This window comes from Callithrix jacchus, chromosome 6 (assembly GCF_049354715.1).
Source record: "Callithrix jacchus isolate 240 chromosome 6, calJac240_pri, whole genome shotgun sequence".
Classification (NCBI taxonomy): domain Eukaryota; kingdom Metazoa; phylum Chordata; class Mammalia; order Primates; family Cebidae; genus Callithrix; species Callithrix jacchus.
In genome coordinates, this window is record NC_133507.1 from 112,446,001 (window position 1) to 112,518,089 (window position 72,089).

Consider the following 72,089-nt stretch of genomic DNA (forward strand, 5'->3'; position numbering starts at 1 on the left):
TTTCAAAAGCAGTTTTCAGTCCTGACTTTGAGTAAGAATGCTACACAATACGAAACTTCAACATTTGACTTGTTCCAGTTTCCTCTTAGTGATGTTACTCTGTGGAACTTTATAGATAGGGAAAAAAAGAAATTACAAGTATTGCATACTGCTTCTTTCTTTTTTTGAGGTGGGGTTTCGCTCTTGTTGCCCAGGCTGGAGTGCAATAGCACGATCTCAGCTCACTGCAACTTCTGCCTCCCAGGTTCAAGCAATTCTCCTGCCTCAGTCTCTCAAGTAGCTGGGATTACAGGCATGTGCCACCACACCCAGCTGATTTTTGTATTTTTAGTAGAGACAAGGTTTCATTATGTTGATCAGGCCCGTCTCAAACTCCTGACCTCAAGTGATCTGCCCACCTTGGCCTCCTAAAGTGCTAGGATTACAGGCGTGAGCCACTGCACCTGGTCCAAGTATCACATACTTTTTTTAAAAAAAACCAGCTTGTCATCCATTAGCTATATATATATATATATTAAAATGCTAATTAAATTGCTGATATATAATTTTTTTTTGGTTAAGTGTTATTCTGTCAGTGACCCAAGAGTCTCAGAAATAAAGTGAATTTCTAAAGAGAGCGTCCTCACACCCAGAATGAAGGTGGAAAGCTACTTCTGAAAATAAAATTGTGCAGACGTAGTTGCAAGTGAGTCAGCATCAGTGAGAAACAAATTGTTTGAACAATAGACTTAATTAACTGTGTTTATGTCTTCTATCACAGCAGGTGTAAAGTCTCAGGGCACCTGTGGATACACCTGAGCTAGAGCCTAGAGTTGCGTCTAGGAGATGGTGAAAAATGAGTGAAGTGCTAAATAAGACCATGATGGTACGGTAGCTCTCCCCGCTGCCTGCAGGTAAGGCTCCAAAGGGAAGAGGAATACAGGACTGAGTTCCCGGAGCTTTGTCTACTGTATTTCTTTTAACTTGGAAAAGAGCATTTAGCACTAACAGAAGTGCAGTTTGGGTTGGCTTATAACGAGGACTTTGTCTATTAGGGGATGCATGCTGCTTCTAAATTAAAAAAAAAAAAAAGGAGTGTCAGGAAGGTGAGTCTAACTGGTAGGAACAGGGGTCCGAACGAAATCAATCCCTTTCTCACATCTAACTTGATGGAGAGAAATCCCTTGCTTGTACAATGATGCATATTTGGGGAAATGTTTGAAGCGCTTTATCTCAGGTCTGGTTCTCTGTAATAAGAATTAAATGCTTCTCTTTCTGGAAATTTTTCTGTCCTAAGTTGGGCTTGCCTTTATTAAATGCTCTTTTTCTTAGACTTTGTTTTTAGTGTTTATTATAATATGTATTAAATATGGCAATAAAATGCCTGGACATAAACAGTACAGAGCATAAACATAACTCTTATCTAGTTGTGTGTTCAAGCATGGCTTCATCCACTAATGACTGGGTTCTGAAACTCACTTGGGTTTTCTACATATTTAAAAACCTCAATCTACTTGTTATTAATCTTACTGATGAGGCCAACTGCATTCAGTGTCAATGATGCAGTACTCACTTGGAAGAGAAACAGCTTCCTTCTTGATTTCTTATATTCAGTTCACAAGTTTGCTGCCAATTTATAACATAGTTTTAGAGAGAAAAATATAATTGATAGGTAGAACTCTTTGAAGATTCAGCTGAATCCAAGGTGAAGAGAATAATTGAACCTATTGTAGCTGTCTTACTTTTATTTAAGACTGATTAAAATGCTGATATAGAATGTGTGTGTATTTTTGGACATGATGTATTCATTTCTTAAATATCTCATCAACAATTATGGAGCACTTTCTCTATGACCAGCAGTGTGCTGGGAGCTGGCAATACAAGGAGAATAAAGATGGCCACGAGGTGGGAGTAGAAAGATCTGATCTCAATACCAGCCTGGCCATCATGGTGAAACCCCATCTTTAAAAATAAAATAAAAAATAAATTAAAAAAAGAAAGAGATCTGATCTGGTAAGATGATCAGTTCTATCATTTCTGGAATATATCTATTAAATGTGTCCTTGGGAAGAGATTTCATGAAGTTCTCTTACATTGTGACAGGTAACTGTCAGCCTTTATACATGGAGCCTTTGAGCTATTACAGCATATATGACACATGTACAAACTCATTCAGTAGAATTCCCCAAACTGCTATTGAACCACCTTTGTGCAGGAAGCAGTGATACTATGTGGAAGAACACATGATCTTCAGGAGTTGCTTGAGGCAGAGAGTCATGCAAACAATAAGTTACATGGAAATAGCTTACACACCAAGCATGGAGGAAGCACAGGTGAAGTCAGGTAATCAGTGCTGCCTGGAGAGAGCTCTTGAGATGAGGGGCCGTTTGAAGTGAGCCTTAAATGTTGAGTGTGAACAAAGAAGAGAGAAATGGGCAAGCCGGGTGGAGGGAACAGCAAAAAGGAAGACTTGAGGCAAGAAAAGGCTTGGACTGTTAGAAAGCAGTGGGAGACTCTGTGTGGCCAGATCAATGATTTCATGGCAATGAATGGTTGAGCATGAGGGCAGAGAAGCCAGCTGGAACCAGTGTGGGCATGCCACTTTGAGGAATATTCCGGAGGCTTTTAAGCAGGGAAATGAAGTTCTTATTTGTGGAAGGAAAAGTATGGTGGTAAGGGGGTTGTGCATTGTGGAGGGGAGAGACTGAGGATAGCAAGGTTTTCTAGCCCTCTATAAAAGAGGTGCTGGGAGCCTAGACTCGGGGATTGGAATGAAAAACCAAGTTGCTACAGATAAGGAACTGCACTGGGCTTGATGCAAATAAACCTTTAAACCAGTTTTGTTGAAAGGGTAAAGTTCTGGGGGTTTAACAAAGGCATCAATAACAAGGAAACAAAGTACTAGAGGAGGCTCAGGTTTGTTAGGAACTAGTTAGTTTGAGGTGGGGGAGTTGATTTAATGAAAGTGTCTTGGCTAAAGTACTGGAGGGTAAGGACAAGCCACAGATGTAACACAGTGACAATTGAGAACTTTGCTCAAAATAAATTATCCCACTGATGTTGTTTTCACTGTCAAATACAAAGGTGAACATCTGTCAAAATAGCCTGGAAACCTTGCTTTGCTGGAGCAGCTTATGGGACGTTATGAAAATTGAGTATTCATCACTTCCCAGTTTCAATCCCCTTATGTGTTGCACAACTCAACAGGGCTAAGGGGTCCAAAGTCTGTGTTCCCTCCAATTCCACTACAAAAAACAGTATCTCGAGAAAGCAAACTTTCAACTTTCCTTCAATAAAATGATTGCTCTTTATTTCAGCATTTTATCAGCTTGCATGTCTGTTCTCTCCCTTACTCAAAGTGAGCATATAGTCTACTATATCCTTTGTCTAAAGGGCAGGCTTAGTTAGAAGTTATAAGGACTGCTAAGTTTTGAAGGATTTACTAAGAGAAAACACTTAGAACTATCTTGTTTTTGTTTTCATTATAATGAATATTGGATTCTCTCAATTCTACTCACTTGTCAGATTTGCCATTAGGAGAAACTAAAGCCATACACGTATCCTGGCATACTGTTAGGGCTCTTTTGACAATACACGACACTAATCCAACTCCAAATAGTTTAAGTCTTTTTTAAAAAAAGGGAATTATTCCTCAAAAAATTTGAAAGTCAAGAAGACTGTTGTAGGTTGGTTTCTTCCAGAACCAGATACTCAGATGGAGTTAGGAATGCAAAAGGTTTACTGGGTAGTAACACTAGGAAAGGGAAAGGGAGGAAGCAGAGTGGGCAGAAGAGGCCATCATCTGCAAAACAGATCCCACAGTCTCTGCTAGCATCCCTGGGGCTCTGGAGGAGCCCCGCGTGGGGCTGGAATGGCTAAGGCTGTGATTCCTGAACTGCGCCGCCTGACTCTCCAGGGTGCCGGGAAAACACTCAGGGCCACTGTAGGGTGTTTTTAATTTTCCACGGAAACATGGTAATGTACATCAGGCACTGTACAAACTACTGCTGTTTACTCATTTGGACCTGTTTAAAAAAGGGAACAATAGGCATTTCTTTTGACTTCTGGGGTGCCATGAGAAAATGGCTGAGTACGAAGAGTGCCATGAACTGAGAAAGCTTGAGGATTTCTGGACTAGGCCTTGTTTCTTGGGACCCTGGAGAAGAATGTGAACTTGTTTATCAGAGCCTTGCTCAGTCATGGGCTGGGGCAGCCTCAGAAGAGTGTGAGCTCAGTCTAAAAGCTGGTGGCCCACAAAGCTGATAGCTGGAGGCTGTCTCTACTAACTACAGGCAAGCACACTCCTCACAGGTAGAAAGCAGGCTCTTTCTTGAAGAAGGATCTGACTCCATGTCTGTTACGGTGTGGTCTGACTTCAGGTGTGCTGTATCTAGGGACTCCTCTTGGTTTTATTCTCTGAGTGTAGGATGGGCTTTCTGCACCCTTTGAAGAAGATGAGTTTTGGCAGTCTCTCCCCAGTTGAAAGATAAAGGCCTTTGACTTCAAATTGTGATTGGCCAGGCTTGGGTGGCATGCTGAGTTCTGGGCTAATTGCTGTGTAGGAAACGATTGTTGGGGCTGGTTGCAGGTCACATGCTCCTTCCCACGTATTTCCATGCCAGGATTTTCCCCATCATTCAGATCTTTGCTCCATTATCACTTCTTCAGTTTCCCACAGGTAGTTTCCATCTGCCATCTGGCTTTATTTTCTTCTGTTACTCATTGTTAAAAATTATAGTATTTACTTGTTGCTTTGTGCTTATTGTCCACCTCTTCTAGCAGAATCTAAGTTCCGTGTAGGCAGAGACACTGCCGGTCTTGCTCACTGCTGAAGCCCCAGTGCCAAGACAATGCACACAATAGATACCTGTGGAAAACTGAGTGAGAATCCAATCCAAATCCCCTATGCAGGGGAGCATGGTACCATCGTACTCAGAAGGAGCCAGTCAGGATCATTCCCTACATGGTTAGGGTGTGTAGGGAGCAACTCCCTCAAGGAAGTAGAGATTTTAGGCGGAAAACAACAATGAACAGCTGGTTGTTCTAGGTTGGAGGCAATTTGGTTTTTCATCCAGCTGAGGCTGGATCTCGCCATGGGATGTGGCCCAGCCATTCAGATTAGAATCAGTTCCTTTGATTATAAGTAGACACAGTTATCAGTGAAATTATTAGAGAACTGCAATTTGGCAGTTCCAAACAATTTTATGGAGACTGTGGAGCTGTTATGCAGTTCTAATATCCGTGATCCCCCAGAGCCCTCCCACTCTTTGACAACTTATTTCCAACACGCAAATGTGTTCTGTGGGTCTTAAGGTGACTATTAAGTCACTAGGCCCAGGCTTACAAATAAGCTTTTATGTGTCAAGCCTTGTATTTTGCTTGTGAACTGCTTCTTATCTGAATGATAAAAAGCAATTTCAGTAGCACTTAACAAAATTGGTTTGTGACCAGACAAGAACCCAGGGCTCCACTTGCAGAGTTTGGGCAGTATAACTCTTCTCGCCTCAGCAATTCCAGAAAGTTCTTATTGTAAGTTCAGTCGGGGTGAGACCTTCAGTCACCCACTGCTTTTGAGCCTGAAGGTGGGCAGGTTTCCTGCACCTTAAACAAGGTTTGTGGAACCTCCTCATGTAAGTCACTGAAAGAATTTTTAGACAATCAAAAGGTGGAACTCTGCTTGAAAAATGTGCCAGATGTCTGCTCTGGCCTGCTTATTCACATATTTTCATCGACCCTACTTATAGAGCCATATTTATTCATGCTCAACATTTGCATACTATTCTCAAGTTGCATTTGCATATTTAAAAATTGTTATTATTTTAAATAGGCATGTTCACTTGATTGCCAACCTCATCAGAGCAGGGCTCATCCTTTCTTACTTTTGTGAGCTGGGACATGACAGAAAGAGCCCTGCACAGGCATCACAGTAACTCCGCCACCAACTCATTGACCGATGTTAGAAGTCTCATGCCCTCCTTTATCTTTGTTTTCTCACCTGTAAAACGAAGGAGAGGGAAAGGCCCTTCAAGCTTCTGTGAGCCTAAAGACCCTGTATCCCAGCCACAGTAGGTCCTATCTTATTCATAGACATTAAGTGGGGAAGGGGTCGGGGGGCGGGGAGGGGGCGGCCCGCTCTGATGTGCCTGGGTCCTTGGCCTCTCTTACCACAGGAATGGGGAAAGGGGCCCCCGAGGTGCTGTGAGCTTATCGTTTGAATAAATATCATGGACCCAAAGAGTTTTGCAGAGAGCGATTTATTAGGCAGAGAGAGAAAAAGAGAGAGCGAGCTCCCATGCTGCCGTGGGAAGGAATCCAAGAAAGGAGCAGCGGGATTTTAACCTTGGAGCTACTGCCCCCATTCATGTTCTTGCCCAATGAGAGGAGTTCTTTCAAACTTGGAGTGATTGACTTCTGACACTGATACCGGATTGGCTGCTTGGTCGGCAACAGAGCCCCCTCCTCCCAGGCCCACCTGGATTCCTCTACCTAGCCCCTGGGGAAAGTTAGACAAAGAACTCGAGGTTCCCGAATCAGGGTGTGGACGGAGGCGTGGCACTGGAAACTCCTGTTTTTGAAACCAGACCCCTTGTGGGCCCTGGAAGAGAAGTTTTTTTTTCCTTAACATAGTCCTTCAGAACCTCTTCCCGACACTGCCTGGAGCAGGGATCCTCTTCCCCAGGCTGTTTTCTTCATCCAGCCTCCGAGTCTCTATTCCCAACAGTAGTCTCAGATAAAAACTGCTCTGGGAGCTGATAGGGCAATGACAGTCTCCTTTCTAGGGGAGGGGGACATTTGCCCCACTCTTATCGTCCCCAAGGGAAGCAACTATGATAAATGCAAAACAGGCACAAGGGCCCTCTGCTCAGCTGGTGACACCAGACGGTGCTTTCTGCTGACCCTAGCCAGTAATACTCACGCTGCCTGGGGGACTTGTTGCGAGGGGGCGGGGGTGAGGGACATCTATTTTTATCTGAGTTGATAGACAGTAAATCCCATTCCTGGTTTACAGTAGCTCAGACCAAGGAAACTCTGCCCCTTAGTAGGAAACACAGACCTAGGGTATGCTGGCCAGCCTCCTGAGAGGAAATAACCCACATGAAGGAAGGGCAGGGCAGTTTGTGACTTTAGTTTTCACTTGAATGGAGGCTAATTAACACAAAAATTAATTTTATTGTGGCTATCAAACAGCCTAGAGTTCATATGCTATTAAAAATTTATAGTAATTAGTGCATCCAGCCAGCACAACAATACTAATATTCAGCGGCATTTGTGATTTCCAGCAGAGCATTTGCTACCTGGGCAATTCTCCTTCTGAGTATCTGTTTCTCAAGAACATAGTTTTTAATAGCTTTGACTTGACATTTATATCTTGAGCAAAACTGAAATGGGCAGCTAAAGACTAATTATGCTAAATATTCTAACAAGCATAATTACTGTTGTTCCAGCAGGGGGCACCGAAGGCAACGTCTCAGTGTGTCTTTTTCTTTTCTTCTTTTTTTATCCTCAAGCTTCTACTTTTAGGTTTATTTAATGGAAGCTGATTGCCCTGTCCTAATGATTCTTTTTTTTTTTTTTTTTTTTTTGCATAATCTACACTGCAATAACCTACAAGCATTTTTATTTTAGCATAATTTCAAATTTTGGCTTTTGCTCTGCTAGATTGTCTTTATTCAGAGAACAAAGAGATCACATACACACACACACAAAGCAAAATCTTGGCCTGAGCGCAAGTCCTGGAGGTTTTTGAGCAGAAGCTCCTTCCTTGTTCTAAGGACCACACATGACACCATGCCATGCTTGGTGTTGGAGTCCATTGCAGAGGAGAGGAGGATGTGCACACACATTTCTTGAAATTTGGTTTCTTTTCAGTCAACAGCAAAATGGAGAAATGAGCTTTTCACTAGCAAATGCTAATTATAATGAAAAACTCCCAACCTTACACAGTACACAGGAGAAAAACAGACCACACTGTTATTTCCTGATTTCCTGCAAATCACAGTTGGCAGCATTTGACTGCACAAGTCAAGGACCTTATAGGCAAGATTATCTAGAAAATCCCTTGCTTCAGAAGCCAAAATCCTTTAAGTCTTCAGTATTTAAATGCAGCTGTATTGCTGATTAGATGTCAGAACTAGAGCACACTGAAGTGCCCTATTTAGTGATTAACTCAATGGACCAATTTCGCTTTCAGATATTATACTTCCATGGAGGAAAAATTTGCATACAGATTTAGAAACAGGAAGATCTTCTTTCTGGGTTATGCAGGGACTTGGGGATGCAAAATGTGTGAGTGCCACAATAACCCTCATTCCACAATTGTCTTGTTGCTAACTTAATCTCTTAGTGAATCATCTTTATCACCAAGAATATGACATAGCCACAGGGATGTTGCTGGGAACAAATCATTTCTTGTTTTTCAGTGCTTTATCGATTAATGTATCTTCACTCTATCTGCTATGTAGGAGCCAGCACTCAGAGAGAGAGCTTACAACTCTGTACCACGGATTAAAATCTTTGGCTATATGTGAGGTTCCCTAGTGTAAATTTTATTTATTTAATTGAGACAGGGTCTCACTCCAATGTCCACGCTGGAGTTCAGTGGTCTGATCTCCGCTCACTGCAGCCCAGCCTCAACTTCCAGGGTTCATTCTCCCACCTCAGCTTCCTGAGTGGCTAGGACTACAGGCATGCACCACTATGCCCTACTAATGTTTTGCGCTTTCTTTTGTAGAGATGGGGTTTTGCCATGTGGCCCAGGCAGGTCTCCAGAACGCAAATGATCCACATGCCTTGGCCTCCCAAAATGCTAGAACTACAGGAGTAGCCACCATCCCCTGCCTTAGTGCAAATTCATATGTGACTATTTTTTTCTGCTTGTGCTGATAATTAATCTATCCAGTGCCTCTTGTGTTTTGGATATAATCTGAGTACTCTCCAACATATAGAGAAATTTCTACAATTCTCAGCTTAAATTCCTCCTCCTTCCTTGATCCCCAGACGTGGGTAGCCAGGGCCTCCACTGCCACCCCACAGTATTGTGGGCAGCTGAGGGCCAGGGAACAGGTGTGAAGTGGTTTAACTATAAAGCACAGCCTGCCTCAGCCAACAGGGGCAGCTGATAGTGCTACACAGAACACGTCTCTGTCACTTTGGAGACTTATCCTCGATGTGGAAATTGCACTTCTCACTAAGAAGACTGAGCAGAATATAGCAAGAACCCACCCCCCCACCAAAACAAACTAACAAACAAACAAAGAACAAAAAAAAACCCACGAAGTTCTAAGCTGTAAACCTCTGGACATAAAAAAATCCACAATAAGTGATAAGCACCAGGCATTTATGAGGGGCATTAGAGGAAAGTGAACAGGGTTGATGAAGACCGTAGATAAAATCTGGACTGTGAGCACCTGCAGACACAGAGAATATGCTGCAGTGACTAAAGAGGGGTCTGATACAAGAAAATGATCTCCAAGTGCCCATTGGTGAGAGGCCAGAGCAGCAGGCTTGCTCCTAACATGTGCAGGGTCCAGGGCAAGAGAACAACGGGCGGCCCACATACCATATGCCTACACATTACAAAATCAGTATCAGGTTTACAAGTTGATAGGCAGCATATGTTCTAACTCCCTACCATGACACGTTATTCTATTTTTTTTTATTTGAGACAGAGTCTCGCTCTATCACCCAGGCTGGAGGGCAGTGGTGCAGTCTCAGCTCACTGCACCCTCTGCCTCCCAGGTTCAAGTGATTCTTCTGCTTCAGCCTCCTGAATAGCTGGGATTAATTACAGACGCACGCCAACAGTGTCCAGCTAATTTTTGTATTTTTAGTAGAGATGGGGTTTCACCTTGTAAACCAGGCTGGTCTTGAACTCCTGATGTCAGGTGATCCTTCTGCCTTGGCCTCCCAAAGTGCTGGGATTACTGGCATGAGTCACCGTGCCTAGCCAGACACATGTAATTTTAGAAAGCTCTGGAAGGTCACAGGCTCAAATCTTGACCATTCATATTCCTCACGCCTAAAACCTACCCTTTTTAAAAAAAACCTCTCCAGGCTCTCTCCTGTACAGAGAATGCTGACCAGTAAACAAAGTTAGATCAATGGGTTTCCCAATTTTTCTCACTTGAATTACTCTTTCTTACCCATTTTGTGGGCTGGAGGCCCACAAAATGTCCAATTAGGAGGCAGCAAAAGGAGGGCTGCTTCCAAAGGCTGAAGAGTGCAGTGCTGAGCATGACTGAGACTATTTCCCAAGTTCATTTGTGAGATCCATCACTTTTTGGCAGCACTGAGTGAAGGGGCCTGGCTGTCCTGGAAATCTCAGCAGTGGTCTCTAGGTCATATCTTACTAAAAGACTTGGAAGAAACTTTGACAGCAATAGATACTTGGTTGGGTGCAGTGGCTCACGTCTGTAATCCCAGCCCTTTGGGAGGCTGAGGCAGGAGGATCACCTGAAGTCAGGAGTTTGAGACCAGCCTGGGCAAAATGGTGAAATCCCATCTCTACTAAAAATACAGAAGTTAGCCAGGTGTGGTGGTGTGTACCTATAAGCCCAGCTGAGTAGCTACTCAGGAAGCTAAAGGCAGGAGAATTGCTTGAACCTGAAAGATGAAGGTTAAGGTGAGCTAAGATGTTGCCACTGCACTCCGGCCTGGGCAACAGAGTGAGACTCTGCCTCAAAAATAAAGTAAAATAAAATAAAATAAAAGCAACAGTTACCTAATGGCTTTAAGAACCATATGTAGCTCAGTCTGAATAGTTTCGTCCTACAGCTACAAGTTAAATATTTAAAAAACAGCACTCTCTTTCTAATGGTTTGTGCTCTGTAATAATATATTTGGTCCTTTTTCCAGCCATGGCACTCTCCTGCCTGCTTCCATCAAAGGCTTTGTACTATTTTTACAGCAACTTGGGGTCTACAACTTGCTTCAGCTTTTCATGGCATGTCATCAACTGATAGACTAATGAGAAATTACTGTAAGTAAAACTATAGACTCATTACTTAGGTCTCTTTTTTTTTTTTGAGATAGGGTCTTACTCTTTCACCCCATCTGGGGTGCAGTGGGTGCAATCATGGCTCACTGCAGCCTCGACCTCAGCCTCCCACCTCAGTCTCCTGAGTAGCTAAGACTACAGGTTTCTGCCACCACACCTGGCTAATTTTTTTTTTTTTTTGAGACGGAGTTTCACTCTTGTTACCCAGGCTGGAGTCCAATGGCGCAATCTCGGCTCACCGCAACCTCCGCCTCCTGGGTTCAGGCAATTCTCCTGCCTCAGCCTCCTGAGTAGCTGGGATTACAGGCACGCGCCACCATGCCCAGCTAATTTTTTGTATTTTTAGTAGAGACGGGGTTTCACCATGTTGACCAGGATGGTCTCGATCTGTTGACCTCGTGATCCACCCGCCTCAGCCTCCCAAAGTGCTGAGATTACAGGCTTGAGCCACCGCGCCTGGCCACACCTGGCTAATTTTTTCAGAGACAGAGTTTCATCATGTGGCCCAGGCTGGTCCCAAACACCTGGGCTCAAGCAGTCTTCCCACCTCAGCCTCCCAATTAAAGGTGTGAGCCACCACACCGGGTCTACATAGGTCTTAATCATGAAACTACATAGAGTAAGGGGCACTGAAACAAAAAAACATAAAATAGGAAACTTGCTTTTCTTCATTTTGAGTTGATTACCTTTTTGCTTTTCATGAAACTCTAGTGGCCAGCAGTTTCTTCCTACTTCTCTTGAGATCAAATGATCTCTCTGATTAGGAAACTCAGCATGATAGATGAAACATTTTTTCATGACATTTTTTTTTTTAGAAAGTACCATGTAAATGAAAGGCCCCTCTTCCTAGGTGCTCACCCTTCATGCTTTGCTAGCTTGATTAACATTTACCCCTTTACAGCTATTCAGTATTTTCTCATTATTTTGCCCAGGACCTACAGTGCTCTGAGAAGAAAGCAATAGTTTGGAAGGTAAGCATTCAAGATAAAGTATTATTGCTGAATTGTAAAAAGTTGGGAGGCATTTCTACTTTTTTTTTTTTTTTCTTTACATCAAAAACGAACCTGAAAGAAGTTTCCCTTCCAAGGTTGACACATAAATCTGTTTTTGTTTTTGCTCAAAATCATGAAATAGTCTAGGGAAGGCCAACGTAAGTAAGTTCTCACAGTGGCAATACTTGAGGTCCTTGTAGAGATCTGAAGTCATTGTTGCTTTAACCTTGGCTGGGGGCACTAGTGTGACTCTTAGTTAAGCCATAAGATTCCCAGCTCTTTTATTCCTCAGATATTTAGCAATTTTACACCTCAAGCAGATACGTACCCCAGAGGAGTCGCTCTCTGGTAAATGTTCCTTTACAGTATTGGATTTGGCTTTGGCTCCTGTGGAGCAGTTTTTACCAGCTTTACAAACAGATCAAAGCTCTTTAAGCTCATGCTACAGGCATTTATTCGTATTTGTGATGCCTGCCTGCTTTGCCCAACCAAAACACACCGCTTGGCCCCTCAGTTACACCCACTCATAGGCCACGCTCTTGCCTTCCCAGTGTCACCAGCAGCTGAAGAATTTGGGGTTCAGCTATTAGCATTGTGCAGTGAAAACCGACTTGAACTGAAGACAGCCTTGTTGGGCAGGCAGCAGGTTTTAAGAAAAATAGGAAGAATTCTGCTTTATTTGATTTACATTATGAGGGATTTCTAACTCAGAAGACCAAGATGAAAATAGGTCAGTTTGTGGATGTAAGATTTTCTCATATGATGGCTTCAGAAGGAACTAGATTTTCATGAATGCTGAGGCTTGCATTTTGCAGTGGGCAGCCCTTGCTCTTTTCTGCTCCTCATTTCTTCTTTGTTATTATTGTTTGTGACTCTACTTCTCTTGTTTCCTGGATGGAACTTCCTCTCTCCAGGAGGAAAATGAAGAGGCACTTATTGCCTGAATTCTTACTTGCTGTGTGACCTTGGGTAAGATACTCAGCCTGTCCAAGTGTCACACTTCTTATGTATAGAATAAAGGTAATGGTGCAGTTTATGAGGTGATGGTGAGCATTAAATGTAATGCTTGTAAAGCACCTGGCATAGGGCCAGGCACTTAGTAAACATTTAATAAATGGTAGCTCTTAGTGTAATGAAAATGGTGGTATAAGCCAGTGACATACTAATTTATTCACTTGCTATTTAGCTGGTAGTTACCTGGTACAGGTGTCAGGGAAATTCTTAGGAAATAGGCCATTCTGCCTGAGGAGGTTGGTCTCTTTGGCTGAGGGAAGTAGTCATGGCTCAGGCCTGTGAGCCTTGTTTCCAAAGGGTAGTTTGTAGGTTTCTTTTGGTGAATTGCCTTCAGCAAATTCCTGAGCTGAAGCCCAGTCCTTTGGGGCCTGCTGAGGAAGAAGACTTCAGCTGACTGCCCCTTATGGTGCTGTCTTCCCTCACTTTTCAGTTCTACCTCTGAAGTAATGGTCCCTTCTCTTTCTACAGCAAGGGAACATTCTCCATTGTTGCTTTATTGTTCTCCTTTGTGGAAGAGTCAGCCAAGTGCTTTCTCTATCTTGTACAGTTTGCTAGATGACCTTCCTTTCATTTTCTTTCTTCTACGTCAGTTCCCAAAGTGTGGGCCCAAACAGCAGCATCTTCATAACTTGGGAATTTGTCAAATACACACATACTTGGGTCATATCTAGTGAATCAGAAACTCTTAGGTGGGGCCCAGCTGGGTTTTAAAAGCCCTCCTTATGACTCCGATGCTGACCAATATGTAAGAACTATTGCTCTGTGTTTTTAGATTCAGACTTTTTTCTAACATACTTCTCTAAGATTTGTCCTGTGAAGCCCATTGCAGTAACACATGTAAAGTGAAGGACTATTATCTGTCAAAAGCATGCACTGTCCAGTCTGGTCTAGTAACTCAGTGGGCTGAGGAGGAGAATCCCATCTGGTAGGGGTTCCCATTGGGTCACTGTCCACCCAAGCCTGGACTCTACTTACATCTGTTCTAACTGGCTTCTTGTCTTTCCTTAGCATCCTAGCCACCCACGTTCTTTGAGTCGCTCAAGTCTCTCTGAGGAACTCAGTCATTTCAGAATGAACCCAGTGATGCTTCAAATGTGCATAGTAACCTTTCTGGCCTTTCCTGATCAAATCTGTCCAGATCCTCTCTACATTGGAATGACTCCAATTTTCAAGGTATGTCCCAATCACTCCAATACGGATGCCACTTGCAGCTTCAGGAGGGTTTGTTTCATTAGTGTTTTGCAGGGTCCTGAGTCCTTGGCTCCATGGGGGGTTAGCTCCTGGTCAGCTCCGGAAATGTGGCTTATCTTCCTTTTTAACTCTCTTCAGGTCCCAGGAAACCTTCTTTTCTAGTCTCATCTCTAAGAATAGTGGGACCTGTGAAAATAGTCTCTGACGTTATCTGTCTAGCCCAGCCTCCAAGATCTCATTTTTCTTTGAGTATGTGTCCAAGACCTCAACCTCTCCCAAAGAAAACAGTGCTCTTTCTCCCACTTTTCTTCTATTTCTGCCCTCATAGGAAGACTCATACTTTTTTTTCTCCCAACATTTAATTTTAGAAAATGTCAAACCCACAGAAAAGTGGATAGACTGGCACAATGAAAGATTTTCCACTCTTCTGCGTTCACCAGTTGCCAATATTTTGCCACATCTGCTTTTTCTTTTTCAGTACACACACACACACACACACAGACACACATACACACACAGACATACATACACACAGACACACATACACACATGCATACACAGATACGCACACAGACACACACACACAGACACAGTTTTACTCTGAACCATTTGAATGTTGTAGACACCATGACACTACTGCTAAATATTTCAGCTTGTATTTCCTAAGAATAAGGATATTTTATTATATAACCATAGTATCCCTATTATATTAATATATAGTTACACATCATAGGTTTTAATTATTTACTATATAGTCCCTAGCCAAATCACTCCAGATACCCCAATAGTTGTATGTTATCATGTCTTTTTAGTGACTTTTAATCTGGAATAGACCCCCTGCCTTTTGAAAAATGTTTTAAATTTTGTCTTCCATACAGTGGCATTTTCAAAGAGTGCAGGCTGGGAATTCCAATTCCCAGTTGGAATTTGCCTGATTATTTCCTCATGATTAGATCCAGGTTAAACATGTTTGGCCAGAATACTCCAAATATGCTATCGTGTTCTTTTCATACCCACATGTTGTTGCAGGCTGCTGAAACTCAGGTTACAGAAGCAAAGGAGGGTATGTTAGAACCTCAGAATCATAGAGTAGGAAAGAGCCTCACAGTCTGGTCAAAGCATACCATATCACAAATGAGCACACTGAGGCATGAGGAAATCAAAAAGTGGCCCCACAGTTTAGCCAGTGGCAGTCAGCTGTTGCTGGTGCACCATCTACTAAACTCTCCTAAAATGTCAGCATTCACTTCCTTCTGCTTTTCAGGACTGTAGAGAATATGAGATATGAGATAAATATGGGATCCATGGGGCAGTTGACATATTTATACAGACGCCCGAGTGTGTTATTACAAAGCTGTTCCTTCCCCCTGCTTTGAAGTCTGGCAAATTCTCCTAGCGACCTCTCTGAGAGATACTCAAGAAGCAGCTAATGCCTGTTTTCAACAGAAAAGACAAGTTTCTGTAGAGACTGGCCTTCCAGCCAGCTCCAGACACACTTCTAGGTTAAGAGAAGCAGCAGCCCAGCACTTCTGAGCTATTTGTGTGATTTAAAAGGCAGGTGTCTTTCCATTGACCTGTTTTCAGTGCTATAATCCCATTACCTTGACATTGTCCTCTGGAGTTTTGCTTTGTTTGGGAATTTTAAATTCCTTTATTTGTAACAGATCAAAAGTTATCTGGCACACACCCTGCATTTGGATGCAGGCTCTTTGATGGATCTTGCAGCCTTCCCTAATGCACACATTCGCATATTTCCCAGATAACCACTCACGGTCTGCCCACTGCCCCCAGTTTAAAATAGCAAACCTATGCACAGGCCTTTCAAATTCTCTCTCTAAGAGATTAATTGGCAACTTTGTCAATGAATAGAAAGATGTGGCCGGGTGCGGTGCCTCAAGCCTGTAATCCCAGCACTTTGGGAGGCCGAGGCGGGTGGATCACGAGGTCAAGAGATCAAGACCATCCTGGTCATGGTGAAACTCCGTCTCCACTAAAAATACAAAAAATTAGCTGGGCATGGTGGTGCGTGCCTGTAATCCCAGCTATTCAGGAGGCTGAGGCAGGAGAATTGCCTGAACCCAGGAGGCGGAGGTTGCGGTGAGCCGAGATTGCGCCATTGCACTCCAGCCTGGGTAACAAGAGCGAAACTCCATCTCCAAAAAAAAAAAGAAAGATGTGACTTTGAAATGTGTTTTTGTGAGACCAGGTTGCTTTATGCTGTGGAGTGAGATATCTTTAACAGTCACTTCCACTCAGATTCCTGCAGAACCATCCTAGTGCTGCAGAACTGGCCTGCTGCATAGTCTAGGTGGGGGCTGCATCCCATAACCTCATCTTTACAACTGCTTTTACAGGTCAGACAGTGGAATAGCCGAGACTGAGAACTGTGATGGGTGATTTGAAGAGCTCAGAGCCAGGATTGGGAGCTCTTGGACTCCCCAGGAGAAGTCCTTGGACCAAATCTTCCACTTCCTCCTGGTTTATTTTTTATTTGAGATGGGGTCTTGCTCTGTTGCCCCAGACTGGAGCACAGTGGCACAATCACAGCTCACTGCAGCCTTCATCTCCCAGGCTCAAGCGATTCTTCCGCCTCAGTCTCCTGCCTCAGCCTCTCGAGTAGTCGGGACCACAGGCATATGCCATCACACCCAGCTAATTTTTTATTTTCATTTTTTTGTAGAAATAGGGTCTCACTATATTGCCCAGGCTGGTCTTGAAATCCTGGGCCCGAGCTATCCTTCCCTACTTTGCCCTCCCAAAGTGCTAGCACTGTAAGCATGAACCACCACACCTGGCCACACCTCTTGTTTCTGTCCAGTCTTACTCTTAGAATGGTTTCTACATTTTTTTTTTTTTTTTTGAGACAGAGTCTTGCTCTGTTGCTCAGGCTGGAGTGCAGTGTCACAATCCCAGCTCACTGCAACCTCTGCCTCCTGGGTTCAAGCAGTTCTCCTGACTCAGCCTCCTGGTTTCTACATTTTTTAATAGTTGAAAAAAATGAAAAAAGAATATTTCTAGGCCGGGCGGAGTGGCTCACGTCTGTAATCCAAGCACTTTGGAGGCCAAGGTGGGCAGATCACCTGAGGTCAGGAGTTCAAGACCAGCCTAACCAACATGGTGAAACCCCATCTTTTTTTTTTTTTTTTTTAAAAAGAATATGTCATAATTTGAAGATGATATTAAATTCAGATTTTATTGTACATAAATGTTACTGGAACATACCCATGCTTATTCATTTACATATTTTCTATGATTACTTTTGCATGACAGAGGCAGAGTTGAGTAGTTGCTATAGATATCATATGGCCCACAGAGCTGAAAATAGAGACCTTTCCTTCTGTCATTCATCAAATACCCATTTGGCACTTTATGTGCACCAGGCACTCTGTAAAGCATAGGAGGTCGAAAGATGTGGAAGAAAGCCTCTTCTCCTGGGGAGCTCTGTATATCAGGTGAAACATGATGAATGTAAAAAGTGCATCAGAGCAGGCATGGTGGCTCATGCCTGTAATCCCAGCACTTTGGAAGGCCAAGGCGGGCGGATCACCTGAGGTTGGGAGTTTGAGACCAGCCTGACCAACACAGAGAAACCAGAGAAACTCTACTAAAAATACAAAATTAGCCAGGCGTGGTGGTGCATGCCTATAATCCCAGCTGCTCAGGAGGCTGAGGCAAGAGAATCACTTGAACCCGGGAGGCAGAGGTTGCAGTGAGCTGAGATCACGCCATTGCACTCTAGCCTGGGCAACAAGATTGAAACTCTTGTTTGAAAAAAAAAATTTCATCAGAAGTGCTATAGTAGAAAGAACTACATGAAAAGTGCCACCAGAACACAGTAAGCAACATTTCCTGTGGGGTAGAGAAACCAGACAGTCTTGATAGACAAGCTGCTGACATTTCAGCTGCAGGAAGAGTGTGTGCTCACTTCCCCTACCATCTCACACAAGCACTACTGTACCCTTTGTGGTGTTACCAATCTCCTTTCTTATGCATGTTTTTATATGATTGTGCTCAGCTGTCACCTGGTATGAGTGGGAGGTAGTGAAGGGTTGGGATTAAATTGCCTGGAAAGTCACTTTACCTCTCTAAGCCTCAGTTTCCTCATCTGTAAAATAACAATACAATGAAAACCTGTCTCAGAGGGTTGCTGAGAGACTTCAATGAAAGGAAGCACTGAGTGAGCTCGACACGGAACCTGATGGGTAGTTAGTGCTTAATGTCAGCTAGCATAGCCTCCTTCTCAGTAGCAACCCATTGCCTGGCTCTTCTCCTCCATGCAGGAATTAACCAAGTATACGGAAATGGGTAGAAGGGGAAGAGCCAGGAAGGGAGGTATGAGAACAGCATGTGCAAGGGCACCTTGGCTTTGGATCACATGGTGTCCAACAAATTTAGTCGATTTTTTAAATTTTATTTTTATTTTTTTTTATGTTTTGAGATGGAGTCTCACTCTGTCACCCAGGCTGGAGTGCAGTGGCGTGATCTTGGCTCATTGCAACCTCCTCTTCCTGGGTTCAAGTGATTCTCCTGCCTCAGCCTCCCAAGTAGCTGGGACTACAGGAGTGTGCCGCCATGCCTGGTTAATTTTTGTATTTTTAGTAGAGATGGGGTTTCACCATGTTGGCCAGGCTGATCTCAAACTCCTGACCTCAAGTGATCCACCTGCCTCGACCTCCCAAGGTGCTGGGATTACAGGCGCAAGGCACCGCACCTGGTCTCAGTAGATTTGACAGATTTGGTTATCCACAGTTTACTTTATTACAAAGAGATTCCAGTCAGGTGAAATACATCAAAATAAATATAATCATGCCAAAAGGATGAAGTAAAAGAAAGAGAAACTCACACCATAGAAGCAGGAGTAAGAACAGTTGACAAAGATGTTGCATTCCTGGCAGCAGCTCAGAGTTTGAGATATAACAGATGCTCAGTAAATATTGCTTGAACAAAAACATTGAACAGCGTTTCAGGTAACGGTAAGAGTTTGGCACAGCAAGAATATGAGAGGGTGTGAGAAATGGTGGTGAAAGATCAGGCTTGAGCCCCACCATGGTGCCTTGTAGGGAAAGTCCTCCAATATCCATCAGAACGGAGGAGGTTAAAAAAGCTAGGTCTCCAAAGGAACTTAAGAGTCAGTAGGACCCAGAGCAGGTGGGGAATTAAACCAGTTAAGGTTGGAGACAAAAACACATCTTCAATTCATTGGGAACCTTCAGGGATAGTTCTTTCACCAGTCTTAAGGGCAGGATTTAGTCTGTGGTGCTTTAGTGACTGAATAAGATGGAAGGGAATGTCCTGCCCAGCTTCTCTGATAACACTGAGACATACTAGTCAACCATGAACTTGCATTTAATCAGCAAAATCCAAGAATTAGAAAAAGATTTCATCAGAGTACCTTCTCCCGCATCATTGCTGGTCCCCTAACCCAGTGCCCCAGTTTATAGAAAATTCTTAAGAGAGAAAGACAAGCTAAAAAACTGCAAAGGAAAACCCAGGCCAAGCTACTTTAGATGTGAGCTGTGTGCTACTCTATCGTGTTCCCAGCCAGATAGGTTACACTACCAAAATAAAATGAAGGGGAAACAAGCACTGTGGCTGCTGTATGTATAATATGGAGTTAAATGTCCTTCAGGCTCTACATAAGGCACCACAAGCTAGATGTGTTCACGCTCGAATATCCCAGAGGCATGTTTTTTTATTGGTTGGAACAGCAAGAAATAAAGGCTAAGATAAATTTAACATTTAACTCTAACTCTTTAGTCATCCTCATTAGGCTGACTTGCCTGCAGCCTTCTTACTGTAAATTAAACAGCCTAAACTGGTATGTTGCCAAAGCGTAATCCAGCAAAATGTTAACAGTTCTTGTTCTTATGCCTGATCAAGTTACAAACAAGAAAGTAATCTGTTTGCCATCCAGAGAGGTCATTAGAAAGGATGGTTGAAAAAAAAAAAAAGAAAACAAAAAACTGTCAACTTATTTTGGAAGTTGGAAACAAAACCGGCTCTACAGCTCTAAGCTGGTCTTTGTAGGAAGCAGCTAATGGAGCTAAATATGGAAACGACTTCTTTTGATGGGGACCTCATTACAGAAGAGTTTCAGGAAAGCTGGTTTATAGTTCCCCTATCACAGTGTTGCCAAGTTATCAGTGCCCAGAGGAATGAGGAGGATGCCTTCTGAGCAGAAGTTGGTAAAGTAATACTTTCTTTGGAATGCCACAGAAAAGATAGCAGAAGCTGGAGTTCTCATAGAGAACTCACTGTGCCAGGCATGGTGGCTCACACCTGTAATCCCAGCACTTTGGGAGGCTGAAGTGGGTGGATTACTTGAGGTCAGGAGTTTGAGACCAGCCTGGCTAACATGGTGAAACCCCCTCTCTACTGAAAAAAACAAAAAACAAAAATTAGCCAGGAGTGGTGGCACATGCCTGTAATCCTAGCGATTTGAGAGGCTGAAGCAGGAGAATCGCTTGAACCTGGGAGCTGAGGTCACACCACTGCACTCCAGCTGGGGTGACAGAACGAGACTCCATCAAAAACAAAATAAGAAAACCCCCCAAAAGATAGAGAACTCACTGAGCCAGAACACAGAAACTCTCCTTATTGTGAGCAACTGGCCAAAATCTTTTTTTTGGCGGAAAAGGGATTTGGTCCTCTCTTCAGATTTAACTCATTTGATTGATCTTATTGATCAAGGATAGACAGTTAGCTGTCATTGTCTTCCTTCCATACTAATGACAAAAAATAAGTTCTGATTCAACAAATTATTTCAACAACACAGACTGTTTATTAACAAAGAACAGAGGAGGACCACACATTATCTTTCTCCTGCTTTCTCATGTCTATCATAGAGTGGCATGAAGACAAACACATTCCTGGATCTGTCAGCTTCACCTGACTTGACTCTGGAATTATCAGTAAACCTGTCTACTTAAACCTCGGTTTCTCAGCCTCAGTTGCTCGTTTGAATCATGGGGAGCTCTGGAAGCTCCCTGTACCGCAGCCACACTCCAGATCAGTTGCATCATTATCTTTGTTGGGGGCAGGTGTGACCCAGGCATCAGTATTTTTTAATGATTCCTAAATGATTCCAGTAAGTAGCCAAGTTTAAGAACTGCTGCATTCTCAATCTTGGTGACACATTAGATTCACCTGGGTGCCCAGGCCAAGCTAATCAGAATCAGAATATTTTTAGTCCCCCGGGGTGATTCTAATGCAACCAGGGCTGATAACTTCTGCCTTTAAACAGTGATTCTTAAAGTATAATTGCAGAACTTGCATTAGGGATGCCTGCTTTCCTTATTAAATATTTGGTTCCCAGCTCTACCCCATACCCATTGAATCAGAAATAGGACTTCACTTGGTTTTGCAAGCTCCGCAGGTGATCCACATCCTCTTTAAACCTTGAAATCCACCACCTGAAAGTTCCTCTATCTCTGCTTGAAGATTCCTCAACTTCCACAAAGAAAGATTTATTCTTTTTACCTGAGGAAGATGGCGTTTATATTTCTATGAAAGTGCAAATACGATGGCATATATGCAAAATACATTAGGTTTAAATGTGATGAACCTGATCAAGAAGAAAAAGGAATCATAACCAATCAACCAAAACAAACAAAACCAAGACATCAGGTAGAAAGATCAAGGTGCAGATTAGCTGGTATACCATGTGTCTTTTTTAAACCATAAAAAGGAATAGTTGTATGAATATTCTGGATAGCTGCTAGGAAGACCTTTCATAATATGTATCACACACACATCATTCTTCTATTTAAAAAGAGTAAAAATACAAACATTACAGAGAGAAGTCATTTTAAACCTCATTAATGTTAAAAGATAAACCGAGGCACGTTGAAATATTAAAGAGTTTGTCTGAGCAAACGATTCATAAATCAGGCAACATCAGGCTTCAGGTGGCTCCGGGCTCCACCAACAGGACAAAAGGAGAAGGCTTTAAAGGGGTTAGTTGGCGGCTCCTGAGTTTTAAAGCTGAAGTTGCATTTTCCTAGAAGACGACCGTTGATACTGGGCTTTCAGTTTGCTTCTGTAGAAAACCGGGGCCCAGGAGCCAGCTCAGCCTAATGGCCTTTCCGTTAATGATCTTAGTTACTTATACCTAGAGTGAATCATTTTATCAAAAAACTTTTCTGAACAGCTTTTTATCTGAGGAAGAACAAGTAGAGTAAATGCCATGAGAGGAGAGGAGCAGAAAAGAATCTCAGAGCCTCGAAGTCAACATTTGCCAACTTTACATTTTTGTCCAAGGTCAGTCTTGACTTTGATTTACATTCCCAAAGATGGAAACAAACCAGTGTGTATTCTTCACCCCTCACCAACACTGTTGTTTAGAAAATAACTGGGCTCGGCCGGTGCAGTGGCTCATGCCCGTAATCCCAGTATTTTGAGAGGCTGAGGTAGGAGGATCGCTTGAGCCCAGGAGTTCAAGACCAGCTTGGGCAACATGGTGAGATACTGTCTCTACTAAAAACACAAAAATTAGCCAGGCATGGTGATGCCGCCTGTAATTCCAGCTACTCGGGTGGCTGAGGCACGAGAATCGCTTGAATCCGGGAGGCGCAGATTGCCGTGAGCCGAGACTGTGCCACTGCACTCCAGCCTGGTGACAACGAGACCCTGTCCCAAAAAAGAAAGAAAGAAAATAAGTGGGGGTGTCCTCCCTTCCCCAGGCTCCCTCTAATGGTGTGTGTGGGGGGTTGGGGTTTTAGCGCTCACAAGCTTCCGTGAAATGCTGCCTCACGTTATCTGGCAGCCACCAGGTGGCAGCAGCAATCCACTTTTTGGTCTAAACTGGGCGAGGCTGAACTAGGGTGGTTCTTTAATTAGTGTATTGGTCATAGAATCATGGACGTTTAGACATGAAAGAACATTTCTCAGCAGTTCTACTGACAACTACAGATGTTTAAACGGAGAAAAAAGAACAAGCATATTAAGAACACCTCGTAGTTCACACAATAAATTCAATCTATTGAAGGGAAGAAAGGAAGTTGTAGTAACATCTAGCGTGCGCAGAGCACTCTGTATACTGTCTCATTTGATCATCAATACAACCTTGTGGGATGGATACCAATGCCTCTAATTAACCATGGGGAAACGCACGTTGGGATAGTTTCAGCAGCTTGTCTGATGTCTCAGAGAAGGAGGTAAGAGGCAGGATATGAACTCAGTTTGACCACATAAATGCATATCTTTCCATTATGTCAGATGGTCGCTTGCATTTAAAAGTATCACACATCAGTCAAAATGGGCTTTGGAAGATGTCTTGGAGTTGGACCACAGCGTGCTTCTGTGTGTGTGGGGTGGGATTGATCAGCCAAATGGCAGGATTTTGATGGTGAGGAAATATGGTTACTATTTGAGAACCCTCTGTTTTATGTCCAGTACTTGTGCTAGTCACAAAAAAGTAAGCGGATCAGGGGTGACTTCTACATTTGAACCATTCTGAATAATCAAGAGGGGCTTCTTGAAATTAGAGGATTCTTAACCAGAGAAGGAATCATGCTCTGAAGAGGGGACAGAATACTTGTTTCTCTTTTTTCTTTTGGGACAGGGTCTCACTCTGTGGTCCAGGTTGGAGTGCAGTGGTGTGATCATGGCTCACTGCAGCGTTGACTTCCAGGGCTCAAGTAACCCTCCCACCTCAGCCTCCCAAGTAGCTGGGACTACAGCCATGTGCCACCACACCCAGCTTACTTTTTGTATTCGTTGTAGAGTCAGGGTCTCTCTGTGTTGCCCTGGCTGATTGAACTCCTAGGCTCAAGCGATCGTCCTGCCTCAGTGTCTCAAAGTGTTGGGGTTACAGGCATAAGCCACTGCACCCAGCCAGAACACTTATTTTTCTAAGATAATATGAACTTTAAGTAAATGATGAATTGTAAGTCATGTGAAATGTCAGGGGAAATATTTATTAGTGGGACGTTCCTCTATACTTGTTGCCTTCATAATTAAATAATACATTGAAGTCTCTACTTTTTAATAGTATCTCTTCCCTCTCACTAGATGAGATGAAGAAATTATCTTCCCACACTTTCCTGCACCTCGTTTCTCCATAATTTCCCAATTTGAGCTGGATGAACTCTATTTTTATGTTGTCAAGTTTAGTAATTTACATTCAGTCCTGTAAGTGTAAATAAGAGCTGTGGTGGTATAATTAAACAAAGAGTATTTAGTGAAGAACTGAGCAGTGTGATCGGCCAGCAGGAAAGACATGTCATCCTCCATGACTAACTTCATGTCCTCATAAGGACAATCATCAAGGTCAAATGCATCCTGTTCTCTAACAGTCTCAAGATCAAGCAGTGCTTGGTTTATTTGTATCTGTACATGGCTTTCTTGCAAACGTTTTTGTTTTCTTTAAAGATTTTATTGGCCTTTCCTTATTTCAATTTTTAGAAAAAATAGCCCTCATTTGTCCTATCACCAGGATACGGCCTCTTGACCATACTATTATTGAATGGTGCCGTGTGGACTGTGTATGGGTTTGCTTTCCATCTGTCACTGTGGGCTTTGTTTGCATGGCACTGCTCAGCTGCTTTCCCTCTTTGTTATATCTTTGTAAGTTTCCTCTTTAATTGGATTTGTCCATGTGTTTTGTTGAATACATCCTTAATAAATTTAGAAATAGTGGTCGGGGAGTATACTTTCCAAATGTTTGCATGACTGAGATGTCTTCTTGTTATCCTCCTTTGATTGAAATTTCATGATGAAAATGCTCCTTTATTTTCTCTCTTAATAGGTCATAGTAAGTTCTTATTTTTTATCTAGTATAAGTCGCTAGAATTAATGTTAGTTGTGTTTTGCATAATTCTATTGAATTTATTTTAGTACTATTTCAATATTATTTTTAAATAAAACAGATTATATGAGTAAATTATAGTCTTAAGTGAATCTTTCTGGCTGTTTCCAGTAAAAAGTAATACTCTCTCATTTCCTTTACACCTTTGTAATAAGAACTAGACATTTTCTTCTCATATATTCTATTGTATTTCCATGAAACCTTCTGGAAAGGTTTTTAAAGCAGTATTTCTGTCATCATTTTGTGAGTCCCATTTTCACAACTCACTTAGAAGCAGAATGTTTTATAAGAAGCTATGTGGGGCCCAGAATGAGTAAGGCACTAGTCTTTGAGCATTTTCTTATTCAGAAAATAAAGTCTTCCAGTAGACGTAAAGCTATCATAAGGCCCATCTGTATGCCTAAGGTAAGACTCTTTAACTCACTGAGAAAATGTTTATGAGCGTAAAAAAACTCCCCTTTCCTCTATAACATAAAGAAAATGGTTAAAGTTTTAAATGTATGACCCAATCCTTTGCTGTTGACAGCACAGAAATCTGTGATTCTCCTGCTGATAGAACGAAAGTTGCTTTTAAATGGTTAGAATTGAAAAATGCTCAGACCAAAATATTTGCTGAATTTTCCTCTCAGTAATACATGGGTGGATATGTAATTATTTCTTGGCCTGCTGAGTGCAGTAGCCCACCGTGCTTTGTCTGTCTCTGCATGTATGGAGAGGACAGATCTGGTAAGAACGTGGCTCCGAGGGCCTGACTGCGTGGGTTCACATCCTGCCTCTGCTACTTCTAGCTGAGTCACACTGGGCCACTCTGCTTAAACTCCCTCCAACTCTGGTGTCCCCCGAGCCTCAGATGTCCCTCTGTGAAATGAAGATAACACTAGCACTTAGGCTGTGATTGAAATGTAAAGGTTAGGTGAGTTAGTCTCTGCAGGGAGCTGAGGGCGCAGCAGGACATCTGCTGGCTTCATTATCGTTCAGTCATGAATTAGGTGTACATAGCTTACTCTCAAGGCATCCTTGAGGCATACTCATGTCTGAAAAACATGAGGTCATTTTGGGTTGATGGAGAAGGAGACTCTGGAAGAGATAGGGTTCCTTTTCAAAGCTTTGTGGGGTGAGACTGCAGAGGATGCATCTACAATGAAAACAAATGCTGTTGATGGGCTCTAGGAGATGCATGGGAACAGGGCATGGGTAAAACTACGAAGCTACCCAGGTGTGTGACAGGAAAAGAGAGGGGAACGTTGGAGCCGAGAAAGGGAAATGTTTACAGAACATTCAAAAGATACAAAAACAGCAACAGTACACTAATGCTCTAGAAAAGGAAATCTGACTTCACATAGGCACATTAAATATTCCACCAATACTTGAAATGCTGAACTAGTAGATAATTGAAATAAGGTATTTAAAACTGTATAATAGGCCAGATGTTGTGGCTCACGCCTGTAATTCCAGCAATCCAGGAGGCTGAGGTGGGAAGATCACTTGAGGTCAAGAGTTTGAGACCAGCCTGACCAATACGGAGAAACCCTGTTTCTATCAAAAATATAAAAATTAGCTGGGTGTGGTGGCATACGCCTGTAGTGTCAGCTACTCGGGAGGCTGAGGCAAGAGAATTGCTTGAACCCTGGAAGCAGAGGCTAAAATGAGCCGAGATGGTGCCACTGAACTCCAGCCTAGGCAACAGAGCGAGACTCCATCTCAAAATAAAACTGCAAAACTGAGCTTTACCTTCCACTTAAGGCACAAAGAACATTTCTGATTTGTGGAATCCTGAGTTGGGATGGATAGAAGTGCAGGTTTGGATGGATAGGTTGCTGAACGTGAGAAAGGGTCCATGAAGACCTGAAGGGAGGGGGCATTCCCTTTCCTAGCTTGTTTCGTCTTTTATGCTGGGCCTCCGTCTCCTCGCCTGTAAAACCAGAGGGCTGTGTTCAGTGGAGTCTACGTGCTTTTCCAGTTTGATGGTCTGAGGCTCTAAGGAACAGTGGGGCCATCTGGTCAGCTATTTAATGTGATAAGATAGACATCTGGGAGAAAACTGAGAAGATTAGCCCATGAAAGATTTGTTCCTGATTCAGATTTTAAAGGATAGAGATGGACAAAAAGATGTAAATGGGGATCCAAGCTAGCATTTAAAAAAAGAACAAAAACCAAGGCTGGGTGTGGTGGCTCATACCTGTAATCCCAACACTTCAGGAGGCAAAGGTAGAAGGATTACTTGAAGCCAGGGGTTTGATACCAACCTGGGCCACAAGGTGAGACCCCATTTCTACAAAAAATGAAATACAATAAGCTAGCTGGACATGGTGGTGCATGGGTGTAGTCCCAGCTACTCAGGAGGCTGAGGTGGGAAAATCGCTTGAGCCCAGGAATTCTAGGCTGCCACAAGCTCTGATTGTGCCACTGCACTCCAGCCTGAGGAACAGTGAGACCCTGTCTCTTAATTTTTTTTTTTTTTTTTTTTGAGATGGAGTCTCACTCTTGTTGCCCAGGCTGGAGTGCAGTAGTGCAATCTTGGTTCACGGCAACCTCTGCCTCCTGGGTTCAAGCAATTCTGCTGCCTCAGCCTCCCAAGTAGCTGAGACTGCAGGCGCACACCACCACACCCAGCTAATTTTTGTACTTTTGGTAGAGACAGGGTTTTACCATGTTGGCCAGGATGGTCTTGATCTCTTGACCTCGTGATCTCCCTGCCTCAGCCTCCCAGAGTGCTGGGATTACGGGCCTGAGACACCATGCCTGGTCAAAAGAAATTTTAAAAGAGAGGAAAAAAAAAACCATGAAAATTATGAGATGGTGAAGCAGATTTTGAAGTGGGGTCCATGGAATCTCTGGGTGTCTTCTTAATAACATTAAGAAGAACAGATTTCAAGAAGGAAAGCTCCCATTGCTCCATTTCCATCTGAACTGACAGATAAAAGTTCTCAGCACATGGCTCCATAAGCTCTGCTAAGAACCTAGACTGAAAACCTAACATTACCTTGTGTTTAAACAGTCACTTTGGGGTTAATCTTAAATTTGCTTGACCATGAGTTGTTGTTTTTCTCTTTTTTGTGGTACAGGGTCTCACTGTTATCCAGGCTGGTGCAGTGGTACAATTCCAGCTTCCTGCAGCCTCCACCATCTGGGCTCAAGTGATCCTTGTGCCTCAGCCTCCCAAGTAGCTGGGACTACAGATATGCATCATCGTGCCTGGCTAATTTTTTTTTTTTGAGACAGGTTTTCACCATGTTGCCCAGGCTGGTCTCAAACTTCCAGGCTCAAGCCATCTGCATACCTTAGCCTGTCAAAGTGCTGAGATTACAGGCAAAAGCCACTGAGCCTGGCTGACCATGAGTTTTTGATATCATTAAAATGGCTAACTAATTACTCATAAACTGCAAATACTAGGCAGGTTTTGAGTAATTCCTTTGAAAACAAATACGTAAAATGTTTCTTATGCACATCAGGTTCTCTTTCTTGAGCTGAAATGAGCAAGGCTCAGCTATGCTTCAGAGAAGAACTATGGGAGTGAGAGATGATGGCTTATCTTATGTGAGGTTTCAGCTACAATTGCCAAGTTCCCACTGCTCAGCCATGCACCCAAGTTCTCCATCAGAGACTAATAAAGCCCTGCGTAGCATTGTGGCATCCTGAATGTGACAAGGGAAGGAAAATTAGGAGAAGGAAAGCTACTATTTTTGAAAGCAAATATGGCTTTCCAAAGGTTGGAAAATTGGAAATGAGATCTTAAGACGTCCACCTGACAAAACTTGGCCTGAGAAAGGGCTGCACTGTGCCTCCAGGGCCTTCAGCCCATGATGCGTTGTTTGTTTGTTGAAGTAAAGCATTATGAATTCTTGTTTGCCCACATTTAACCAACCAGAAGAGCAAGATAATTCCTTTTCCCTGAACTCGATCTTTAAGAGAAAAAGATAATTAAGGTTGTTCATTAGGAGGGCTACATCAGAACAGAATGAGACCTTGACTTAAAAGCCCATTCTGAAGATAACCTCAATTTTGTGACTTCCCTGGCAGTGTCCCTAAGCACTGCAGAAACTTGGAGTACTTGTGCATGCTCAGAGATTAAACTGTATATAGTGGGCCGGGCGCGGTGGCTCAAGCCTGTAATCTCAGCACTTTGGGAGGCCAAGGCGGGTGGATCACGAGGTCAAGAGATCAAGACCATCCTGGTCAACATGGTGAAACCCCGTCTCTACTAAAAATACAAAAAATTAGCTGGGCACAGTGGTGCGTGCCTGTAATCCCAGCTACTCAGGAGGCTGAGGCAGGAGAATTGCCTGAACCCAGGAGGCGGAGGTTGCGGTGAGCCGAGATTGCACCATTGCACTCCAGCCTGGGTTACAATAGCAAAACTCCAACTCAAAAAAAAAAAAACAAAAAACCAACAACTGTATATAGCATCATTCTCCTAGTTGTATTGCATTGCTTTCCTGGCTCTAAGCACCTCTGCTCATTCTATATTTTCTATATTACTTTCAGTACCCGCAATGAGCTCTAGGTACTTAAAATATTCTCTTTTTTTAATTATTTTTAAATTTTTTCTGCCACCAACTCTCAGATTCTTTAACTGTATAGATGTTTTCCCTGATAAAACATGGTTTTTGACTCCTCCTTCCTTCCCTATAGAACTTACCTTTAAAGAAAAGATAGGCTGGGAGTGGGGGCTCATATCTGTAATCGTAGCACTTTGGGGTGCTAAAGTGGTGGATCATACTTGAAGTCAGAAGTTTGAGACCAGCCTGGCCAACATGGTGAAACTCCATCTCTACTATTAATAAAAATATAATACAAAACATTTATCCGGGTGTGGTGGCATGCACCTGTAGTCCCAGCTACATGGGAGGCTGAGGCAGGAGAATCTTTTGAACCCATGAGGTGGAGGTTGCAGTCAGCTGAGATTTTGACACTGCACTCCAGCCTGGGCAACAGAGAGATATTCTGTTTCAAAAAAAAAAAAAAAAAGTAGATAGATAATGATAGATGAATAGATAGATAGAAGATAGATAGTGATAGAGAGAGATATCTGGTTGGGCATTGATAAAACAATACGAAGAAGAGGTTGACTCAAGAAACTACTGAGATCTTTATTTCTTAAAGTCATTCTTTGTGTTTCTAATTTCTTATAAAAATAGCTCAATATCAGCTTGTCTTCCTAGAGGCAAGCCCAGATATATATAGAAAGTTGTGAACTTGTAATACAATATGGAGGGTGTTGGGATTAAATGAGATTTTAAGTGCCTTGTCTATCACTGATACACAGTAGGCATTCAACAAATACGAATTTCCTTAAAATCCAGCATTAGGGTCAGCCTTGTTAGTCGTCCTTAAATATATTTAGTTCATTCTTTCATTCGCATATAGATTTTCTTTCTTTCTTCTTTTCTTCCCTCCCTCCCTCCCTCCCTCCCTCCCTCCCTCCCTTCCTTCCTTCCTTCTCTCTCTCTCTCTCTTTTTTGAGGCAGAGTTTTGCTGTGTTACCCAGGCTGGAGTACAGTGGCATGATCTTGGCTCACTGCAACCTCTGCCTCCTGGGTTCAAGTGATTCTCCTGCCTCAGTCTCCCGAGTAGCTGGGATTACAGGCACGTACCATCAGGCCTGGCTAATTTTTTTTATTTTAATTTTTTGTAGAGGCGGGGTTTCACGATGTTGGCCAGGCTGGTCTTGAACTCCTGAGCACAAGTGATCCACTCACCTCAGCCTCCCAAAGTGCTGGGATTCCAGGTGTGAGCTACCGTGCCTGGCAGCTCCAAGTATTCATTGATGGTTTACCATGTGTCACACAGCACCAGCCCTAGGGGTGCCGGGTGAGTAATAAATCCCAGAACCCAAAGAGCAAGTCTGGTGACTGACGGTGCTAGTGACATCACAGAGAGATTTCTCCTGATTGGAGGGATCAGATCAGGAACCTGTAGGAAACAGTGGGAGACAGAGTCAGAAAAGGATTCAAGGTAAATCACTGGGGTTTGCAGGCTCCTCAGTCTGCTTCTCATATGGCCTGGAGTGGGCCTTGGTGCCATCCCTGTGGTTAGAGAGGAAGTGGGGAATGTCGTGTCCTCCTTAGCTGTGGCTCAAATCCAAGTGTAGTGATGCCTTAGGAATTGCTGCCTAAAAACAAAGAAAAAGAAGAAAACAATAACCATAATGAAATAAAAGCCTTAAAGTGGCAGAAAAACAAAATGTCATGATTTGTGCATTTTTCTGCAAAACCGATTTGTTCTGTGGTGGAAGATAGAGTCTGCATTTGATTTCTACAAGATATGCAGTAATGGGTTATGTACTCCAGGGAAAAACTATTCTTAAGGGAGAGAGACTGTGATGGATTCACTTCCTCCATGAGGTTTATAATATGTGGCAGTTTTAGTGTGAGCAGGTATTTGGTCTATAAACTTGGAGAGCCAGGCATTAGTGGGAGCTCGTTTCTAAATGAAGAAGAATGTAGCTCTCCCTCTCACTCTGGTTATTAGTCCTTCTGGGGATAAACAGGAAGATTAAGTGTTTTCTTGATGTTGTGTTTGCTTGTCACAGTAATGTGCACATACCCCATTGCCAGAACCTTTACGCGGCGCCGCAGACCTGCTATTTTTGTGGGAAGGAGTTGTTCATTGAGAGGCCCGGGTCTCATTCCGTGCTGAATGGTGTCGGGGTTATTTCCACTCTTTGTTCAAATGCTCCCTCTCAATTAGGTGCTGTACCATTAGCTGCTTTGCAATTAGAAGCTGGATCTGTGAACATCCAGTTTCTTGGTCCCCGGAGGCCATTTCATGTCCTCACTCCTCAAAGCCTACTGTTCTGCTTGTTGCAGTTTAAATGGTGCTAAAGAGGCCAACCTGCCAGCCAGCTGGCTTCCCAGAGGACCTTGGAGGCTGCCGGCGCTGGGGCTGCTGGAGACCTGCTCTGCTGAGCACGTGTGGGAACGTGAATTGTCATCGCTGTGAGAAGTGACTTCATTCTAGGGGGCTTATTTGTATTAACCAATCTCTTAAAACACTGGCTGGCTGATAAATTAAAATGCCAATTTATTTGTTTACTATTAGAATTATACTTGCCAAGCAATATATCTGTGTCAGCCATTCAGTTTGTTCTCTTCACACAAATAAAGCCTATTTTGGGGCTGGGCGGGGTGGTTCATGCCTATAATCCTAGCACTTTGGGAGGCTGAGGTGTGTGGATCAGGAGTTCGAGACCAGCTTTGCCAACATGGTGAAACCCCGTGACTACTGAAAATTAAAAATAAATGAATAAATAAAAAAACCAGCCTTGTGTGGTGCCAGGCGCCTGTAGCCCAAGCTACTGGAGAGGCTGAGGTGGGAGGATTGCTTGAGCCCAGGTGGCAGATATTGTAGTGAGCCGAGATCGTGCCACTGCACTCCAGCCTGGGCAACAAAGCGAGACTTCATCTCAAAAAAAAAAAAAAATCTATTTGGGAAACCAAATTATAGATCATATGTTTCATGGTGAGGGAAAAAGAGACTCCCTCACACTACTCATTGGAATATAAATTGAGACAAGTTTTCTGGACGGCGATGTTTTATTTTTATATGGAATTTTTCCACTGGACAAGCATGATGAGTTCATCATTTGTGTCTCCTGTCACCACTTAAACATTTATTTGGTGGTGGAAACCTCACCAGTCACTGGCTGAGAGCTTGGATGGCCCTCTGTTCTACTTGCGCTTGAGGAATAGATTGGCCCATGGCCTAAGCCACACATGCTGGCTTGATTCAGAAATTAAGAGTATACAATCCAAGATATTAATCAAACTTCAGTCTTTTTTTTTACAGGTAAGACTTTTCCTTTCCTTCTCCCACCCGAGGTCTGTTTTTGATGGGGCACTATTCTTTGCACGGTGGTTTTGGTCACCTTCTCTCACTCCTCTCTTTCCCTCTTTCTACTTGTTAATTTCATCTTCCGGCTTCTCAGGGGAGGGGACCCAGCAAAGGAAGAGGTCACGAAGCCTGTGGTGGTTGTTGCCATGCTTCCCTCTCCCCGGTGATGGGCAGGCTCTCCAGGCACAGCTTAGCTGAAGACATCACCTCCCAAATCCACTTCTTCCACACTCAGCACTTGTTTCGTCTTTACCTGAGTGGTCTAAAGTAGGAAGCCTAGCCTTTTTGTCTATCTTTTGAACATTTTGTTCAGACATCTAACTGGTGTGGAACGTCTATTGCAATTAAGATCCATGTACTTTACTTTGTCTGTATCTGTCAAGTATTTCCTCAGACTAAATTCCTGGAACTGGAATTGTTATGCTCATGAGTGTTAGTAAGCATAGCAGTTAAGAGTATGGGTTCTAGAGTTTATTGTTTCCAAGTACCAGGGTCAAACTTTAGTCTTAATGTCCTAAAATGTTGTATATGCATTGAAAACCTCAAAGGTTTTCATAACAACAGCAAATACTTATTCAGCACTCTTACTAAGTTGAATTTCTCAACAATCCTGTGAATTGTGTGTTATCATAATCTTCATTTTGCAGATAAACCGAGGCAAAGAAAGACTCAACAACTTGCCTAAAGTCACACCACTAGAAAGGGATAAATCTAGCATTCCATCCAAACAGTCTGGCTCCAGTTCTAGTAATTCAGTCTGAGGAAATAGTAAGATACACTAAATAATATAGCCGGATCTTAATTGCAGTATTTTTGATAACTTGAAAAAACTGGGTGCAACTCACTTATTTAATAGTGAAAGACTGCTAAATAAACAATGATGTCTTAATATGCTAGAATCTAAGGACTTTAATGCGTTTTAGAGGAATAGTTATATACAAACAATGCAAAACTAATGTAGTTACACTGTCGTCCAGGCTAGAGTGCAGTGGCGCAATCTCAGTGCACTGCAACCTCTGCTTCCCAGGTTTGAGCGGTTCTCCTGCCTCAGCCTCCCAAGTAGCTAGGATTACGTGAGCCACTGTGTCCTGCCAACATATATTAATTTTATTAAAAAACTGATAGAAATAAAATATAAAGAATTCAAAAGGAGGAACTGGTTTGTAAGAGAAGATTGAGTTAGAATTGAATTTGAAGTGAAAAAACATCTTTATAAGAAGGTGATTAGTGGACTCAGATGGTCCATTTGAGCAGTTAAGCACCTGAAAGCACTTTTCCATTGGGTAGCGACGTCTCCTGTGTCGTTAGCCTGCTATCTTATGGTTACAATATATGACCTAGAAAGATTTGGGGAAGAGATATAATTTTGAAATTTCTTTTGTTTCAGAAAGGCCACATTTTCCATATAAAATGCTCTGGTTTCTTTCAGAGAATGCTGCTAGATAAAGGGGGGAAGATAAAGAATTTGAAATAGAAGTTTAGCAGGAAAAGAAGATGAATTTGGCAAGACTTGTAGATAGAATATGAGGAGGGTGCAGTTTGATGTGGTGTGGCTGATTGCAAAGGAACCCTGATGTAGTTTGCAGTGTGGCTTAGTGTACCCTGCAGTCATAAAGCCATATCCACTGAGAACATCAGGACTCAGTGTAGGTGTTTCATGTTAAGAGCTGGACGTGGCTTTTTTGACCAATGGCAGATGGTCTTTGTATCATTCACCACTTGCCATTTGCAAAACTTTGTAAGGTACATTTGGGGATAGTGAGGGTGAGGGTCAGGTGGTGATAAATGCAACATTGATCAAACCTACATAGTATTAAAAAGAAAGTTTGTTTAAGAAAAAATCCTTTGCATTTCTTCACCATTTTGACAAATTCCAAGCTAAAGCTTCAGTTATATAGAACTCAGATTTGATGCCTTTTCAGGATATAATAGAACATGGAAAAAAGGAAGCAGAGTAATTATTTTTTTTAATTTATTTTTTTCTAATGAACTTTTACAGAAGTAGGGTAATTATTTTTTATTTTTATTTTTTATTTTTTGAGACAGAGTCTCGCTTTGTCACTAGGCGCCAGGCTGGAGTGCAGTGGCGGAATCTCGGCTAACTGCAACCTCCACCTCCAGGGTTCAAGCAATTCTCCTGCCTCAGCCTCCCTAGTAGCTGGGACTACAGGCACATGTCACCATGCCCAGCTAATTTTTGTATTTTTAGTAGAGAGGGGGTTTTACCATACTGGCCAGGATGGTCTTGATCTCTTGACCTTGTGATACGCCCTCCTCGGCCTCCCTGAGTGCTGGGGTTACAGGCGTGAGCCACTGCACCTGGCGGAAGTCAGGGTAATTATTATAAAATTAGAGAAATAAATTTAGTGAGTTAAAATCCTGAGCTACTTTGCCACTTAAAATTGTGTGTAAAAGTTAGAACTCTCATTGATTAGACTAGATCATAAAACTGCAAGTGTGAAGAACAAAGGCCTCAGAATTCTTGCTCTGTTTTAGAGGATCACGTTCAGGAAGAGGACTCTAATGTGAAACGAGGAGTAGATGCCAATTGATTTTTTACTGTCTGTAATGTCAGTAGTACAGTTTTGAACTCTGTTGTGGGGAATGTCAATGGTCCCTCACTGGTCCAGGGAACCCAGAGATGAAGAGTTGAGGGGAGGGCTGGTATTTCCTGGAAGGTAAGTTAATGGTGAAATGGAAGGCCTTTTCCTTTTATGTCCCTTTTGGTCTGATATTTTCCACTGTTAACTGAAGGCTGAAATCGCTCAAAATAAAAACCAGAAAATAAAAGCTGCAAGTAAAAACTCTATTTTGCCTATGCCAAATAAGATATAAAACTGGACTTCTGGCTATTCATCAATTACAGTGGGTACTGTGGGAGATTCTTTTAATCAGGCACTTCTGGAGGAATTCATGATGTGTAATCAAGAAATAACCATATCCTAGAAGCCGATTTTTTTTTTTTTTTTTTTTTTTTTTTTTTTTTTTTTTTAGTAGAGATGGGGTTTCACCGTGTTAGCCAGGATGATCTCAATCTCCTGACCCCGTGATCCGCCCGCCTTCGCCTCCTGAAGTGTTGGGATTACAGGTATGAGCCACCACACCTGACTTAGAAGCTGATTTTTTTCAAGGAGAGCTTCCTTGTTTGTGTTTTCTTCTCCCCTCCTATTTTGGAGGATTAGATGTAAATGCTCCTTTGTGAAGTTACCCCATCACCTATTCTCCTTAGCCCATTCCCATGTATTCCACTGACTTTTATCTCTGGTTTCTCTTTGTCCATGGGAGCTTTTCTCTCTGCCCATAAAACATACTTAAATCTACTTTTTTCTCTAAAACCCACCATCCATCCAGCCCAGAAAACCTTCCCTCAATCTTCAATTCTTTTACCTCCTATCCTTATCTTGAAGTCTAAATTAACCAGAAGTCTAGTCTGACTTTTTTCCTATGGCTTCACCTGTCACTCTCTCCTAAATAATTCCAAACCAGCTTGCATAGTCACCTCTCTACTAAAGGTCAAAAATGACCTCAGATATTCCATTTGCATTCTTCCTGAGTTCTGAGGCACTGAAATGTGAATCTCTTCCTCTTTCCTGGAATTCTCATTCCTGGGTTTTGTTTTTTCTCAGTCCTCCTTGCTGGCTCAATCTTCTTTGGCCTGTCTTTGGAATCTGGTGTTTTCCAGGTTCTGCCCTCTGTCTCTTCTCTGGCTCTCAGATAATAACATGGCAAGTATTCATTTCTGGTACTATGGTAAAAAACAGGGACACAAAGATGACTAAACATCACCACCTATTAGAAATCTTTGGACACATTAACATTCTGGAGCCTCAATGTTCTCATATAAAAATGGGTCATAAATACTTGAGATCTAACCATCCTTTTTATAATAATTATTATTATTTTCTTTTTTTTCTCTATAGAAATTAAAGCACCTAACCATCCTTTTCTTGGGGCTGCGCTACTGTCCAATGAGCGCATAGTGAGGGCAGGATTGCTAATGCCTAAACAACACACCCGCATCAACTAGAGCTTTGCTTTACCTTGGTGCAATTTTTGGAAAAACGAAAACCCACTTTTAGTTTTTTTTCTTTTTTTAGAGACGGGGTTTCACTATGTTGGCCAGGATGGTCTCGATCTCTTGACCTTGTGATCCACCCGCCTCGGCCTCCCAAAATGCTGGGATTACAGGCGTGAGCCACTGCGCCCGACCTGCTTTTCAATTAAAAAAAAAAACAAAAAACTTGAGATCCAGATCTACATTTGCAGTTCCCCATGGTGCAGCCCTGGCTATGAGCCCAATGTGACCAAAAGTAAATGCCCAACATCCCCCTTGCACAGTCTTTTCCTCTCTCAATAATCCCTCCCATGGTTAATGGCAGTAACATTCCTCAAGTCTAGACACAAGTTAGAAATCTGGGAATCATCCTTTGTTTGCACTTCCCTTAACCTCTACATCCAATAAATCTCCAAGTCTCCACTTGTCTATCAGAAATACTGCTGTAAAACCTGCCACTTCATTGCCCTGCCTAGACCTCCTCATGTCTCCCCTGGCCAAGATTACAGTAGTCTTTGTTCTCCTTTCCTTCTTCTGGGTTCTACACCAACTCTAAAATTCATTCTCCACAATGCTGCCAGATCGACTCTTTAAAAGTACTACTTTGATCACATTGCATCTGCTCTGAAAGACTTTAGTGGCTCCTACCGTCTGCGGGACAAAGTTCAAGCATTTGTAAAGCACTTTCTGTTTTGTCCACAACCTCCTTGTAAGCTCTCACACTGAGTCCTCCCTTCCTTTACCCAGTCACCTCTCATTTTAGCCACAAGGGTGACTAGATTTTCCTGAGAGGCGTGAGGTCCCTCTGCCACAGTTTATGTTCTTCCGTCTGTTGGCAGCACTTTTCTCTTATTCCCCCATATGGCGACATCCTCCTGGATTTCAAAACGTGTTCCAAAGGCCTCTTCCTCCCTGAGCGCTTCTTTGATCTTTCTCTGGAGGAATAAATCCTTCTCCAGTCTTTCCTGTGCTCACAGAACTTTGCTCCCTCTTCTCTTTGCCACCTTATCAGGTGGCATTCATAGATGTGAGCGTTATCTTATCTGCTTATTGATCAAGGACTGCACCTCAGGCTTTTGACCATCCCAGGAGCTTATCATGGTCCCAGGGCCAGAACTCAACAAATATATAAGGCATGAAGCGAGTTAAAAAAAACCAACTGCAGAATGCCACCAGGTCCAGGGTTATACGGCAAAGCCAGGCTTGTGTTGGCGGGTGCATTGAAGCAATGATTTTTCCTGTTCCCAGCAGATCCCAGAATATTTACCACTTTAATCAATCCTATATCCTGTGACCTTCAACCTAGAGTCAAAGGAGCAAAGCCATGAAGAAAACCATTTTGTCCACATGGAGGCAGCACAGTCACTTCCACAATCCTATCTGAGGTCCCCAGGTTTCTCACCCCAGTGTCCACTTATAGCCAGACCCAACTTTTCCTTGCCTGAGTGCCAAACTCAAGAGGCTTCACGTCTCCTCCACCACCTTCTTCTGGGCTACAGAAGGCATTAATTGTAAGGTGATTTAAAAAAATCATGTGTGGAGGTTCATCATAAATTGCTTGCCCCAAGTGCTGGAGTTATCATTCACCGTATTCCTGAATAATGAAGACGTTTCCCCACCAAAACAGCACTGTCATCCACCCAGATGGGCAACGCCTTTTCCTGTGGGTCCCCAGAAGTGTTTGACGAGCTCTAAGGGGAGCCACATCTCATGCTCTCTGGAGTTTATACTGGTTGGAGTGAGTGATTACTCCCAGGCCGGCGGGCAGCACCAGCATCCCTAGCATCCACAGTCCTATTAACTTTTCCACAAGGGTTTTCTTTCCACCGCATTCCTACTTTTAAGAGCAGGCAGCCACAGCTGTGACAGTTTGCCATCCCTTTCCGCTTGTTTCCAATAATGCCTCTTTAGCTACTTTGTGAAAAGATTCTTGGCTGAGATTTTTCTTGCTTTCTATCTTCTAAAGTGTTTATTACTAGAAGATTCAACTTTCAGATTCTCTGAAGAAAATTCCTAGGAAAGGTAAGAGGGAGAAGACTGTAGCTAAAATTAGTTTCTTTTTTGGCTCTGCAAAAGCAGTTGCAGGGATGGCAATAGTCGGCAGTGATAACTTAACAAATGGCTTCCGAAATGAGCTTTTCACTGGAATTTGAAAGAGCTCTCCATGAATCCTGTTTTATAATTACTGCCCAATTCTAATGGGACACTCTAAAGCTTGAGTGTCTCCCAGTTTCATTCCTCAGGTGAGCCTTCTGCTTAGCTGTGTCCAATTTGACATGATCGGCACTAAACTCTCACCCTGCAGTTTATGGGCTGATGACTGTTTAATTACGCCAGTCTTCAGAAATCTCAGTGATTAAGAATTGCAATACTGTGTCCTATTAATCTGCCTGGATTCCTTTTCATCTTAAGAAGTCAAAGAATTTTTTTGTTAATTTTCAATATACTCAAGGGAACTTGGTAGTGAGTGTCAGAAGAAAATAGAGTTAAGATGATGGTAATTGACCTCCCCAGGGTAATTCTAAGTCAGCAGCAATTGGGATAAGAATTGGGAGATTTGGGTGGCCTTTCTGTTTAGCTAAAATTAGCTTTGGCCATAAAATCTAAAGCATACTATCATTATACAAGTTCGAATTGTCTTTGCTGTGTGTCTGTGTATATTCACAAACTACTTCACCTCCACAGTTAGTACTTTCCATCTCTAACATGCAGAGAGCAGGTTGGGTACAGTGGCTCATTCCTGTAATCCCAGCACTTTGGGAGGCCTAAGCAGGCAGATCATCTGAGGTGAGGATTTCAAGACCAGCCTGGCCAACATGGTAAAACCCCCTCTCTACTAAAATACAAAAATTAGCCAAGTGTGGTGTCGCGCTCCTGTAGTCCCAGCTACCCAGGAGGCTGAGGCAGGAGAATTGCTTGAACCCTGGAGGTGGCAGAGGTTGCAGTGAGCCGAGATTGCAGCCACTGCACTCCAGCCTGGATGAGAAAGCGAGATTCCATCTCAAAAAAGAAAAAAGAAATGCAAAGAACACAGGAGAGTTGGACCAAAGTTTGTCTACAAATTTCCAGTTAATCTTGGAGATCTTCATCTTTTCCAAACAGCAGAACCCACCAAGATTTACAGAAGAATAGTGGCTAAGGAATTTAGAATTTAGAATGTTATAATTTATACTTTTCCTAAGAAAGTCTTTGTTGTAAATAAGGTTGCATACTCCATTGACATGGAAAGAAAAGGGGAAGGAATGAGGAATAGCAATGATTCAGAGTCTAATTAATGTGGCCACCAATTTTTGTGTAATTAACAGTACATTCCTATTCTTTAACAAAATTGATAAGATTCTACCAAGTTCATTGTTTCTGAAGTTGGGAAATGGGAGGTGTCCCTGGGGGGAGGAAGGAGAAAAGTGATTATATAAATATACGCCTCCCCAAAATTGGTCAGGTGACATGCACCTGCGAACGGGGATAAATATTAGGAAATGAGGAAATGGACACAAGTAAATGCTTCCTCCAAAAACAGAGAAACCAAACTAGTGGCCATAGGCAGAACTTGCTTCTACTTTTTTTTTTTTTTTTGAGACGGAGTTTTGCTGTTGTTACCCAGACTGGAGTGCAATGGCACGATCTCGGCTCACCGCAACCTCCGCCTTCTGGGTTCAAGCAATTCTCCTGCCTCAGCCTCCCAAGTAGCTGGGACTACAGGCGTGCACCACCATGCCCAGCTAATTTTTTTGTATTTTTAGTAGAGACGGGGTTTCACCTTGTTGACCAGTATGGTCTCAATCTCTTGACTTCGTGATCCACCCGCCTCGGCCTCCCAAAGTGCTGGGATTATAGGCGTGAGCCACCGCGCCTGGCAGAACTTGCTTCTAATGTCTGCACTCTGATACTCAAAGGTAACCAGACCTACACATTAAATGTGATGCCAATCTGATCATCTAGGTAGCCTGAAGATAGTATGTATTTTGGGGAGACTAGTCTATTTTTAGTGCCCTGGAGGATTTCCAAAATTGTTCAGCTATGTAGGTTGTCCTTTTAAATACCTCTTTACCATCACCACTGCATTACTGCCTCTGAATGATGACTTTGTGCATTTTTCACTTAAGGGTAATGGACTGCTCTCTTAATATAGTTCCATCATTCAACTTTGTTCTAGGGAGTTTCTTTATAGACAATTTCTATTTTAATCAGAAATGAATGGGCCTATTGCCTTTAAAGTGGACCATCTGTGGGTTTACCAGGAAGTTTATTAACTTTGATCTTTATTCAATTTAACTTTCTGCCAGAGCTTCCAGTAAAGTTCTTTCAAGCCTGCAGAAAGCACAGCTCAGAGCTCAGAGAGTGGGCTCTGTGGGAGAGGGAGGGGGACACCAGTTGGGAGGATGAGATAAGGGAGTGTGTGGAGAACGAAATCCCAGACTCAGCTAAGGTGGCAGTGGGGAGCTGGGAACATTCTTCTAGAAGAGCCTGGGGCAAGTCCTCAACTTGACTTCAATTTGAGACTTTTTTGGGCTAGAAAGATAGGGGTTTTTTTTGAGACAGAGTCTCACTCCATCACCAGGCGCCAGGCTGGAGTGCAGTGGCGCTACGTCAGCTCACTGCAACCTCCACCTCCCAGGTTCAAGCAATTCTCCTGCCTCAGCCTCCTGAGCATCTGGGACTACGGGTGTGCACCACGATGCCCAGCTAATTTTTTTGTATTTCTAGTAGAGATGGGCTTTCACCATGCTGGCCAGGATGGTCTTGATCTCTTGACCTTGTGATCTGCCCGCCTTGGCCTCCCAAAGTGCTGGGATTACAGGTGTGAGCCACCACACCTAGCTATTTTTTTTCCTTGTTTTAAAGAGATGGGGTCTTGCTGTGTTGTCCAGGCTGGAGTGCAGTGGCGCCCTCTCAGGCCACTGGAGACTTGAACCCTTGGGCTCAAGCGATCCTCTCATTTCAGCCTCCTGAGAAACTGAGACTACATGTGTATACCACCATGCCCAGCTAATTTATTTTTATTTTTATTTATTTTATTTTTTATAGAGATGGGGTTCTCATTCTGTTGACCAGACTGGTCTTGAGCTCTTGGCCTCAAGTGACCCTCCCACCTCAGCCTCCCAAAGTGCTGGGATTACAAGCATGAGTTACTGTGCCTGGCCTAGCAAGGTAATTTTAAAGAGACACTGCCTTCCCAATGATACCGTCTCAAAAGCCCTGAGGCCAGCCTGGGCTGAATGTGATGGGTGTGAGGACTGATCCAGGCACTACCCAGCTCTGTAACAAAACAGGGAGACAGGTGGGGAGCATCTACAATGCTGTGGATGGATTGGGCGGCAGGCAGAGGCTTCTGGCCTGCAGTTTGTGCAGACCACCACACAGGCTCTGCTCTTACAGCTTCCAAATTACTTCTCTGGCCTTTGAAGTGGAGCGATTTAGGATGACTGCAGATCCTTCTCGGTTTAACAAATGCTTCCTGCCCTCGGTCGGGGGCCCTCACTCTTCCTGTCTTCTAATTCCGTCACTCAGTCGTCTACAGGAAGACAGGAAATCTTGGATATCAAAACTTCCCCAAGATCCTACTCTATTTCTTTACTTTAAAAAAACAAACAAGCAAACAAACAGAAACTTTACAGCTGGGCGTGGTGGCTCACGCCTGTAATCCTAGCACTTTGGGAGGCCGATGGATCATCTGAGGTCAGGAGTTTGAAACCAGCCTGGCCAACATTGTGAAACCCAGCCTGTACTAAAAATACAAAAAATGAGCTGAGCATGGTGGTGCATGCCTGGAATCCCAGCTACTCAAGAGGCTGAGTGAGGTAGGAGAATTGCTTGAACCTGGGAGGTGGAGGTTGTAGTGAGCTGAGATCGTGCCATTGCACTCAGCCTGGGCGACAACAGTGAAATTCTGTCTCAAAACAAAACAAAACAAACTTTATTGAGGTAAGTGATTGACGGTAAATGGCAGAGATTTAGTGTAGGGTTTCATAAGTTTTGACATATGTGCTTACCCAGGACACCACCACCTCAATCATGATAATGAACATTTCCTTCACCCCTCAAGTTTCATAGTTGCCCCTTTGTAAAACCTCCTTCCATTTGCCCCACTTCCAGTCTGCTTTCTGTGACTGTAGATAACTCTGCAGTGTCTAGGATTTTATGAAAACGAAATCATCTTTTCTCATCTGATTTCTTTCACCCAGCATAAATATTCTGAGATTCATTCATGTCGCTTCATTCCCTTTTACTCCTGAGGTATAATCCACTGTATGGACCTTATCACAATTTGTTAATCTGCTGAGGAATCATTCCTTCCAGTTTGTTTCATAAGATCATGAAGTGTTAGATGTGTAAGGGGAGTTATAAGTCACTTAATCTAAGAAAATCATCAGTCATCTGTAGTTATCTATCTTCAGATTAGATAAGTGAGCCAGAACACCACTTACGAATTTCCTTGGGGTTGGGCGTGGTGACTCATGCCTGTAATCCCAGCATTTTGGGAGGTCGAGGTGGGTAGATCACAAGGTCAGGAGATTGAGACATGGTGAAATCCTGTCTCTACTAAAAATACAAAAATTCATGTGCCTGTAATCCTAGTTACTTGGGAGGCTGAGGCAGGAGAATCACTTGAACCAGGGAGTTGGAGGTTGCAGTGAGCTGAGATTGTGCCACTGCACTTCAACCTGGCAACACAGCAAGACTCCATCTCAAAAAAAAAAAAAAAAAAAAGGATTTCCTTGGAAATTGTTTAGAATTCAGATTTATACCTCTCCCTGACATTTGCTTCCAATGATGGAATGAACCCTGGGACTCTGTACTTTTTGCAACAGCCTATGGTGATTCGAATCCAGACATATGGTCTATACTTAAAGCACTAAATTATTTAAATATTTAGGTTCTAGAAGATTAGGAGCAAAGGCTGGATTTAAATGCACAATTTTTGACTTCTAAGTTTAGGGCTCCTTCTACTACATGATGTCAACACCAAATAGCATCAGCCACATGGAGGCCTGATGCTGTCTGCTAGCACAAATATCTGCCTTCTCGTCAAAGAAATGCCACAGCTCGGTTCTGAGCTACTTTCATGTGTTTCCAGAAGAGGGCACTGATAACAAATCCTTTCTTTTATACATGGTTTTCTTTCTCTTTCTCTCTCTCCCTTCCCCCTCTCTCCTCTCCCCACTTTCTTCCTCCACTTGTTTTTGTTTTGGTTTGGTTTTTTTGTGATTTTTTTTTTTGGTCGTCAAAGTTGCAAATATGAAAAACAATGAAGTGGGACAACAAAGGTGTGGAGAAATTATTTTACTTTGATAAGTAGCCAAACCCCCAGAGAAATTTCTTGACTTCACGACATTTTTAATACAACCTTGCCTGTAAGTGCTATCACTGACTGGCTTCCAGTCTCTAATTTTGTGAGTCAGCACTTTCTTTCAGTGACTTCCTCAAAATTATAGCAATAGGAGGGGCTGGACGGAACATGCAGAGGTGAGAATGCTGAAAAGTAAACAGAGTTGAAGAAACGTTTACCTTTAGGAAAAACAATGACAAAAAATGTCATCTAGTTATTTTACTCCCTATCTCTTTCCCTTTGGTGTTTAGGGAGGAAGCCATGAGCCTAACTTGGTATATTTTTTTCCCTTCAGTTATTATAATTCCAGTGAACCTTGGGCTGCCTTCCTCCAAACTCTGAAAATTTGAACTCAGGCAGTAGGGCCTGAACCATGAGTTGGTACCTGGTGGCTGAGAATGTTGCTTCTAAGCAAGGATATCGTGATTGTGAAAAACCAAGCAGTAACATTTCAGATGAAAGAAGAAAGGGGCATGAGTCCGACTCAAGCTGTCAGAAAAATTTAATTCATCTTTGATAGTTTTGGCATTTTCCTAAAAATACTTTTACGACAAATTGGGTAATTCAAATGTGCTTGCTACCTCTGAAGCCCTGGAATGAAAGTGAGCTTTTGCTTCAATGAGATGAAATAAGACAAGGCTTTGAGAATTCAATTGATCCCGCCCTCCCCCGACCCCCAGGTAGAATTGTGAGAAGGCACACTGTGTCTGCAGACCCCTCAGACTCACTTTTGCAACCTTTTCTTTCCCCACTCTTACCAACTATGGGTGATCCATTGCTCTCCTCATTGGGTCCTTAGTGTGAGTTACACAGAGTCTTACTAGCTGGTGCTGTCTACATTTGCATTTGAACACAAATTGTGGCATGATAGACTTTGTCTGTGATTCACAAGGCTTGGTAATAAGAGAGAAGATTGGTAATAAGAAGTTCTAATCTATGTTCATTTACTTATCACTTGTGGGCCTTTAGGCAAGTCATTTTACCTTTGTGAGTATTTCCTCATGTGTTAAATAGTAAAGATGATAGTAATACGCACATTTGTGAGTGGCTATAGGGATTAGAGATTATATATATAAAGTGCCTGGTCCATACATGGTAGTGTCAGGCATGAAAGGTGTCAGACATGAAGATGATGGAAAGTTTTGGACTTCTCTGATTAATAAGAGGACTTTTCTAGGACAGGTGAAACTGGCTTATAAGAATGGAGAGTGGTAGCTGCCTACGCAATTAGAATGGGCCTATGTGTTTTGCCCTAATGCCTCTTGTCTACCTAATTTGTCTACGTGTCCATTGTAATCATGGAGCCTCAATCTTTGGATCATTTATGAGAGTCATAAATCTAACTGGGTGAATGTGGAATTGAGAAGACACTCCAATGTATTTGTGAGACCAACTACTTAAGGGTTGCTACATTTGAAACACAATTCTAGGATATATACACATACAGAATGACAAATGATTTCCACAGGTTTGATAAGGAACCTAATCTCATTACTTTATGGTCACACTTCTGTGACAATGCAATTTTATTTTGCCAAAATATATGTCTGTGTTTATGCACATATACGTGCTCCTTGATGGCCTATTTCTATACTCACCCAAATTATATATAATAAAAACTGTCCTTTTTACAATGTAGTTTGTTATTTCTTGCACTTCTTAATGGCAGAAACATTCATTGTGACTTCTGTTCTCAGGTAATGAGAAGCTGTGATGGACGTTAACAGAAGAGGCTTCGAGTGGGAAGTTATCCCAGATGTTCTCACCGTCTCGCTCCAAATTTGATATGCTGCAATGTTTTCAGTCTTATTGTTAGAGTTTCAGGGTGGAGATGGATCATATTGAGAAGGAAGAGCTGAAGTACTAGACTCTAAAAATGTGTAAACAGCCATCAAGGGAAATTCTGAGGGGTCCTAGTGCTGGGGAAGGTTTAAGGAGTTTATTCTTGGCATCATGGCCTATAATCTGTAATTAGCAACCCACTGATACGGTATTTGTTAAATTCCTACACTATAGGTAAGGACTATTGAAATTGCACTTTGCCAGTGGGAAAACAGACTACAGTATTCACACTAGCATAAATTTCAGTTTCTGGGAGTAGGTAGTTTGCCTGAAGCCAGATAGTTCTTAGGAATCAATAATCTTATTAGCCCCAGGGGACTGGATCTCTATACTTTGTAGAGTGGGTACAGTTGCTGGAACATCTGCCCATGGGCACCTGCCTTAGTGGAAAGAGATTTTTTTTTTTTTTTTGCAGGCATTAAAGCTCAGAATAATTCAAAAACATTCCTCCAGGTACTGAACAACTATTTATCAGTCTTACAGATGGAATTATTGCTGTCTCTGCCTGGAAGCCTTTGTTGACGTCTCCTTCCAGTCAGTCAGCTCAGGGTTTAATCTGGTTAATCCCACAGAGCAATGGCATTCTTTTTCTGCCATAACTTTTCCTTAGTCCAAGGAAAAGGAAGAAATATTTAGATTCTTGAGAGGTCTGTGTCATTCAGCATACTGCTGCAGTATCAGAAGTACGCAGCAAAATGAAGCAACTTGTTTTCCTCCTTCAAGGGTAGATGAGACATAGCTGCAGTTTTTCAAACTCTGGAAAATGTAACTATGTATGTTTCTGCTGCATGGCATTACTGGCTGTCAGGTGTGGAGCAGGTTAGTTTGATGATGATAATGAAATATGTCATTATTTCCCCATTTCTAGAAGTGCTCAGTGTGAACAGATAGTGGGTCCAAAGCATAGAGTATTTACGACCAGGACCTAGTAAAACTCAGATCAGAAGGTTGTCTTGGCTCTACCTATCAACTTCTTCTTCTATCAATTAACATATGTGTGGAATGTAATGGTAGTATGAGTTATATCAGCGGAAAAAAGGATGGATAGGATATTAAAAAGGTAGTCTTAGGAGGATTTGGTGACTGTGTTAGTTTCCTAGTGCTATCACAACAAATTACCCCAAACTTGGCGGCCTAAAACAACAGAAATTTACTCTTTCCCATTCTGGAGGCCAGAAGTCTGAGATCAAGGTGCCAGCAAAGTTATGCTCCTTTAAAGGACGTGGGTGAGAATCCTTCCTCATTATCTTCAGCTTCGCATGACTCTGAGTCTTGTTTGGCTTCTAGCTGAGTGACTCCAATCTCTGCCCATGTCTTTTTTCACATGGCCTTCTCCTTCTTCTCTGTCTTCTTTCCATGTGCAGTCTCCTTCTGCCTTTCTCTTATGAGGACACTTGTTACTGGATTTAGGGACTATCCAGATAATCCAGGATGAGCTCATCTCAAGATCCTAACTCAACGACCCTTTACCCAAATAAGGTTCGATTAACAAGTTTGGGATCAGGACATGGTTATGTCTTTTGGGAGGACATAACATGTTTGTTTGATTAAGGAGTTCTAATAAGGATGAATCCCAAATCTCTGGCCAGGACAGGTAGGATTGTGGTGGCAAATATCTAGAAGAGAAAACATTTGAGGAAATGCTGCTTTTCTCATTTAGTTTTAGACACTTAGTTTAAGGTGGGGGATAGAGGAAACAGAAACTTGACTTCACCATTTTGTCTCATATTAACCCGGCCTTGAGATTTACAAAAATACTGTCAATGTTTTTCAAATAGCACACATGCAAATAGAAAAAGGCTACAGCGATTCCTGAGTTGGGCCTTAGATTATGCTACATCTTAAAATTTTACTTTCAGAATACTTTGAGATATACAAAACTGCTGTCAATGTTTTTCAAATAGCACACATGCAAATAGAAAAAGGCTACAGTGATTCCTGAGTTGGGCCTTAGATTATGCTACATCTTAAAATTTTACTTTCAGAATACTTTGAGATAAACAGTGTGATTTATGAACAAAAGTAATTTTTCCTTTGTATCCTAGCATTAGTTAGTTAGTATCTGAAGTATCCTGATCAGGAATACACACTTCAGGCATGATTAGCAAGCACTTCAAATATTGCCATGGAAATCTGCTCATAAGGACTTCATAATTAGCATCAGAGATATAAAAATAATTTTTCACTAATGAAGAGATAGGTGGTGTTCAACATATGTATTGACTCTCATCTCCCACCACTGTTGCATGAAAACTTATGAGAATCGGACAAGCCCAGCCACCCAATTCCAGTTCCTTCAGAGAAGCCCTCAGTGTACAGTTCATTTCGATGGACTGTTCACACTTCACAGAACACCACTGCCTGATGAGAATGTTGCCTCTTTCCATCATTAAACAGCATGGCCCTGGACTGAGACACACACACACACACACACACACACACACACACACACACCCCTGGATGAGGGGAGACAGACTTTCTGGTGTTTTATAACTGATACTATCTGCTACTTGAAAACTGGAGGTCTAGCTGGGCGCAGTAGCTCACACCTGTAATCCCAGCACTTTGGGAGGCTGAGGCAGATGGATCTTCTGAGGTCAGGAGTTTGAGACCAGCCTGTCCAACATCATGAAACCCTGTCTCTACTAAATATACAAAAAAAATTAGCTGGGCGTGGTGCCGGGCACCTGTAATCCCAGATACTAGGAAAGCTGAAGCAGGAGAATCACTTGAACCCAGGAGGTGGAGGTTGTAGTGAGCTGAGATCATGCCATTGCACTCCAGCCTGGGCAACAAGAGTGAAACTCCATCTCAAAAAACAAAACAAAAACAAAACAAAACAAAATTGGAGGACTAAGGCATAATTGTTATTTGATATTTGCTTCTACAAATAAATAGTAATTTGATAATTCAAATAATAGTTATTATTGGAGAAATAATAATTTCAAAAATTAAATGTATTAAACCTGTGTGATTTGAGAGAGTTACAACAGTATTTCATGGGCTGAAAAACCGCAAACGGGATCAGTTCTAGTAATTTAATAGTGCTGCTGGTTCTGCGTCTCATCAAGTCACCACTGGATATACACTGCAGAAAGTATCCATATTTTATTGCAAAAAACGAAGAGAATTTATTGAAGAGAGACCACAGAAGTATTGTAAGTGTATAATGAGAGTAAAATTCTCTAACTAAAACAATTTATGTTTCCAAGATTACAATTTGCATGTGGAAAATAAAGTAGCTTTCACAAATGAGGGAAATGTGTTGGTTTTAGGGAAGAATACAAGCAAAGATTGTGAAACATTAGCAACCTATTTGTAACTTTTAGCTAAATCTGCTTTTCTCCCTATTTTTGATAAAGGAATTAAAGACTAACCAGAAATAGAAAACATGCCAAAACATTTTATTGGAATTATCCTTCTAAATAAACATGTAGCCATGTTTATTTCCTGATAAGAGTTTGGTTCCTGATAGAGTGACTTTTCAGGTGGTCTGGTGGCATGCACCTGTAGTCCTAGCTAATCAGGAGGCTGAGGCTAGAGGAATACTTGAACCCAGGAGTTTGAGGCTGCAGTTGCTAGGATCACAACACTGCACTGACAGAGCAAGATCCTGTTTCAAATATATATATTGAGACACACATACACACACACACACACCCCTAAAGGTAACCATTTAGGATTGAGATTTCAAAGAAGAAAGGAGGGAAGATAAGGAAATAGGGCAAAGGAAAGATAACAAAGCCAGTGAGAATATGCGATTCTTTTCTTGTAATCATGGACTCAGAGAATCTTAGCAGCAGAGGTTTCATAGACGTAACCTAATTCCTGTTCCCTCAACTGTACTGTAGATAGCAGTCTCCGGGTTTACTTCTACTTAAGGCAGTATTTACAATTCACACTGCTTGAATTGTTAGAATGCTTTATCTCACACTGAGCAGAACTACCTTTCTTAGATTTGATGGGTCCTGGTTCTGTCCTTGGGAAAACATGGAATAATTCTTCTCCCTCTTTGGCCTGACAGCTTTTCAAATGTTTAAAGACAGCTGCCATCTCCCTTCTGTGTTTTAAAATAAATGGATAATCAGGGACAGTTATAATCACCTGAGATTTGTATGACAGGGACATTCTGGGGAGTTTCACATCATTCTATCCAGACAATCTGAGCAAAACAAACTGACAGCTACAGAAAAGTCCCCAGGATAGATTTATTGTCCTCATCTCAGTTTTCTGGCCAAAAGTCTTAAGAACATGAAATGCTAACACTATTTTGAGTACTTTGTTCTCAAGTAAAAGCTAAATTAAATCTCATGGTCATGAATTGTGATACGATTTTAAAATGGTTGTTTTCATTCATTATTAGCCCAATTTTACATCCTTGGTTTTGTGATGTAAAAAGAATAAATTCAGTGCAACTAAAAGATCAACATGAAGTTTTGCTAAATACTTAGATCAACAAGTGTTTATTGCATATTTAATTTTCTTTTCTAGAATCAGAGTGACACAGTTTAACAGTAATTTATAGTTTTGAATGTAAGATGGTAGGTATACAAATCACCCAATAAACATTGTTTTTAGATATCTAATTGTGTTGTCTGTAATTTACTTTTAAAATACTTTTAACACAGTGATATAGCTTTAGTGTAGCATGTCAGTGTACAATTCTATTCAGGGGAAGGTTGGTTACCATTTGGAGTACCCTGATTGGGAATATGTCCTGACTGGGAATACTGGAAATAGTTATGCAACACTGGAGAGACATGAGTCAGAGACACTTCAGCAAGTTTTCTTCTTAAGTTTTGATCGACACCAGAGATTTTGTTAATGGCCAAATTATTAGAAATCTGTTTACTAGAAACCATTTCTGTATTTTTACCAATACAGGTAAAATTAGTAATGATAAAGAAATGTGGATTTTCTAAAAACATTATACAGAAATTCCTCTTTCCAATATTTTTACAGTCCCAATACTTGATAGCTTTCAGAGTAGCACTCTTGACTTCTGACTGAACCAGTAGATTATTTCTATTTGATTTGAAAAATTTAATTATTTCTATTAAAAAAATTAGGTAAATCCTGCCACTATAATAAACCTTTTCATTCAAGGAGCCATCAGAGCACATAAAAAGGTAGAGATCACCGGGTGCGGTGGCTCACTCCTGTAATCCCAGCTCTTTGGGAGGCCGAGGCAGACAGATGACCTGAGGTAGAGAGTTCAACCAGCCTGACCAACACCTGTCTCTTTAAAGAAAAAAAAAAAAAAAAAAAGGTAGAGATCTGGGACCTTGCCAAGCTTACAGAACAGGTTCTATGCCTGCTTTTGTGCCTGTCTGTATGTGTGGCAGAATTCCATCTGAGACTTCTTTCCATTGTATCATTCTGCCTGGTAGCCAGGATTTAGAAGAAAAGACCTATGACTCTCATCTACCTATAGTTATGAAAGTTGTGTTAAATTGGATTATTGTTTAAAAATACTGTATGAAAAGTACGCTTCCTCATCTTTTGACTTTAGGGTGACCACAGAGCATGTTTTAGCCAATGTAATGTTGTGACAAAGGCAGAGGTTAAAAACGGGCTTGTTCAGTGGGCTTGCCTTCTTGCATCTCTGCGAAGACCATGATAGAAACATTCTAGGTGCCCTTCTGGCCCAAGAAAGATGAGAAACACATAGAGCAGACTTGGACCTCAACTGCAGCTCAGAATCACTCAGCTGATATTAGCTGGGTGGTTGTTTGACATGTGGCAATCACTGACTGGTATTTGAGGCTACCAATATTTATCCTCCAAACCTAATGATCACGAATTCTCAAATTAGATGAAGTAGTATACAGTTTTCAAATAATGCTTCACTGAATTCTCACCACAAATCTGGGAGTAGGCATTCTTTTTCTATTGTATAGATAAAGCAATCAAAGCTAAGAGTGATGAAAACAACTTGGACCAAATCATACCACCAGGAGAAATAGAACAAGAATTAGCTCTAATCAGATTGTAGAGTGCATCCTCTTCCACTACACTGCATTGCACAAAAAGATATATCCATGCAAGCAGCAATAGAGACAACAACTGAACACATAATCCAGTGGGGGTCATTCATGGGCACACTTACTCAGCAAAGTCATCTTTAATGAGCACCTACTATGTGTCAGAGCATTGTAGTATGTCCTAGGGATTTAATCATTAAGCACGATAGACATTGTCCCTGTCCTCACAGGGCATCTAATCTTATTATGGATGTGTTTAATATATACATGCTTTAAATTTTGTTTGTGATGTAAGAATTTGGTCTAATTTTACACTGTGTATATAAACAACAGCCCTAGACAAAAGGAAACTCTGTTTCTGATGGAGTGACTTTTCAGGTGGTGACTACTAACTGTTTAGAATGCAAGTAACAACTACTCTCAGAAATGCATTCAACTACTAAATGCATCTGAGTTGTTCTTCCACACAATGCTCCAGTATATTACAGGTCAGGGAGTTGGAGAATAACAAAATTACTCCTACTGTTCAACAGGGGGGGAAAAGCAATAGGATATTATGATTCTTATTAATAAACATTATTAAACTCAGACAATTTGTGAAGTTTAGAATAAAAATAATTAATCTACTGAAAGAATGGTAAACCAGAAAAGATGAAAAATTATAATTAAAGAATGAAAATGACATTTGGTATCAGAGTCATCTCAGCAGACTATCTGAACAGTGCAATAAACAAAGTGAATTATTTCTACCATAATAATGGTATTTACTGTAATACAATGGCATACTAGAAATCTAATTGCAACCTGTCAAGGATTAAAAAAACCATAGTTATAATGTGAAAATACAGGAAGAATAGATATGATCTGCATTTTTAAAGGAACATGGCAATTCTACTATATGGTTCAATTTTCAGATATCAGGATTTATATAATAAGAAAAGACAGAGAAAATGAAAATTGGGGAAACTTTTGAATAGGTGCTTTAAGAAGGGGATTTGCAACCGATTGGAAACAGGCTGATTTTGATTACATTTTAATGTGAGATAAAGTAAAGATGGGGTAAATCCAAAGTAAAACGTAATTACAAGTTTCTGCATAATCCCTGGCAAAATATTAAAGATTAGATTTCAGAATTGTGTTAGTAGTTCCATACAACTTTTACTATTCATACTTACCCACTGTACATTAAGCATTGTCAGAAACAGAAAAAATATATTCATAAATGGAAATAATAAAAAGATATTTAATAAGCTGTCTGAATTTTAAAGTTTTGCCCTTTCTGAAATAAAAGAAAAAATAAAACACAATAGAAAATAATCTAAATACTAGGGTATGAGTGAGGAGACAGAATGATATAAATTCATTTTTAAATAGAAAAAAATTAAGTGCAAAGTACTTTATTAAAAAAGCATGAACACATCATTCTATATGCTATCCCCTGGTTTATTTTCACAATGTTTTATGTGTGTATATATATATTACACACACACACACACACAAATTCCCATGGTAACACATTTGGATGGGTATGCATAACGAGTCATGGAGGTTAATTGACCAAAAATTCAGGTAAGTAGTCCTATTTCCACAATGGCTGAAAAAGATGAGACTTACTAATTTGAACATATATATAACTCTAAAACGTGATCAGAAAAATCAACAGCTCTTAAATACTGACAATCAATAGATTCGCAGTACTGATACATAGGTGAGAATAATAGCTTCTTTTCAGGTAAGTATAAGGGATTTGGGGATATCTGGTTGTGAAGAGTTTAAGATTGACAAAATAAGTGTTAATAGAAACTGTTCATGAAATATATTCTGAGAAACAATGTAATAATCTGGTGATTTTGATCATTTTTGTCTGTCTGTCCTAAATACAGAAGCTGATGGACATATACAAAATCTATTAAAAACCTTGATGAGTGATAAAGTCCATCTGCCAGCAGCTGCTGAAGTGTACTTTGACAGTTTAGATATTGCAGAGAGAGAGGGAGAGAGAAAGAGAGAGATATGATCCCAAGTGGCGAAAAAAGAAAGAAGAAAGAAAGGTCAAAAAAAGAAAGAAAGGAAAATTAAAAAAGAAAGAGAGAGAGACTATTAGAATATATTTTCAGAAATAGTTGTGGATTTTTTAGAAATGAAATTAAAACATAAAACACAGAAGGCATATAGTAGGGAAATGTATGTCAAAATTGCATTCCTAAAGTACTGTCATCTCTTAGGAAATTGTACTAGCTTTACCCACCTCAAAGTATTTTTCTGATGTATGTAATTAAATAATGATAATACTGACTTACATTTAAAGATATGTTACTTTATTACTATGTTACTTGGCTGAATTCATTGTTAAAGATATTGACATTTGAGATGTTTAGAGTACGAGAAGGTATAGATACGGCTATACATTTATTATGTTTTAGAAAGATATTTATTTTCTCTCTGATTATAATGGCATTACATTGTAAGGAATTTTGATCATAAGAATCACACACACAAAAAAAGCTAGATAACTCTATACTCCTACCATACAGATTATAGGTGAGATTATAGGTGTCATCATTTTGGCATATTTGCTTCTAATAATTTTACTGCTGTATTAAAAAAATACATATGTTCAAATTTGTTTCCAGCTTTTTTCTTAATATTATTTCAGCAACATTTTCCTATGTGATTAAAATTTTTTATAAACATAATTTTATTTATTTTTTGTTTTGAGATGGAGTCTTGCTCTGTCACCCAGGCTGGAGTGAAGAATGCAGTGGAGTGATCTTGGCTCACTGCAACCTCTGCCTTCTGGGTTCAAGCGATTCTCATGCCTCAGCCTCCTGAGTAGCTGGGACTACAGGGACATGCTACCACTCCTGGCTAATTTTTGTATTTGTTTAGTGGAGATGGGGTTTCATTATGTTGGCCAGGCTGGTCTCGAACTGCTGACTTCAAGTGATCTGTGTGCCTTAGTCTCCCAAAGTACTGAGATTACTTGCGTGAGTCACCGTGCCCGGTGATAAACATAATTTTTAATTGCTATGTAACACTCTATTACATAAATGAACTCTATATTTAGTGTTCTTTTTATTTATATATTTATTTTTGTGACTTTAAATGACTTAAGAATTAGCATCTTTGTATTCAGAATATTTTTAAGCAAAGGTTTTTTTTTTTTTTTTTTTTTTTTTTTAGAGATGGGTTTTCACCATTTTGGCCAGGCTGGTCTTGAACTCCTGACCCCGTGATCCACCCATCCACCCTCATGATCCTCCCAAAGTGCTGGAATTACAGGCGTGAGCCACCGCGCTGGCCAGCAAAGATCTTTACAACTGGAATTATTGAGTCAAAGGCTATGTGTTTAACATGAAGCTGTGGTAAATACTGGCTGTTTGCCAAACTTGCTTGATTTTCCTTCTGGGTGCAGAGATAGGCTACATTTCTCAGCCTCCCTTGCAGTGAGGTAAGGACATGAGCATGAATTCTTTCCAAAGGGAAGTGGCAGAAGTGATCGAATCATGCACAATGCTTCCAGATCTGGCCCAAAATTACATCTTACACAATTCTCAAGGCTCTCTCCTTATTTGCTGATGGTGTGTCAATGCAGGGTGAGCTTGGAAGGCATTTGTGAAAGACTGCTTCTGAAGAAGCAGAGTATTTGTCAGGCTGCTTCTGAAGAACTGTGGGGCAGATACCTTTCATTCCCATTGGCTTGAATTGATGTCAGCATGAAAAATAAAATTCTATTGTGTTAAAATACTGAAATTTGGCAGCTTATTCATTTTAGTGCTAGCATAATCTTAACTAATAGAGACATTAGCATTGAGAATGAGGTCCTACTCTCTAATAAAAACCTAAAATATGTGGAATCAGCATTGGGCAGTGAGGACATTAATATTAGAAGATAGGAAGATGGAGACTCATGTAATACAGTGGTAAAATACATGGTAACTCTTCACAATAGCAAAGACATGAAGTCGACCTAAATGCTCATCAGGGACAGATTGGATAAAGAAACTGGTACATATACAACTTGGAATACCATGCAGCCATAGAAAAGGATGAGTTTATAGTCTTTTGAAGGAACATGAGCTGAACAGAAAACCAAATACAGCATGTTCTCACTTATAAGTGGTAGCTAAATGATAAGAACCAATGGACACAAAGAAGGAAACAACAGACACCAGGGCCTACTTGAGGGTGGGAGGAGGGACAGGAGCAGAAAAGATAACTGTTGGGTACTGGGGCTTAATACTGGATGATGAAATAATCTGTACAACAAATCCCATGACATGAGTTTACCTATATAACAAACCTGCACACATACCCCAAACCTAAAATAAAAGTTAAAAAAGAAGTAAGTAAAACAAAATGTGTGTTAAAACTGTCACTGGAAATAGCATAAAGGCAGCCAGGTACTTATAGAGCCTGTAGCTCTAGTGAAAAAGATTGGAAAACAGAATTTTTTTATATGTGTTGGTGGTTACTGGCTTCCATTAAGAAGGTATTAGAAGAGAAAAAAATGAATCTGCTTGACAGGTTCCGAGCAGAAATAAAAAGAAATACAGAGGGAGAAGATATGTGGGGCATTAAAGAGTTTGAAACACCAACTGTTTCTGGATTCCAAACAATAGGAAATAGAATTGAAGGTGTAGTTTTTTTCTCCTAAACTGTATGACCTCAGGGATGCTGGCATCAAATTGGGTGCATGTGAGATAGGCAAGAAGGCGAGGAAGCAAGGAAATAAATCACAGATAATAGTAATGTTTATGAAAGAACTTTGGGTAGGGTTCCACGTAAGCCCAGACTTAAAAAGCCATTGGCTGTGTGAGCCTTAAAATCATCCTTTATCTCCTAAACAGAGAAGTTTCTTATCAAAAGCAGAATTAGGGTCAAGGAAAAGCACTCATTCACTCTTAAGTAGGGCCTTCGTAATTCTCGGATGATTCCATTTCTACGAAATACTCAAAAAAGGTACATCTGTGGAAGCAGGAAGTAGATTAGTAGTTCCCTGGCATTAGGGTGGGAGTTATAAGTGGGCATGAGGGGTCTTTGAGGGGGATGCTGGAAATATTCTAAAGCTGGATTGTGGTGAGAGTCGCATGACTGTGAATTTACTAAAAATCATTGAATTGTATAGGTGAAATAAGCAAATTCTATGGTATGTTAATTACATCTCAAAACAACCTTTTAAAATAAAAACCTGGATGGATTCAGAAGCCAGCCCAAGCAGCCGCCTAGTTCTCTTGGACTGGGGGGCTGATTCTACTGGTGCAGGAGAGTGGGGGCTGCCAACCCAACGTGCATGGATTGAACTGCAATGGAGAAATAGTTACGGGAGACATCCCTTAACTGTAGCCCTATCACAGGGTGTCTGTCTGTAGCCCCAGGGTGGTGTGTGTCTGTCGCCCCGTTGCAGGGTGTCTAGATTGGTAAGTATCCTAGGCACTGTCAATGCCTCCTTCCTTCTCTCGACTGGTTCTGTAGCCTTGTCGTGGGGTGTCTGTAGCCCCATTGTGTGATGTCTGTTTGTAGCTTCCCGTGGGGTGTCTGTGTCTATAGCCTCATTGCAGGGTGGCTCTTCGGCTCCTGGGGGTCTCGTTGGCTCTTTCTAATTAGTAAAAAGAGTCCTGGTTTGGGAGACTTCTCCTCAATCAGGAAGATTTTGAGGAGGTTTCTCAGATGGGGAAAAGGAGGATAGTTTGGAGGGGATACTCTTGCAGTTCTTGGTTAGGGATCTGATTTGGAAGGCATTCTGTCCGTCTTGTCTTTGTGTGTGTTTGTATGTGTGGAAGGAATCTCAGAAGGGGTTGCTGATGGAAGTCCAGTAGGCCTAACTCAGAGAACCCTCCTTATTCGTCTGGTCACATTTGATGAGGCCTAAAGAAGGCTCAACAGGCCTGTCTCTCGAGGTGATTATCTGTTCTTCACCTTACCAGGAGACCCCATGTGAATTACTGCTCAGAGGTGGTCCGTTCCTACCTGGAGTGGAGCAAAGACAACAGGGACCAATGGGAAAAAGTTCAAGCTTTGCCAGGTTGATACTGGGTGCTAAACAGGGTAACTAATGTTTGTTTTGTTATGTGTGTTTTGCTGGGATGGAAAATGTTAATTTGATTCCCCATGAAGCCCGTTGGACAGGAGCTGACAAAGTAAGAATCTTCCTTATGGTTCCATAAATCAGGAAAGGGTGATTTTCTTTCGTAAAGTGGCTTGAACCCCACAGCTATGGGACAGTGAGCAGGGTCATCAGAAGCCACTCTGTTCTTCTGGAAGCTGCAGAGAAAGGGAGTCCAGAAACCTGGTATGCTGGCAAAAAAGGGTAAGAAATTCTTACCAGCCAAGTTTCTGTTCTCTCTCTCTCTCTGTCTGGGTAAATGGTAAATGTGACTATTTGTCTCTCTGCAAGAGTTTGATTTAGAAAACAGATTGGCTGGGGGCAGTGGCTTATGCCTGTAATCCCAGGATTTTGGGAGGCTGAGGCAGGTGGATCACCTCAGGTCGGGAGTTCAAGACCAGCCTGACCAACATGGAAAAACCTCATCGCTACTAAAAATACAGTCATGAAGTCCTTGCCCATGCCTATGTCCTGAATGGTATTGCTTAGGTTTTCTTCTAGAGTTTTTATGGTGTTGGGCCTCATGTTAAATCTTTAATCCATCTAGAGTTAATTTTTGTATGAAGTGTAAGGAAGGGATCCAGTTTCAGCTTTCTGCTATGGCTAGCCAGTTTTCCCAATACCATTTGTTAAATAGGGAATCCTTTCCTCATTGCTTGTTTTTGTCAGGTTTGTCAAAGATCAGATGGTTGTAGTTGTGTGGCATTCTTTTTGAGGCCTCTGTTCTGTTCCATTGGTCTATATCTCTGTTTTGATACCAGTACCATGCTGTTTTGATTACAGTAGACTTGTAATATAGTTTAAAGTCAGGTAGTGTAATGCCTCCAGCTTTGTTTTTTTTTTGTTTTGTTTTGTTTTTTGCTTAGGATTGTCTTGGCTATGCAGGCTCTTTTTTGGTTCCATATGAAGTTTAAGGTGGTTTTTTTCCAATTCTGTGAAGAAAATCATTGGTAGCTTGATGGGGATAGCATTGAATCTGTAAATTATTTTGGGCAGTATGGCCATTTTCATGATATTGATTCTTCCTAACCATGAGCATGGAATGCTTTTCCATCTGTTTGTGTCCTCTTTTATTTCCTTGAGCAGTGGTTTGTAGTTCTCCTTGAAGAGGTCCTTCCCATTCCTTGTTAGTTTGTATTCCTAGGTATTTTATTCTCTTTGTAGCAATTGCTAATGGGAGTTCATTCATGATTTGGCTCTCTGTTTGTCTATTATTGGTGTATAGGAATGCTTGTGATTTTCCCATGCTGATTTTGTATCCTGAGGCTTTGCTGAAGTTGCTTATCAGCTTAAGGAGATTTTGGGCCTAAACAATGGGGTTTTCTAAATATATAATCATGTAATCTACAAACCCCATGGGCTTCATATTGAAAACACAAAAGCAATGGCAACAAAAGCCAAAATAGACAAATGGGTTCTAATTAAACTTAAGAGCTTCTGCACAGCAAAATAAATTATCAATATGGTGATTTGGCAACCAACAGAATGGGAAAAGAATTTTTGCAATCTACTCATCTGGCAAGGGGCTAATATCCAGAATCTATGGAGAACTTAAACAAATATACAAGAAAAAACAAGCAACCCCATCAAAAAGTGGGCAAAGGATATGAAGAGACACTTTTCAAAAGAAGACATTTATGCAGCCAACAAACATGAAAAAAAGGTCATCATCACTGGTCATTAGAGAAATGCAAATCAAAACCACATTGAGATACCACCTCATGCCAGTTAGAATGGTAATCATTAAAAAATCTGGAGATACGCTGGGCATGGTGGCTCACGCCTGTAATCCCAGCACTTTGGGAGGCCGAGGCGGGTGGATCACGAGGTCAAGAGATCGAGACCATCCTGGTGAACATGGTGAAACCCCGTCTCTACTAAAAATACAAAAAAATTAGCTAGGCATGGTGGTGCGTGCCTGTAGTTCCAGCTACTCAGGAGGCTGAGACAGGAGAATTGCCTGAATCCAGGAGGCGGAGATTGCAGTGAGCTGAGATCACACCATTGCACTCCAGCCTGGGTAGCAAGAGCAAAACTCTGTCTCAAAAAAAAAAAAAATCTGGAGATAACAGATGCTGGAGAGGATGTGGAGAAATAGGAACACTTTTACACTACTGGTGGGAGTGTAAATTAATTCAACCTTGTGGAAGGCAGTCTGGTGATTCCTCAAGGATCTAGAAATAGAAATACCATTTGACCCAGCAATCCCATTACTGGGTATATACCCAAAGGATTATAAATACTTCTATTATAAAAACACATGTACACATATATTTACTGTGGCAATGTTCACAATAGCAAAGACTTGGAACCAACCCAAATGCCCATCAATGACAGACTGGATAAAGAGAATGTGGCACATATACACCATGGAATACTATGCAGCCATAATGATAAATGAGTTCATATCCTTTGCAGGGACATGAAGGAAACTGGAAACCATGATTCTCAGCAAACTGACACAAGAACAGAAAACTAAACACTGAATGTTCTCACTCATAAGTGGTGTTGACCAATGAGAACACACAGACACAGGGAGGGGAACATCACACACTGGGGCCTGGCAGGTGGGGGCTGGGGGAGGAATAGCAGGGGATGGGGGTACTGGGGAGGGATAGCATTAGGAGAAATAACTAATGTAGATGATGGGGCGATGGATGCAGCAAACCACCACCATGGCATGTGTATACCTGTGTAACAAACCTGCATGATGTGCACATGTACACCAGCACTTAAAAGTATAATAAATAAATTTTTTAAAAATCACACAATTGTGGTAAAAGGATGAAAAATAAAAATAAAAAATTAGCCAGGCATGGTGGCAGGTGCCTGTAATCCCAGTTACTCAGGAGGCTGAGGCAGGGGAATCACTTGAACTTGGGGGGCAGAGGTTGCGGTGACCTGGCAGAGATAGCGCCATTGCACTCCAGCCTGGGCAGTAAGAGTGAAACTCTGTCTCTGGAATAAAAAAAAAAAAGAGGGGCCGGGCGCGGTGGCTCAAGCCTGTAATCCCAGCACTTTGGGAGGCCGAGGCGGGTGGATCACGAGGTCAAGAGATCGAGACCATCCTGGTCAATTTGGTGAAACTCCGTCTCTACTAAAAATGCAAAAAATTAGCTGGGCATGGTGGCGCGTGCCTGTAATCCCAGATACTCAGGAGGCTGAGGCAGGAGAATTGCCAGAACCCAGGAGGCGGAGGTTGCGGTCAGCCGAGATTGCGCCATTGCACTCCAGCCTGGGTAACAAGAGCGAAACTCCATCTCAAAAAAAAAAAGAAAGAAAGAAAAGAAAGAAAGAAAAAGAATTTGTGAGACTAGTCTTAGGTGGTAGCAAATCTGGTGTACTTTTTGCCAAGAATTTGTCTATCTGTGTTCTGTAATGGAGAAAGGATATCACAGGATAATGTGGGGTTAGGATTCTTATAAGCCTGCTTTTCAAGCCAGCCCATCCCGCTTACGAGTTACAAACTTTGCTACAGGTCTCTGAAACCGATACTGTATGTAATTTCTCTGTGTTGTTTTGTGTCCTTAAGAGCTTAAACTTGTGACCATGTGGGGATACTTTCTCTTGGTTTCCATCATCCAGAGGACAGGAATTTTGAGGTTCATGTCATAGTTAGCCCTAAAAATGATCTTGAGTAGTTAAAAGCCTTTGCAAGGTTGAAATTGGCTTGCGTAGGTTCCTTTTGGGAAGAGCAATAGAAACTGCTCATTGCTCTAACTCTGTCACTAACGCTTTGTTTTTTATAATGGCGGCCTGGCTTCTATTCTTGGCTTCTGGAATGATTCCTTTCTGCTTTTTAATTTACATAACTTTGCCATTTGTTGAGGTTTTTCTTCTGTCATGGATAGCTTCTGATTTTCTCACTTGAATTTTCCTTTCTCTAAACTACCCTGGGGGAGATTCTAAATCTTGCACAAAAATAAACAGTTTACCATCTCTTTGAGACACCTATGTGCCCCTGGTTAAGTTATAACCTTATTTGGCCAGGTGTGGTGGCTCACACCTATAATCCCAGCACTTTGGGAGGCCAAGGGGGGCGGATCACGAGGTCAGGAGTTTGAGACCAGCCTGACCAATATGGTGAAACCGAGTCTCTACTGAAAATACAAAAATTAGCCAGGTGTGGTGGCAGGCGCCTGTAATGCCAGCTACTTGGAAGGCTGAGGCAGAAGAATTGCTTGAACCTGGGAGGTGGAGGTTGCAGTGAGCTGAGATGGCACCACTGCACTCCAGTCTGGGCAACAGAGCAAGACTCCATCTCAAAAAGAAAGAAAGAAAAAGTTATAACCTTAGTTAAAATTGATTAATTTTGGCTGGGCACGGTGGCTCACGCCTGCAATCCCAGCACTTTGGGAGGCCGAGGCAGGTGGATCACTGGAGGTCAGGAGTTCGATATCAGCCTGGCCAACAGCATGAAACCCTGCCTCTTAAAAAAAAAAATGATTAATTTCATGTGGGAAGTTACCTGCTGTAGAATATTGGCTGCTTGATGTGGCTAAAGTTGGGTGATAAAAAAATTTTAAAGGATTTTTTTTAAAGAGTCCCATAGTTAAACGCTTACTTAAAAGTGGATAAACAAGCTATAGGCATATTTAAAAGGCGTGTTTTTCTCTTCTTGAAACTTGTTTTTCTAGAGAAAAGTTTTTTTCTTCCCAGTCGACTGAATTATTTTTCTCCATTTTCTTTTTTTTGTCTATACACTCTTAATACACACGAGAGGCTCTTCTGGTAGCCTGGGACTCATTGGGAAAAACAGAGGCACCACAGACCCCGTTTTGGGAAAAAAAACCTCCGTTTTCCTCATGAAATTCCAGGAATTAAAATTGGATAGATCCCTCTCAAAATCAAAGGCTCTGTTCTCTTTTGCATTGTGTTATCTGATGGTTTTGGGTTTTGGGGGTATCAAAAAAGACTCTGCATTATGAGAGAGCTTTGGTGTGTAATAATTAGGTAGGAAATATGCTTTAAGGGATGGCTAATAGCAGTTGTAGAGGGACACTTGACTCTGCACATTTGGATCATAGAAGCATGCTTAGTCACCTGGAAGATAAGAAAACATCCCCTCCCCCAACTGGAAGATGAGACTCTATGGGGGATGGGCTGATTACAAAGTGGGCTGATTGGCTTTTGTTGCCTTGCAATGAAATGCACGGTAGAAGCACTGCACTGTCTTCTGCTGTAGTATTTCCTTCCCTTCGGAGATCCAGAATCCAGTATAAAATGGCACGCTTAATTTTGGGGATCTGTCTTTGCCTTCAGCTGCTTATTTGCTGCTTATTTGGCCCTAGAAATGCTTGCTTTCTTGACCCTGTTCCTCCAAGGCCTCCATCCTGAAGCCAGTAATCCAATTAAGAAACTGGCAAATGGGCTGGGCACGGTGGCTCCCGCCTGTAATCCTGACACTTTGGGAGGCTGAGGTGGGCAGATCATGAGGCCAAGAGGTCGAGACCATCCTGGCCAACATGGTGAAACCCTGTCTCTACTAAAAATACAAAAATTAGCTGGGCATAGTGGTGCGCGCCTGTAGTCCCAGCTACTCGGGAGGCTGAGGCAGGAGAATTGCTTGAACCTGGGAGGCAGAGGTTGCAGTGAGCTGAAATTGCCTACTGCACTGCACTGCACTGCACTCCAGCCTGGCACCTGGCAACTGAGCAAGACTCTGTCTCAAAAAAAAAAAAAGAAACTGGCAAATGAAATATCTCACAAGTGCCAAATCTTCCGTCTTTATTTATGTGTGTGTGTGTGTGTGTTACGTTTATATATAAAAGAGCTCTGATTAATTATCTTAGTAAAATAAGTGATTAAATCAAATATTTTGTCAGAAAAATAGAAACTTTAATCTTTTTGTTCATGCGACTTTAGTAATCTTTTGGAAATAAAGACAGTTTTAAAGATTATTATTTCTCTCAAAAGGAGAATAGAAAAAAAAAACAAAGATTATTGTTAATGGCTTGGCAAGGTGGCTCACACCTGTAATCCCAGCACTTTGGGAGGCTGAGGTGGGTGGATCACCTGAGGTCAGGAGTTCAGGACAAGCCTGGCCAACATGGTGAAATTCTGTCTCTACTAAAAATACAAAAGTTAGTTGGGTGTGGTGGTGGGTACCTGTAATCCTAGCTACTCAGGAGGCTAAGGCAGGAGAATCATTCGAATCCAGGAGGTGGAGGTTGCAGTGAGCCAAGATCCCACCATGGGACTCTGTCTCAAAAAATAAAAAAAGCAGGCCGGGCACAGTGGCTCACTCCTGTAATCCCAGCACTTTGGGAGGCCAAGGTGGGCAGATCACCTGAGGTTGGGAGTTCAAGGCCGGACTGATCAACATGGTGAAACCCCATCTTTAAAAAATAAAAATAAAAATAAACCAAAAAACAAACAAAAAAACAAAAACTATTATTGGTAAAATAAAATGTCTTGGAAATGTAGATATTTGGTATTAATTAAGGTCAGATATCAGATCTGTTAAATGCTTTAAGTTCAAACTGATGAGATTGACTTTGTAGGACTAACATTAGCCACAATGGCTTAGGAGTCATGCAGCTGGAGGCCCCAAGACTCTGACCATCCCTAAACTGCTCCTAGGATCACTGCTTGAGATATTCTGCAGATCCTGCACTTGATGGATCAGCTGGCACCACCCGGATCAATAAACTGGCTCATCTGATCTTGTGGCCCCCACCCAGGAACTGACTCAGCCAAGAAGACATCTTCGACTCCTTGTGATTTCACCCCTGGCCAATCAGCACTCCTGGCTCAATGGCTTCCCCACCCCCCACCAAGTTATCCTTAAAAATCCTGCTCCCTTGGCCGGGCGCGGTGGCTCACGCCTGTAATCCCAGCACTTTGGGAGGGCGAGGCGGGTGGATCACGAGGTCAAAAGATCGAGACCATCTTGGTCAACATGGTGAAACCCCGACTCTACTAAAAATACAAAAAATTAGCTGGGCATGGTGGCGTGTGCCTGTAATCCCAGCTAATCGGGATGCTGAGACAGGAGAATTGCCTGAACCCAGGAGGCAGAGGTTGTGGTGAGTCGAGATTGCGCCATTGCACTCCAGCCTGGGTAACAAGAGCAAAAAACTCTGTCTAAAAAAAAAAAAAAAAAAAAAAATCCTGCTCCTTGAATGTTCTGGGGAGACTGATTTGAGTAATAATAAAACTCTGGTCTCCCTGTGGAGTGGGGGCGGAATCATGGAGGAAAAGAAGCATTTGGTAAGCATGAAATTTGGTGTAACATCTTTGGGGACATTTAGTAATACCTATTCATATTTCAAATATGTATATTATCTTTCCTAGCAATTCCACTTCTAGGAATTCATTGCAAGGAAATGGATATGTGCTACCAGGTTGTTTCTTCTAAAGTTGTTTACAGTTTTGAATAATGGAAAGAAATGTCAATCAATAAGGGATTAGTTAAATCACATTAGCATCTCTCCAAACACAGAAATAGTCTACAAGTCTTTCCATGGAAATCTGAATGTATTTACCTGGAGAACTGTCTGATAATAACAACAAAAATGCAGTTCAAGTATGGTGTTTATGATATGGACCGACATATGTTTACCAAAACAGCGGATGCAATGAATGTTTGCATCCCCCTAAAATTCATACATTGAAACCTAATCACCAATGTTATGATATTAGGGCCTTTGGGAGGTGGGAAGGAGTGGTAAAGAGGAAGGGTGGCGCCCTCATGAATGGGACTAGTGCCCTTATAAATGACATTCTAGAGAGCTGCCTTGACCTTTCTCCATGTGAGGAGATATGGAGAAGCTGTCCTTTCTATGACCAGGAGGCAGACCCTTACCAAACACTGAATCTCCCAGCACCTTGATCTTGGACTTCCCAGCCTTCAGAACTGTGAGAAATAAATGTCTGTTTATAAGACACCCATTTATAGTATTTTGTTATAGCCGCCCAAATTTACTAAGAAGGGTATAAGAGTAGATGTATCAACTTTTACTCTTCCTGAAATAAGTGAATTCTTTTTGGTGGTTACATATTATCAGGCAAATAGGAACAAAGACATATATACTTTGGAAATAGTGTGAAAATAGTTAAATTTGTGTGCATGTGTGTAACACATTTGATATTAAATAACCCATTTGATATACATTTTCACATTTTAATTTGTTTGGCACTAATGAATTAAATCTTATAATTCATCTTTGTTTAATTTGCCCTGTGGGCTGATTTATATTAATAAGTTAATAGTATAAATAAAATCTGGTCTGTGTTCTGGAGAAGATTTACTCTGTGATATAAGACATAGGATCATAGTATCTTTTAACAAAATGGTCTAAAATAGGTGTGTGGTTTGAAGTAAAGGTCAGTCTTTCAAGCTGATCCTTCACAATCACCTAAAGAAAACTGAAGAGGGCATTTAGAGCTTGATTCCTACCATGAAGGAAAGGAAGAAATAATTTGTAAATTTCTTTCATATAAGCAAATATTTAAGAAATTTACACATCAAATACTCTCGGAGAAATACATGTGACTAACACCTATTTCTCACAGTATGTTATAAACACATTTGCTTAAGGGATTTATGATACTTATTGATAGATGCTAAAATCCAAAGTGTCATTCTGTACATAAATCAATCAAATTTAGGATAAAAATGAGTAAATATATTAGCTCATGTATCAAAAATTTTAAAATAAATTGGAGCCATTATTGGGGGGCAGACAATAAAAAAGTGAGCCCCTCAAAAGGCATTTATTTTCCGAGCTTCTTCAGCATTGGTAGCAGAGAAAAGCTGTGCGAGAAAGTAGTACCACCTTGCAGTTATTTCAAAAAGGAGCAAAAGTAGCATATTGGTAGGGATTCTAAATTCCAGGTCATGTAGATATACACAGAAAACAAAGCATTTAAATTAACGAAACCTGAATTGAGAGGTTACCGACACATTGGTAATTAGACATTGTTTGGAACCAATAAATATTCATGACAATAAACATAGGTGTGTGTTTGTAAGAAAGGGAGAAACGCCTGGATATGAAGCATGGGACATTAACTGCCTGAAAAATAGAAAATACTGAGGCTACTTGGGAGATAAATCACTGAATTTTTATTTAATATAAGAAACTCTGGTTCCTTTGAGTCTTTCTGTAAAAAGAAAGATTAAAGGCTTGTCTTAAAATTTAATACAAAACAATTCCAAATTTTTATATAGAGTGTTTAGAATTGCATTATTGCTTTCAGCAGGCTACCATTTTCCTCCAACTGTCTATCCTTTGACTGGGCAATATGTTGTAGCATCATATTCTGATTCTTTGAGATCAGATGTTTTTAAACTCAGACTCTGAGGCAGGCGAAGCATTTGCATGGCAGGGGATCCTAGGCTCAAGGGGTGGCCAAGGGGTTGTGCATGTCACGGGCAGCGTTGCTGCCTCTTCTCCCTAACATTTATCTGCTTCCCTTCTTCATTTTATTTATTTGTTTATTTAGAGATGGAGTCTCGCTCTGATGCCTAGGCTGGAGTGCAGTGGTGCAATCTCAGCTCACTGCAACCTCTGCCTCCTGGGTTTAAGCAATTCTCCTGCCTCAGACCCTTGAGTAGCTAGGACTACAGGCGTGCACCACCATGCCCAGTTAATTTTTGTATTTTTAGTAGAGACAGGGTTTTGCCGTGTTGACCATGTTCAAGACAGGCTGGTCTTGAACTCCTGACCTCAGGAGATCCACCCACCTTGGCGTTCCAAAGTGCTGGGATTACAGGTGTGAGCCACTGCGCTGGGCCTTTACTGTTATATTTTATTTTTGGAGATGGAGTCTCACTCTGTTCCCCAGGCTGGAGTGCAGCAACACAATCTCAGCTCACTGCAACCTCCACCCCCCAGGTTCTCCTGCCTCAGCCTCCTGAGCCGCTGGAATTACAGGCATGCACCATTATGCCTAGATAATTTTTGTATTTTTAGTAGAGACAGGGTTTCATCATGTTGCCAGGCTGGTCTTGAACTCCTGACCTCAGGTGATCTGCTCACCTTGGCCTCCCAAAGTGCTGGGATTACAGGTGTAAGCTGCCAAGGCTGGCCTTCACTGTTATTTCAGCCTTGAGAACAGTTGTTTGCAACTTTGGCTGCACATTGGCATCAGCTGAGGGTTTAAAATACTGATGCCTGAATCTCATTCCCAGGAAGTCTGACTTAATTGGCCTGGGTGTGGCTTGGGCATCAGGGCTCTTACACATGCTCAGGTGATGCTTGCCGATAGCCAATGTTGAGAGCCACTGCTCTGGTCTGCAATTTTCAGAGCATGACCCCCAGACAAGTAGCAGGGTGGCACCACAGAACATGTTAGAAATGCACCTTCTTAGGTTCTGCCCTCGACCTACTGCATCAGAAACTCTGGGGTGGGGCCCAGCCACCTGGGTTGTGTTAACAGGCCCTCCAGGCGATTCTGATGCACACTTGGAATGAGAACAGCTTAGAGGAATGAGCCCTTTATTGGTAAGTGTGAAGCAAGGGTGAGTGGGAGAAGGTGGCAATGATTCATCTGTTTCTAAATCTTTCAAACTAGGCTGATAATTTAAGGGGATTTGAAGGCTTTTTCCCTGTTATGTTCCTTCACAGGTTTCACTGTATGACTGATGACATCATGTCAAATATGTCCATTATGAACGAGTTTCCTAATTCTTCCAAATAAATATTTTTAGGCTTGTCAGCTATTGTGAAGTAGACACTAGTGAAAATGGTGTCATTAGCTATACACAGTAGATGGTATTCTGTATCATCTGACAGTGTTGTGAAGGTGAAATGAATCGGAAAGGAAAATCTTACTATTGTGAAGCAACTTAGGTTCTTTTTTTAAGGTTCTGTAATTTTTTATGATTACTCTAACTACAGCTCTAATTAAGACTTCTAGTCAAAGAAGTTGTTTAATAAATACAAATCCCAAGGAAACACTAAAGATGCCATCTCTTATGTGTTAGAATCTCCAAATGAGGTCAGTTTCTTCAGTAATAGCACTGTTTGTCTCTAAATTATTTTTCTTTCTTTATCTTCTACATAGTGCATTATTTCCCTATTGCTGGTGTATGGTAAATGCACTTGAGAGCAATAGCTTAAGCATATCCTGAGAATGATCCTGTTTGGCAATGCACCTGAATGTGTGTTTGGAATTCCAAGCTAAGGGATCAGGGATTGGCCAATTGGGAGAGTCGATCTTTCTTGATAAGAAACATCTGAGCACTCCCCTCCCAGCTCTGCACCCACCCCAGGCCCATGGAATACCAGTCATACAGGGGATTGTTTTGGGTAAGTGAAGGTTGCTAAGTGGAGAAAAATGCTATATAAACTGCATGCCTTTTGCAAGCAGTTGCGGGTCTGTCCAGTCCACTGCCACTGGACGCTATTCTGTATGAAAGGCCCCAGTAAGACCTCATGTCTCGTTTACTGGCTCTGGGTCTCTCTGTGAGCCTCCTCGTCTCCCCCACCCTGAGACAGAGTCTTGCTGTGTCACCCAGGCTGGAGTGCAGTGGTGCAATCTTGGCTCACTGCAACCTCCACCTCCTGAGTTCAAGCAATTCTCCTGCCTCAGCCTCCCGAGTAGCTGGGATTATAGGTGCCTGCCACCACACCCAGCTGATTTTTTGTTGTTGTACTTTTTTAGTAGAGATGGGGTTTCACCATGTTGGCCAGGCTAGTCTCAAACTCCTGACCTCGTGATCCACCCACCTCGGCCTCCCAAAGTGCTGGATTATAGGTATGAGCCACCTCGCCCGGTCCCGTGAGCCTCCTCTTATAAGGATCTTTCTCACTACATTGGGCACACCCAGATGATCTAGGAGAATCAATCATCCACCACAATTTTTTTTTTTTTATTTTTTTGAGATGGAGTCTAGCTCTGTTGCCCAGGCTGGAGTGCAATAGTGCAATCTTGGCTCACTGCAACCTCTGCCTCCCAGGTTCAAGTGATTCTCCTGCCTCAGCTTCCAAAGTAGCTTGGATTACAGGTGTGTGCTACTATGCTCAGCTAATTTTTGTATTTTTAGTAGAGATGGGGTTTCACCATATTGGCCAGGTTGGTCTGGAACTCCTGACCTTAGGTGATCCATGTGCCTTGACTTCCCAAAGTGCTGGGATTACAGGCGTGAGCCACCATGCTTGGCCCCACCACAAATTCTCAATCTTGTCTGTCAAGTCCTTTTTGTCATGTAAGATAGCATATTTACAGATTCAGGGAGTTAGGATATGGACATCTTTGTGGGGGCTATTACTTCCTATCACGTATATAAAGAGACAAAAGAATATAGGGAATATTCTCTGAGAGATTCTTGGGGACAAGACTGTAATGGTCAGTTAAAGTAGCTCCTTAGAGGGCTTGACAAAGTGGTACACTTCAAATTGTTGGGTGCTTAAAAGTCTCTATGGGGTTTGTTTAAAAGATACATGCTCCGGAGCCCTGCCGTCCAAGATTCTGATTCAGTAGATCCATGGTTTGAACGGGTGGATGTGCCCTAATGTGTGTGCAAACTCCCATTCCGCTGTCCCTAGCAGTGCTGCCATAGGTGCCTCAGTTCAGGTGGGCCCTAGCCCACACCTGCAGAAGCTGATGGGAAGGCAGGGATGAAAAAAACACGGAACTCAGACAACTGTACAGCCTGTACAGCAGCAGCATGATTAATTCAGGGTGCATCAGAGTTAATGGGGGGAATTACAAAAATACCACTTTCCTGAGCCCCACTCCCAAAGACTGTGATTCCAAAGGCCTGGGGAGGGACAAGGCTTGTGTTTGTGAAAAAAATCCTCCCATGGGGGAGGATTTTTGGGGCATTGTGGGTAAGCACCACTGCCCCAACCTCCATAGCAGCCTCCACGGTGGTCCTATCTGATTCAGCAGTGCCCAGGCAACTCTCCTGTGTTCAAAACACTATGAGCAAATATTCCTTTTTTGGTGACCGATTAAACTACAGACCATGATAAATCTTCCTTTTTTTTTTTAACCTCAAATTCTTTTCTCAGAGCCTGGCACACAGTGAGCACCCAACAAATGTGTTTGGAATGAGTCAGTTGTTCTTGGACTTTACCCTGCAGCAGACTCACCTGGAAGGCTTATTTCAACACAGATGCTGGGTCCCACCCCTAGAATTTCTGACTCAGTCGGCCTGGGTGAGGCCCAGGATGTGCAATTCTAACAAGTCTCTGGGTGCTGCTGGTGCAGGAGATCCCATTTTGAGATTCCTGGAATGAAGTTTGTATTGTGAAAGTTCTAATTCTTTTCTTACAAAATGGAAATATTTCTTTTTTCCTTTTTCTTTTCTTTTCTTTTTTTTTTTTGAGACAGTCTCATTCTGCTGCCCAGCATGGAGTGGTGTGGCACAATCTCTGCTCACTGCAATCTCTGCCTCCCAGGTTCAAGTGGTTCTCCTGCCTCAGACTCCCGAGTGGTTGGGATTGCAGGCTCACACCACCACACCTGGCTAATCTTTGTATTTTTAGTTAAGATGGAGTTTTGCCATGTTGGCCAGGGTGGTCTTGGACTCCGTACCTTAGGTGATCTGCCTGCCTCAGTCTCCCAGAGTGCTGGGATCACAGGTGTGAGCCACCACACCCAGCCAAAAAATGTTTCTATGTGGTCAAGGGATTTAAAACTTTCTTCAGTTTTTTAGTTACCCTTACTTTTTCATTATTTCTACTTTTTTCCTTTAAAATTTTTATCTTTTAGAAATTGAAAATCATGCTTTTCCTGTGATAGTTGTCCTATAATCTTTTATTGCTTATTTCTTCTCTATATGTGAATTCTATAGAGACAAAACAATTGAAAATATTTGGGGAGTTCCTGTTGATAAAGAATGTTTTCATGCTCATCTTTAGTGTTATGGAGATATAATCTAACAGTAAATTATTTTCTTTTAACCCAAAGCAGTTTTATTTGCATTTTTGGTTAGGAATTTTCTTTGTCATACTCCTTAAAGTGGCAAAAATATTAAAAATAAAGGAAGATAGTCACAGATACAT

At 41.8% G+C, this 72,089-nt stretch overlaps 1 long non-coding RNA gene and 1 other non-coding gene across 2 annotated transcripts; both read left to right on the forward strand.

The window, feature by feature from the left end:
• The first annotated feature begins 22,206 nt into the window (after positions 1–22,206).
• Positions 22,207–50,544, forward strand: LOC144576815 (uncharacterized). The gene is made up of 3 exons (XR_013519368.1): positions 22,207–22,431; positions 35,807–35,900; positions 45,894–50,544. It is a non-coding gene; the product is annotated as an uncharacterized LOC144576815 (long non-coding RNA).
• Positions 36,748–36,873, forward strand: LOC118155149 (U4atac minor spliceosomal RNA). Its single transcript, XR_004745370.1, has one exon. It is a non-coding gene; the product is annotated as a U4atac minor spliceosomal RNA (small nuclear RNA).
• Positions 50,545–72,089: the final 21,545 nt, after the last annotated feature.